Source organism: Mus caroli, unplaced genomic scaffold, assembly GCF_978045245.1.
Source record: "Mus caroli unplaced genomic scaffold, Mus_caroli_1 scaffold_14, whole genome shotgun sequence".
Taxonomy (NCBI): domain Eukaryota; kingdom Metazoa; phylum Chordata; class Mammalia; order Rodentia; family Muridae; genus Mus; species Mus caroli.
Window position 1 is genome coordinate 69405775 of NW_028227269.1, and position 64662 is coordinate 69470436.

At 41.2% G+C, this 64662-nt stretch overlaps 2 protein-coding genes and 1 non-coding gene across 3 annotated transcripts; 2 read left to right on the forward strand and 1 right to left on the reverse strand.

Moving 5' to 3' along the window:
* The first annotated feature begins 4259 nt into the window (after positions 1-4259).
* On the forward strand, positions 4260-28521 carry Actr10 (actin related protein 10). Its single transcript, XM_021178845.3, has 13 exons — positions 4260-4423; positions 7209-7281; positions 8660-8742; positions 9694-9802; positions 13709-13816; positions 15943-16010; positions 19314-19393; positions 21146-21181; positions 22608-22687; positions 22939-23012; positions 24378-24459; positions 26172-26373; positions 28185-28521. Exons 1-13 carry the CDS (start codon positions 4347-4349, stop codon positions 28364-28366), a joined length of 1254 nt encoding a protein of 417 aa, XP_021034504.1. The 5' UTR covers positions 4260-4346; the 3' UTR covers positions 28367-28521.
* A 7186-nt stretch (positions 28522-35707) lies between these two features.
* Positions 35708-35780, reverse strand: Trnak-cuu (transfer RNA lysine (anticodon CUU)). Its single transcript has one exon. It is a non-coding gene; the product is annotated as a tRNA-Lys (tRNA).
* Positions 35781-41576: 5796 nt separating this feature from the next.
* Positions 41577-60927, forward strand: Psma3 (proteasome 20S subunit alpha 3). Its single transcript, XM_021178877.3, has 11 exons — positions 41577-41692; positions 45437-45519; positions 50109-50232; positions 51406-51507; positions 51585-51658; positions 54213-54285; positions 55752-55817; positions 57136-57182; positions 59462-59529; positions 59927-59991; positions 60772-60927. Exons 1-11 carry the CDS (start codon positions 41672-41674, stop codon positions 60814-60816), a joined length of 768 nt encoding a protein of 255 aa, XP_021034536.1. The 5' UTR covers positions 41577-41671; the 3' UTR covers positions 60817-60927.
* Positions 60928-64662: the final 3735 nt, after the last annotated feature.

Sequence of the window (64662 nt, forward strand, 5' to 3'; positions counted from 1 at the left end):
ATAGCCTGAAGCATGGTGGTGTACAGGCAGACATGGTTGCTAGAGAAGGAACTGAGAGTTGTACTTCCAGATCCTCAGGCAGCAGAGAGTGATATTGGGCCTGGCTTGAGCATTTGAAACCTAAAATCCCAACCCCAGTGATACACTTCCTCCAACAAACCACACACCTATTCCAACAAGGACACACCTCCCTCAAGCCTATGGAAACCACTTTCGTTCAAACCACCATAGTTAGGATTGAGGTGGTGGGTAGGGGTAGGATTGTGTTTATGATTGTGGTTAGGTTACAATTGCATTCGGGGTCCGGTTCAGTGTTAGGGGTCAGGATCCGATTGGATGTAGGGTTGGCATGAAGTTGGGTTTGAGGCAGAATTGGGGTTGGCATTTAGGCTGCAGTTGGTTTGTTTAGGATTGGGGTTCCATTTTTGGTTAAGTGTGAGCTTGGTGTTAAAGTTGTGGTTTGGTTTAAGGTTAGTGGGAGGGATGTTGGGGTTATTGTTGAGTTGGGGTTGATTTGGTTTTATGGCTAGGGTTGGACTTGCATTTGAGGTTGGGGTTAGAGTCCAGGGCTTGGGGCAGGATTGACATAGGCACTGGAGTTATTGATAGTGTTGAGTTCTGGATTGGGGTTGAGGTTGGAGTTAGGGTTGTTCATGGGATTGGTGTTAGGTTTTGGTGTTACATTTGGGTTGTGGTTGAAGTTGGGATTGGTGTTGGATTTGGATTTGGGGTTTGGTTGTAACTGGGTTTAGTGTTGGAGTTAACGTAGGGGTTGTGGTTTAGGGTTTGGTTGGGTTGGGTTGGATTTGCCTATTGATATAAGATGTAATTTTTCAAGTTGAGGACTTAGGATAGATGAAAGACTCTATTTCAAAGAGTAACAGTACCCAGCCTTGAAATTGGCCTCCACAACATGATCTTCCTTTCCACAGTCTGACTGAACCACAGTCAAGTTCTGTCCCCTTCCAATACTGACCTAGTTGGTCTAGGTGTTTCCTATTTGCTGCGTCTATCTCCCCATCGGCACCTCCAAGGGCAAGAATTTGTGATTTTTTTTTTTTTTTTTTTACTGATTCCAAGCTCCTGGCATGGCTTCACTTCCTGTGGGGGTACGTCTGGTAGGTCTGCTAGCACTGAGGGTGTTTATTTCTGAAGGTTTTTTTATGGCAGAAAAGGCTTTTATGGTGTATTCACAGAACAAGTTTGCACATTTCTCTAAAATCCTTACTTTCTCTTTCACGTGTATTTGCTTATGTCTTTATGTATTTATTTACATCTTGGATATATGGGGCATTGAACCAAGACGCTTATGCATTCCAGGCAAGTGCTTTAACCCTGAGTTATATTTAGACCCTCTTCTCCCCACTTCTTAACGATTTATTTATAGGGTGGAAAGGTACATCTGCACCGTGTGTGTGTCTGTGTGTGTGTGTCTGTGTGTGTGTGTGTGTGTGTGTAGGTCACAGGACAATGTGCAGGAGTTGGTGCTCTTTCTATGTGAATTCTGGGATAGAATTCACACTTCCAGGCTTAGCAGTAAGTGCATTTTTTTACCCAGTGAGGCATCTTACTGGCTTCCAAGACCTTTTTAATTTGTATTTTGAGTTGGTGTCAAGGAAAGTCTGGAGGAGACATAATGGAATGGAGTCATGTGGATAGGAAGGTGATCTCATGCAACATTTATCAACTCATTGGTTGCCAGGATTCATTTGATTGACCTGGATGGTTGAGCAGTGTCCCCTTACTCCCTTACCACTCCCATGAGTACCCCTTAGTTAAAACAAACAAACACCTTCCCCTAGAGGGGAGGAATGATACTCAGTCAACCTTGCATCAGTAGCTATACTTCCAGTTAAAAGAATCTCTGAACAAGATCTCCAGGAAAATACATGAGCCTGGACAGTGGTGTCCACCTTTAATCCTAGCACTCAGGAAGCAGAGGCAGGCAGATCTCTCTAGGTTTGACGCCAGCCTGGTATACAGGGAGTTTCTGAACAGCCAGAGCTATGTAGAGACCCTGTCTCAATCTCCACCCCCAAAAGAAATGACCCAGACCCAAGACAGCTGAGCATGGTGGCTCATTCCTTTAATCCCACCACTCAGGGCTCCAAGGCAGAAGGTATACCTCAAGTTTGAAGCCAGCCTGAGCTAGAGAGTGAATTCCAGGCCAGCACTGGGCTACAGAGATCTTACCTCTAAAAACAAATGGCAAAGCAATACATAAATAAATAAATAAATAAATAAATAAATAAATAATCCAGGTAAAAACTTTAACCGTAGCTACAGATCCATGGTTCTATGACTTTTAAAGTTAGGTTCTCTTAAGGATATGATTTATAAATAAATTTGAAGATGATTGGTCTTAAAATTAATTGAAAATGAACTTGCTTATTTCTCCTCTCTGAAGAATTTCCTTTGTAATGAGATTATTAGGTGATTTCATAAGCAGTATCTCACAGGTTTGCAGTGAGAAAGGGGGGCTGAGAAGATGAAGATCAAAGGTCACACAGGTTAAGCATGTTTCAGGCTTGAACATAGTTTATTGGCTGTTTTAATATTCTTGTTTGAACAGTTTCTATTATCTTCAGTTTTCAAATTAAAATGCAAATACACTGTTCACCTCTTTTTGTTTCCCTTCTCGCTCTAATCCTTCCCGTGCCACACCTTTGCTCTCTCAAATCAATGGTCTCTGTTTCTTTAAACTCATTACACACACACACACACACACACACACACACACACACACTCCAGCTTGTGTGTGTCTGTTTATGAATATCATGGTTGGGTAAGACTACTGGTTTCCTTTCTTTGAAAGCTTGTATGGAGCCTTCTGGTACCATGAAAGCTAGTTCTCAGGGAGGAGGCTTTCTGGTTAGAACCTCTGGGTCCTCTGTCTAAAGTGCATGGTGTCTTAGCAACAAGGACTTATCCTCGACCTCTGCAATGCAACCAAGAGCAACAGCAAAGCTTGTTTGGGGAGTTTCTTGGACATCTCTGACCAACTGCTCAAACAGCATCTCCTTGCCCAGTGCTGGGATTTTTGTTAGATGGCTGTGAGAAAATGTCTCTTTTGCAGACTGTCTGGTCACAGTTTTTTCAGTTGGGTCAACATTCTTAGTTTCCAGCCAGCAAGAGAAATACATCAGGGGTTGTTTGGGGTTTTTTTATTTTTATTTTTTTTTTTATGTCCTCTTAATCTTTCTTTTTAAAAAGTCTGCCTCAAGAGGTTCCATTCAAACATCTGAGATTATTAAGGAATATATTTGTTTTGTGTTCATTCTTTTTCTCTTTCTGCTGAAATAACCACGATACTCTCCTTATTAATTTTTTATTTATTTGTTCTCGATTTCATGTATATGCTTTGATCATATCTTTGCATCTTGCCACCATGACACCTAGTCTCTCCTCTTCTAGAAATCCAATCAATCTCCCCAGTAACAGGCAAGAACTGCTGTCTTAGTAACTATTCTATTTCTGGGAAGAGACAACATGACTAAGACAACTCTTATAAAAGGAATCGTCAATCGGGGACCTGCTTACAGTTTTAGTTAATGGTGTGTGTGTGGTGGTGGGGCAGGCATGGCAATGAAGCAGTAGCTGAGAGCTTTACATCCTAATTGCCAGGCAACAATAAGGCCCGGGGTGGGGGGTGGGGGCAGGGGAGGCAGGGAGGAGAGAGCTGCGCCTAGTGTGGGCTTTTTAAACCTCAAAGTCCACTCCCAGTGACACACCTCCTCCAAGGTCAAATCTCTATATCCTTCCAAAACTGTTCCACTCCTTGGTGACTAAGCATTCAAACAGATGAGCCTAGGGGGGTAGGGGTGGGGGGGGCGTTCGCATGTAAACCACCACAAATACTCACTGCTGTAATTAAGGGGCATTTCCACCTTCCCAATCCAAGTTTTGAATTTAGATCTTAGGATCCTTTTCTAGAACTGCTTCGGGGAGAGTGAAAGCCAATCTCTTCTGAGCAGACTCTATCTTGTGTGTTCATTGCGGCGACTAAAAGTCACGATAAACGACCAACACAGAACTGGAGAATGAGAAAGTGATCTTTTAAGTTCCTGCCTCCCCTCCTACGCCGCTAAAAAAAAAAAAAAAAAAAAAAAAAAAAAAAAAATCCCTACTCCGCTGCGCAGGCGCCCCGGGCCGCTGGGCGAGAGGACCGGGGAGGCTCCGCCCCTCTAAGGTGCCCGGCGCGCCTGACCGCCTCGGCCTCCGCGACGTCAGGCCTCTCCTTGGCCAGCCCGGGTCCTCGGCCTTGTGAGGACCCCGCCCCGCCCCCGCGCTGAGGCAGCCCCCCGCCGGGCGGACCATTTCACCATCTCTACGTCGGTCTCTCAACTATGCCGCTCTACGAGGGCCTTGGGAGCGGCGGCGAGAAGACAGCGGTCGTGATCGACCTAGGAGAAGCCTTCACCAAGTGAGTGGCCATGGGCGGCTGTGGGCCCGAGGGAAGTGCCGGTGGTCCCGGACTGGCAACGGTCTTTAGGCCCACTGGGCACCCGAGACCTTCCCCCGGGCGATCCCGCGAATGCTCGCTCACATCGTTGCCTTAAGGCAAAGCTCAATCCACACTCAGTGACGAGTGTGTTGTCAGGGAGGACTCTCTTGGGCGATGCGAACCTGTAGGATCTGGTGGGCTGAGTGGGATCTGGACTCCCAGAGAAGCCCAGGAAGCTGATCAGGCCATCACTTTAACATTTGACAGCGATGACCCAGATTGTGCTTGTCTCTGGCTGGGTCAGATTGGAAAGAAACCATCGAATTGTAACGCTTGCTGACTCTTTCCACCATAAAACATTTATGGGATGGAGCCCCGTTGGTTCTGGAAATAGATTGTTCCCCAGGAGTGTAGGAAATCAGCTATGGAGCCCTGGCACATGAAGACAGGAAGCCGCATAGAGATGAGATGAGAAATTGTTGGTTACCTTATAATACTCTTAGACCCACATTTTGCACTTTAAAAAAGCAGTTTGTAAGCACTGGAGTAGTGGTCCTCGAAGAGGCAGTCAAAGGTAGAGATAGCAAAACACAAATTCACAAACCTTGGATCATCTGGACAGTATGAGAGGCTGCTGGACGGTTTTAAGTTCTTTGGACCATCCATTTAAGAGTCCTTGTATTGGACTCAAGAACAGCACAGAATTACATGACATATATGTATATATAAAGTGATGTTGTGTATGAAATACATATTAGGCTCCAGAAAGCTGACAGTTCCATCATATATACATATTATGTGTTTGAGGTGAAGTTATATATGAAACAGATGTGTGGATTATTTCTTGCATATTTTAAATACTTCCTAATCTGTAATAGATGTTAAGCAACTATTAAATAAATGGTCATAAGAATAGACTTAAAAATTGGTCCTTAGAAGCTACAGAATTGGATTAAACATAGTTCTTGATTATCCTCTCCTCTGACTCTCCCATATTCATATCTCACTTTTTAAAAAAAAAAACATTAATGTGATAAGTAGAGATTACTACCTGAAAATAATTATTGTGGCTGTACATTGAAAATATAAATTATTATATAGGGATATGATTGAAGACAGAAGGACATAAAAGTTTTCAAAGGCAGAACTTAAGCTACATCATTACAAAGTCCTTGAGGACTTTGAGGAGCACTGAATATAAGTAACATTGAAGTGAAAATGAAGAGAAATGTCTAGGCACAGGGGAACAGTGCCCAGGAGGGGAGGAAAAAAAAAAAAAGGTGTGATTTGCAATATGGTCATTTTAGCAACCTTTTTTCCAACACAAAAGAAATGTGGCACTGACTACTAATTTTTCTCTTTTCCTTTTTCTTTCTTTCTTTCTTTCTTTCTTTCTTTCTTTCTTTCTCTTCTCCTTTTTCTTTTCTTTCTTTCTTTCTTTCTTTCTTTCTTTCTTTCTTTTTTTTTTTGAAATAGTGTCCAGTGTGGCCCAAGCTGCCCCCAAACTTCTAGTCCTAGTGCCTCTGCCCTCCTGAGTGCTGGCATTGTACATGTGCCTACTGTACTTGGCTTAAACCAAGACCCACAAGTTGTCTTCTCCCCTCCCTGTGTGCACTGTGCCATTCACACACCCATGCACATAGACACAAGAAATAAATACTAATAAAAACAGTGTCCATGCACGTCCTAGTATGAATGTAAGCTTGTTTGAGTTTACCGTATATAAGTGATTATAATTGTCAGATTCTCATAGTTTAAGAAGATAGTCTTGGGGCTGGAGAGCCAGCTCAGTGGGTAAGAGCCCTTGCTACTCTTCAGAGAACCTGGGTTCAGTTCCCAGCACCCATGTCAGATAGCTCACAGTTACCTCACAATTCCAGTTCCAGGGAATCTAATGACCTCTGTGATCACCAGGCACGTATGTAGTGCACATACATACACACACGGGCATAACACTTATACACGTAAAATGATTAAACAACATGCTAACGGTTACTTTATTAGTAATAGTACTTTATTAATATTAAAACTAACAATAGAATGAAGAGATTATTCATGTGCCGTGTTGTGAGTGACATTTCTGTCATGAGAGATCACATATATGATGTCATGGCTCTTCAGTATCACATGTGAGCTGTCTATGACCAGAGTTTCTTTATTCTGAATAATTGTAGTTAATATTATTCCATGTTTAGATGCATTCAGGTACACAACCACTTCCTTTTGTATGTTTTTATATACTTAAGTATACAAGCACCTTTGAGTTATACTTGCCTGCAGTATTTAGTATGGCACCATGTTCTAAAAGTGTGTCGTCAAACAACAATCACAGACATAGCTTTATGTGTAGCCCACTGTGTTTCTAGGTTTATGTAAGTACACTCTTAGGATGCTGCAAAATAACTAAGCCACCCAACAATGCGCTTCTCATAGCCTGTCACTGAATGATACACGACTGTCAGAAGGAAGTCACATAGTGTAGATCCAGGGTTATAAAAATAAATGTCTTATAAAAGAGGAGGAAAATGAAATCTGCCTTAAAATGAGACACTGGCTTATTTCAATATAAAAATTTTTATATACTTTGCTTCTTCCTTTAATGTGTTATGTAAACTTAATTAATAGATGTTATTTTTATATTTTTTTCTTTGACCCTTTAAGTGCATCAGAGATATTTCCAGATGTTTTTGTGGCCATTGTTTCTTTGGCAGATATTTAGAAAAAAGGTTATAAGTTGAGTATATAATTTTCCATTTCTTTGCAGGTGTGGATTCGCAGGAGAAACTGGTCCACGATGTATAATTCCCAGTGTGATAAAAAGAGCTGGCATGTCTAAGGTATTTTTTTTTAAACAAATCAGAAAACTATGGACTGGCATGGGGGCTCAGTATGGAAAGGGGCTTGTTGACCAAGCCTGGCAGTTGAGGTTTACGCTCGGAACCCACATAAAGGTAGAAAGAGAGAACCACTCCCACAGAGTTGTCATCCGACCGCCACCCAAGGGCTGTGACACATCCATAGAGCATGCATGCACGCATGCACACACACTCACTAACACTAATAAGTACTAAGATGTGAAAATTAGAAAAATAAAGTAAGATACAATTTCAGGAGTTTTTTTAAGTCAACTTTGTTGAGGCCTAATCTTATGTGGCATGAATTTAATCATGATGTGCACCAACCATATAATCCAGGAGATGAACTAAGTCTAGAATATTTGAGGAAGCCTTTGCAACCTTTTGTTTTTAAAGATTGTTCTTTTTTTTTTTTTTTTTAAGATTTATTTTTACTTTGTGTTTTACCTGTACATACTTAAGTTCCCTCCAAACATGCAGTGCTCTTGGAAGCCAGAAGAGAGTGTCTGATACCCAGGAACTGCTGTTACAGTTGTGAGCTGTGTGCTTGCTGGGAACCAAGCTCGAATGCCTGTAAGAGCAGCCAGTGCTTGTACCTGTTCAGCCATCTCTCCAACCCTCTTTATGCTTCTTAGGCAATTCTGAGAGGTTTGGGTTCTTGGTTTTGGTTTTTTGGTTTTTTGGTTTTTTGAGACAGGGTTTCTCTGTATAGCCCTGGCTGTCCTGGAACTCACTCTGTAGACCAGGCTGGCCTCAAACTCAGAAATTCACCTGCCTCTGCCTCCCAAGGGCTGGGATTAAAGGTGTGAGCCACCACCGCCCGGCTATTCTGAGTTTTTATCATTAGTCATGCCCAAATGATAAGTCAGATGAAGTAAGACAAAAATCTTATAAGCACTGTTCTGTGTACTTACTTGTAGACACACACTTCTATTTATACAGTTCAAAATTACCTTCTCTTTTATCCATTGCCAGTTCATTGAAATCCCTAATTGAAGAGATTACCCTTTATGGGGGATATTTGTTTTGTTTGGGTTGTTTTTTTGTTTTGTTTTGTTTTGTCTTATGTTATTTTTGAGATAAAGTTTTGTATAACTCAGGTTGACTTGATGACCTTAAACTTGGGTCTTCTGCCTGTTTTTAGGCATGCACTAGCACATGGAGTTTTATGCATTTATGCATTGTTGGGTTGATCCCAGGGCTTTGCATATGCTATGCACATCCACCAGCTAAGCTACACTAAGTTAATCAGTTTTTAGTTTTTTATATTCTTAATATAAATTTCATTTATTATGAGGAAATAGTAAATAAAAAGCATACAATATTGTTAATATAAGAAATCATTTTAATTTTTTTCCAGCCAATCAAAGTTGTTCAGTATAATATCAATACAGAAGAATTATATTCCTACCTAAAGGAATTCATCCACATACTGTATTTCAGGTAAGATGAAACTTTATTTCAGGGTTGGTTTTTCCCTAATGCCAGTTATAAGAATGCTTGGAGCCGGGCGGTGGTGGCGCACGCCTTTAATCCCAGCCCTTGGGAGGCAGAGGCAGGCGGATTTCTGAGTTCGAGGCCAGCCTGGTCTACAAAGTGAGTTCCAGGACAGCCAGGGCTATACAGAGAAACCCTGTCTCGAAAAACCAAAAAAAAAAAAAAAAAAAAGAATGCTTGGTTATTGCATCTGATACAAAAAAGAAAATTGGAGTCCAGCGCCAGTTTTGTTTATCTTCAACCTTTGGGTGTTTTAAAACTATTTTTAAGAATTTTTATGTGGCTGTGCATGTCTCTGGGTCCTGAGGTGTATGGAGGTCAGAGGATGCTTTGTGGACATCAGTTCTCTCCTTCCACACAGGTCCACGGGTCAAGCTCAGGCTTGGCTATGGCTGCCTTCCACTCCCCCCACCCCACCCCCCCCAGCCATCTTGCCATCTCTGTCTTTAGCCTTTGGAAAAACATAGCTGATGATTAGATAAGTGCCTCTTAATAAAGGGACTGACAGCCTGCAAATAACCTCAGCCGAGTCCCGTCTGTCCGTAAAAGACAGACAGACAGACTGACTGATAAGTAAATTGTGTACTATCCATATGGTAAAACTCTTGTGGTTTCCAAGTTAATGTCTATTGTGAATGAAATTTGTGAGCTTATACTTATTACTTTTACAAATTCACAAAAGAAAACCTCTGTGTAGTGGCTGATGGTGGTAATGATAATGGCTTTAGTTCCTGCTACAGCACTTGGCACAGTCTAAGAACTCAGAAACATCGTGTTCCCGGAATGATAAAATAAAGGCATATTTTTGTCATAAAGCATCTTAACATATGAAAAACAGTTCATTCTTAACTTGCATTAGTTACCCAAAAAAGTACAGAGCTCTGTTTTCTTTTCCAGGCATCTGTTGGTGAATCCCAGAGACCGCCGGGTTGTGGTTATCGAGTCGGTATTATGTCCTTCCCACTTCAGAGAGACTCTGACTCGTGTTCTTTTTAAATATTTTGAGGTACCTGTTTTTATTTGTGTGTGTGTGTGTGTGTGTGTGTGTACACTTGGGTGCACATGTATATATGGCATTTGTAGAGGCCAGCGGCCCAGTCTCTTTCTTAATCATTTATTCACCCTATTTTTTCATTTATTTTTGACATTTTTAAAGCCCAAGTTATCCTCAAACTTGCTGTATAGCTGAGGCTGACCTTAAACTTGTGATCTTGCCTTGCCCAAGCCTCCATCAGCTGCACTGCTTTCAACAGTCTTCTAGAGTAGAACAGTCCAGTTGAGCTTGTAACACTCAGAGGCCTTCTAGCTCAAAGTTCCAAAGTCCTTCCAGTCCATCACAGCTGCTCCCCACAACCTGGTTCCATCTTCTGTCTTCATCAAGTCTCTTGCTGTGATGAAACACCATTACCAAAAGCAACTAGGAGGAAAGGGTTTATTATGCCTACACTTCCAGGTAACAGTCTATCACTGAGGGAAGTCAGGGCAAGAACTAATTCAGAGGCTGTGGAGATATGCTACTTACTAGCTTGTTCTCATGGCTTGCTCATCCTGCTTTCTTAGAGAACCCAGGACTACCAGCCCACAGTGGGCTGAGTCTCTTCCAACCCCATCAATCATTAATTAAGAAATGTTCTACCGGCTCACCAATTGAGCCTGATCTTATTGAGGCATTTTCTCAATTGAGGTTGCCTTTTCCCAGATAACTCTAATGCCGTTACACATGTACCGCACTTCTGTTTTTATGCAGTGCTGGCGACTGAGCTTGAGTTGCAGCCCTGGCCTCACTACTGTTCAAGACAGGTTCTCCCATGATCCAGTTGGCCTGGCTGGCTGTGACCTTGCTGTGACCCTCCTGCCTTTGTCTCCACAGCCCTGAGATTACAGGACTGTGCCGCTGCCCCAGCTTTATCTATATGGTACTGGAACTGGACTCAATTCCTCATGCTTGCCTGGCAAGCACTTCACTGAGGAGACATCTCAGCCCCTTGAGATACCTATTTTTAAATGGAATTAATACATTGGTTTTTGGTTTTTGGGGGATTTTGGTTTGGTTTTGTTTTTTGGTTTTTTGTGGGGTTTTTTTTTGTGGTTTTTTTGGTTTTTCAAGACAGGGTTTCTCTGTGTAGCCCTGGTTGTCCTGGAACTCACTCTGTAGACCAGGCTGGCCTCAAACTCAGAAATCTGCCTGCCTCTGCCTCCCAAGGGCTGGGATTAAAGGCGTGTACCACCATTGCCTGACTAATACATTGTTTTTAAGTAGAAAGAAGTCTGAGGGATGGCTCAGTGGTAGAACATTTACATTGCATGCAAACCATTCAGAAGATAAATAAAGCTTACATATTACATTTTAGGGAAATGCCCCATGTAACTTTTTTGGATAGGTGCTCAAAGCTTAAACCAATTCCACACTATATTTTTTCATTATATGTACTATACAGTATATTTGAAGAATCAGATAATAGAAGCCTCTTCAAATTGACTATTTTATTTAAATGCTTATTTCATACCTAATTAACACTAAAGCTGGTATTTCAGTTACTTATTTTAATGTAAAATAAGTATTAAAAGTCTCTTTGGAGACTTTCAGGAGAAAAAGACATATTCAATGCTATGAAGTCTATCATGTATTTTCATATGCTTTGCTAGTTCCTGTTCTTCAGGTACATTGGCTGTTGTCAAGTATCATTTTTTCCTTTACTCCTTCTCTTTATTTTAGGTGCAATATGTAATCGTTGCCACCTCTAGAGGATGTGGGAGGTCTCAGAAGTGGGGATTATCTCTTAATTTTAGTAACATTACTTGTAATATTCCTATTTTATTTCAAAATAGGAATAAATTGTATGATTATTTTATAGTAAGACAATTTTTTATATTTTTAAAAGTTTCTGCCTTGAAATTAGAGGGTATTTTTTTAAGAGAGGGAAATGGAAGATTATTTAAAAAGAGTACAGTACATTAGAAATTAGATGTAAGCTGGGCAGTGATGCTTGAAATCCCAGTATTTGGGAGGTAGACACAGAAGGGTCAAGGTCACCTTCTGATACATAGTGAATTTGAGACCAGCTTAGGCTACATTGAGACACTATCTCAAAATTAATTACATGTAAGCATTTTTATATGTTTTGCTAAAGTCAAAATATATTTAATACTAAAAAACACTCTGGTAAGTGCAGCTGGTTGTCAGTCATTTTGGTAAGACAGATCTGAAGGAATACATCCTATAGCACCTGCCCTAACTGACACCATTAACTCAGGACTCCCACTGAGTGGGAAGACAGCAGCAGAGGCAGGACAGCTCCTCTGAGCCAGAAAGTCCCTCTGTGTATACTGAAGAATTGCAACTGGATCTTATTGGTAACCTTATCTCGTATATGACTGAAGTGCCTTCTCTAAGTAAAAAGAAATTAAAAATAATAATTCAGCTATTATTTTATCTGCCATTTGATTATAATAGACTTTCATATTTTTATTGAATATCTGTATTTGTACTACCACCAAATCTAGCAAATTCTCACTTAAAAAAAAGTCACCAGCCGAGCGTAGTGCCTCACGCCTTTAATCCCAGCACTCGGGAGGCAGAGGCAGGAAGATTTCTGAGTTCGGGGCCAGCCTGGTCTACAAAGTGAGTTCCAGGACAGCCAGGGCTACACAGAGAAACCCCGTCTCAAAAAAAAGTCACCAAGAAGATTATAGTTTGTGGTTTTGCTCTTTAAGCTGCTATGTTATGATGGATGGGATTTGAGGGTTTTTTTTTTTTTTAAGTTTTTATTATTTGTGTGTGTGTGTGTGTGTGTGTGTGTGTGTGTGTGTGTGTGTGTGTGCATGATGATGGATGGTGTGCTACAGTGTCAGTGTGGAGGTCAGAGAACAACTTTGGGATCAGTTCTACTTTTACCAAGGTTCCAGGGATCAAACTCAGGTATCCAGGTTGTGTACCAAGTGCTTGGACCTGCTGAGCCATCTTGCTAGCCCCTGGTGATTTAAAAATAGGGTTTATTCTACAAACTCTGCAAATGTGATTATCAAGAGTTTTTGCCTAGCAATGTGTGGTGGCATAGTCCTATAATCTCAACAGTTTAGGGTTGTCCTCAACTGCATAGCAAGCTCAAGACCCTGGAAGGGCTGTTGGCACAGTTCAGTGGGTAAAGGTGCTTGCCGTTATGTCTGACAACCTGAGTTGACTCAATCCCCGGGACTTACATGGTAGAGAAAGAGAAGTAACGCCCACATGTTGTCCTCCTGACTTCCACACGTGTGCTACACACACACACACACACACACACACACACACACAACTTTAAAAGGGAGAAAAAAAGACAGCCTGAGCTCCATGAGATCTTGTCTTAGATGAATAAGTGAAAAGAATTGTTTCCTAAAGCTGGACGTAAGAGAACATGCCTGTCATCCCTGCTGCAGTCCGAGCAGGAGGGAGGGTCACTGCAGGTCATAGACACTCACCCTCGGAGTTCTCACAAATGGGGGGAGGGGAAGGGGGAGGGGGGAGGAGTTCTTTTCGGTGTTTCCTGTGTGGCAAAAGCATCTGGTTTTTTAGTATCATCCTCCTCTGAATTTGTATTTTTCTAGACTTTTATCTTTTATTGGAAAATTCTACTTCACAAGAGGTAGTACTGATAAAAATGCTTTAGAATTGTCATTTGGAAATGAAACTACCTAGTTAAATTACTTGTTTATATTCTCTGATGTTATGTTTTATTACTTGAAAGATACTTTGGTTATTGAGTAAATTCATCTAAGTCAGAAAGCTAGTTTTCCATTTAACACCAGCACTGATGGAAGAGATGTAAATCAGTGCAGTGCTGCTGTGAACTTTCCCAGTATATTTGCAGACACATCTGACTGCTTCAAACACTGCACTCAGCCCCGGCCTTGCCGATGCTCTGCTGTTTTCCAGGTTCCATCTGTCCTACTTGCTCCAAGTCATCTGATGGCACTGCTGACGCTCGGGATTAATTCGGCCATGGTCCTGGATTGTGGATATAGGGAAAGCCTGGTGTTGCCTGTATCTTTTTTTATCAGCTAGCCCATGTTGTGGGTTTTGTTTTTTTCTATACTTATTTTAACTGAAGTAATTTGGCTTATAAAAATAATTTGTATTATTGAAATATTTTGGCCTAATGTGTGCAGTATGAGCTATCATGTGGTAAGGGTAATGGCCTTGAGAGATTTAAGCTTTTTGTAGGAGTTATCATTATGATTCAGTTCTAGTTTATGCTCCAGGAGCAGATCTGCTAGATATTGTGGTCAGTTTTCAAGATGCATTATCAGCTGGTAAGGTTAGTTAACTTCTAAGAAAAGAATTCATACAAAGAATAATTGGACAAACTAAAATGAGAAAGTTAAACTAAGAAAAATATAAATGAGCCGGGTGTGGTGGCGCACGCCTTTAATCCCAGCACTCGGGAGGCAGAGGCAGGCGGATTTCTGAGTTCGAGGCCAGCCTGGTCTACAAAGTGAGTTCCAGGACAGCCAGGGCTATACAGAGAAACCCTGTCTCGAAAAACCAAAAAAAAAAAAAAAAAGAAAAATATAAATGGTAGAATAAAATTGGCCTTCACTATAGAAAAAGTACATTTTTTTTTTCTGTGTCCAGAGGCTGTCAGAATAATATGCCATTGCGTTTATGAGCCAGGGCAGATAAGGACAGATCTGGGCTGTGCTTCTTCCTTATAGGGTACCTACCACTCAAGTAACTTAGACTCTTGACTCAGTTTCCATAACTATAAAATAGTGATGCTATTCCATCTCGTGGGAACTGTGTGTGCTGAGTAAGGTAGCCTTACAGTGTAGGGCCCACCCAACAGGTAGTTTAATAAGGCACAGCTAGCAGTTTCGTCACAAAGGAGTACTGCTGGTTTGACAAATAGATATGATCCTTTCCATATAAACACTTACAATAGAGGTGACACTTTATTGAATCGTCACAGTGAGTGTTGCTTTGTTAAAATGTAGGTAAAGTACATGAAAATAAGACAAGCAGTTTCAAGATCTAGATTTCTATGAGAAAAAATGTTCAGGGGGGGAAATAACCATCTACTCCTAAAAAACTAAGTCACACATGACTTTGTTTAATTCTCAAAAGAAACCTGCCAGGCAAGTGATCTTCTTCTCATGGAAGTTAGGGTAAGGTTTCTAAGCACATAGCTAGGATATAAACCTAGAGTGGCCAAACTAGGGTCTCTCGACATAATCTTTTTCATCTTTTCAGTATTGTACTTATAAAACCCTAACCAGAACAGTCTTATAAGTAATGTAATATATGCATAGTATAATCTTGTCAGTCAGGCGGGCCATATCTAGATTTTAAAATATCTTAGAAATTCATATAAATTAAAGCAGTAAAGTTAAAAGTATACTTTACCTAATCCAGTATATTAAAAATATTTCTATGGGGCTGGAGAGATGGCTCAGTGGTTAAGAGCACTGACTGCTCTTCCAGAGGTCCTAAGTTTAAGTCCCAGCAACCACATGGTGGCTCACAACCATCTGTAATGGGATCTAGTACCTCTACTGGTGTGTTTGAAGACTGCAACAGTGTACTTACATATATAAAATAAATAAACCTTAAAAAAATGTTTCTTTATACTCAATGTAAAAATTGAAGTTGTTGAAGTCTTTTTTTTCTTCATTAACTTTTGTAAATTTGCCTTGTAACTTAGACTCTTAAAAATATCAATGTTCTTGAGCCAGTCCTGGTGGCATATGCCTTTAATCCCAGCAGGCGGATTTCTGAGTTCGAGGTCAGCCTGGTCTACAAAGTGAGTTCCAGGCCAGCCAGGGCTATACAGAGAAACCCTGTCTCGAAAAAAAAAAAAAACAAAAACAAAAACAAAACAAAAAGAATATCAAAGTTCTGAACAGCTGAATTTTAAGTACTCAAGTAGGCCTACATTGCTAGCTAATGACTACATTGTTGGATGCCTCGACCCTAATTAATGGATTATGGTGTCTGTGCATGCACACATTTAAGTCTGTTTTCTTTGGTGAACATTATTAAGAGACTTGCATCTGGCTTTACTGTAACTTCTAGAACAAGAAGTAAAAATGTATCACCAAGGTTAATTAGAACAATATTGTAGAGGAAACATTGTATCTCCTCAGACGATAATGACCTTGACTATAGCACAGATCTATGAAGGCATCCCAATACTGAATTGCTGGGGAGCGCTACCATTAGGAGGAAAAGCTCTCCACAAGTAAGTTTCTTGTGTTTTCTCACCAGCTACAAAAGCCGATGCTTATAATCTGGTTTTTAATTTATTCCATCTTCTTTTCGATTTGAATGCATTCATCATTTTTTTTGAGATTATAATTAATTTTACCCTTCCCTTTCCTCCCTCTAAGCCCTATCTACTCTCCCTTCTTCAAATTCATGGCCTCTTTTTTTACTTGTGTGTGTGTGTGTTTATAAATATAACCTTTAGCTGGGCAGTGGTGGCACACGCCTTTAATCCCAGCACTTGGGAGGCAGAGGCAGGCGGATTTCTGAGTTCGAGGACAGCTAGGGCTACACAGAGAAACCCTGTCTCAAAAAACCAAAAAAATTTTTATATATATATACACACACACATACATGCATACACACATACATACATACACACACATAACCTTTAAAGTCTATGTAATGTTGTCTGTTCTCAGGGCTGATCATTTGGCGTTAGACGATCAGTTGGTCCACTCTGCCCTAGGGAAGACACCTCTCCCTCTCCTAGCTTTCCTCTATTGCCTCCAGTCCTTTGTGTAGGGTTGAGACCTTGTGGGCTTTTCCCTGTCCGCTTTGGCATACCCAGTGACATTGTCTTTATTCAGCTCGCACTTGGACAGTCATTTTGGTCAGACTTTCTGGGTGTGGCTTCTGATATTACTAGGAGACAAAACCTTACAGCAGGCTCCTGATGCTTTTGATCTTTACAACCTTTCTCCTCCCTCTTCCACAGTGTTCCTCAGCCTTGGGTGCAGGACTGTTCTGTAGTTGTATCCATTGGGACTAGACTCCATAACTCTGCCTTCTGATTGATTGGCTGTAGTTTCCTGTAGTTTTCTTTGTTGCAAAGAGACATTTCTTAGATAAGGGTTAAGAGTATAGCTCTATCTTAAGATTGGAGTTGGGAGCCTCCAGTGGAAGAAAACCTGTGACATTGTTTCCAGTTCTGGGTTACTCACTCAATATGATCTTTCCTACTTCCATCTGTCTACCTGCAAAGCTCATAATTTTCTTTTTCTTTACAACTGAATGGTATTCCATAGTATCTATGCACATTTTCAGTATCCATTTGTTAATTAAAGTACATTTTAGTTTTTTCCATTTCTTAGCTGAAATTGTAATATCTCCTTTCTCCCTTCCAGCATTATTCTTTTCTCTCAGGATTGTTTTGATTATCCAGGGTCTGTTGTGGTGTCATGTGAATTTTAGTATAGTTTTCTTCTATTTCTGTAAATAATGGCTTGGGGATTTTGATTGGGATTGCATTTAATCTGTAAAAAGCTTTTGGAAAAATGGCCATTTTCGAAATGTTAATTCTACCAATCTGTGACCATGGATTTTTGTTTCATTTTCTAGTGTCTTTCTCGTTTCTTTCACTTTGGTTAGGTTTCTTCCTTGGTATTTTATTTTCCTTGAGGCTGCTGTGAATGAGAATGTGTTATGAGTTCCACTCTGTATGTTTGTTGTATCGAAAGGTGATTGATTTGTGCAAGTTAACTCTGTGTCCTTTCATTGCTGAGTTTGTTTCCTAGCAGTTTCTGGTAGGATTTCTGGGATCTCTAATGTATAGTATCGTATCATCTTTCCCTACTTGTATCCCTTTAGTTTCCTTCTCCTGCTGCATGGCTCCTGCTAGTACTGGGAACGCAGTGGTGAGGAGTGGGAATGGTGGACAGCCCTGCCTCAGTCCTGACTAGTTGGGTCGCTTCAAACTTGTCTCAATTAGGATGCTGCTGGCTGTGGGTTTCTCATATATAGCTTTATTATGTTGAGGTATCTTCCCTCTAGCTTTGTGTGTGTGTATGTGTGTGTGTGTCTGTATACATATATATGAGATTGGGCTCCACAGAGTTTGATGAGTGTATGTATGTTCAGGATAGCAATGTCTTCTTGGTTAACTATTCCCTTAATTAGAATAAAGTATTCTTCTTTATCTCTTCTGATTAGTTTTAGTTTGAAGTCTATTTTGTCATATGTTACAATAGTGATGCTTACTTGCTTCCTGGTCCCATTTGTTGAGAAATTTTACATTTTATGCCTTTGAGTTTTCTAGTTAAGCTATTGGGATTTTCAATTCCATCTTCATTTCATCTTGAGTCCTCTTCAGTGCTTCTACCTCCTGATTGAACTCAGTCCCTCCTCCTCCACCCACCCTTTTTTTTTTAACTCAGTTCTCAAGTCTTGTGTTCATCGTTTCTGTCAGCCTTATGTTTGAGTTTTGTGGGTGTCCCTTGGGTGGTTGTCCTTGAGCTCTTTCTCCTTGATTGTACTCTTTCTCTTTCATTGTGCTGTTTCTTTGTCTTCTTTAAACTCCTTGCATTCTTTGATGAATTCTATATCTGTGGCTAGAAAGATGGCTCCGCAGTTAAGAGCACTGGCTATTCTTCCAGAGGACCCAGGCTTAATTTCCATCACGCCCATAGTACCTTACAGCTCTCTGTAACTCTAGGATCTGATACTCTCACACAGACAAACATGCACATAAAATAATAAAATGAATAAATTATATTTCAGAGGAGTTTATATTCTGTATCCTGAGCTCATGTAGGTAATTGTCATTGGCATTTCTATAAGACTAATAGGTTTTGGCTTGGTCTTTCATATTGTTAGTATTCTTTCAGTGAAATTGGAGCATGTGGCCTTTCTTTGCTAGTTCAGTCTGTACTCTCAAGGAAGATGTGGGAAGTCTGATTGTGGAGCTGGGTGGTGGAGACAATGAAGTAGAGGCCAGGCTAGACCCTGGAGGAGGATATGGAAGCCTGGGTGTACAGTGGGATGATCAGATATATTCCTCCTTTAAAGATAAAGCCATTGTTTTCTATTGGTCTGGAGCTGTAGCTTCATTGGTAGAGAGCTTGACTTAGGTATGCACAAAGCTCTGGGGTTCTATCCCCAGTACCACGTAACACAGTGATGTACACCTATAATTCCAGCATCAGCACTTCAGGTAGAGGCAAGAAAATCAGAAGTTCAAGGTCACCCTCAGCTACATGGGAAGTTCAAGGCCAGCCTGAGCTACAAGAGACCCTGCCTCAAAACAAACATTTTTTTCCCCTTTGTGTATAACCTTGGCTATCCTGGAACCTGCTCTGTGGACCAGGCTGGCTGCAAACTCATAGAAATCCACTTGCCTCTTCCTCCTGAGTCCTGGGATTACAGACATGTGCCACTACTTCCCTGGGCCAAAACAAACTTTTTATACGACACATTATGATTTGTAATGTACTGTACCTTTTAAATAAGAAACAATTATCAATTGTAGTATTTTAATTTCAATAACTTTCTCAAATTTCAGGGAGTTGGAAACTCAGCTGTTGGAACAATGTACTGTTGACACTGGTGCAGCTAAAGGACAGAGCCTTCCCTCAGTGATGGGTAATAAGCCGCTTCAGAGTGGACTAAGCTCCCCGTACCTTAGCTTCTATTTAGTCTCTGCCATTGCTGCTTCTCCTCATTTCTCTACACCGCTCTTGACCTTGTCCCAAGTCTAAGTCATTGTTGCTGTGTGTTAGTCGTCTTCTCTAGAACTTTTGGTGGTTTAAATCATTCTGTCCTCCCTTTGCTTTTGGGATTCTTTCTTCCATGGGCTGTTGCTTCTCAGTACTCCTTGGTTTCTTCTCTCTCATTTTCTCTGCTAGTGGTTCCATGGAAGACTTGATTTATTTCTTCTCCTTCCTCCTCCTCTTCCTCCCCTCTTCCTCTTCTTCCTCTACTTCTTCCCCCTCTTCCTCCTCTTCTTCTTCCTCTTCCTCCTCCTCCTCCTCCTATTCTTTTCTTCTTTCTTCCTACTGGCTTTTAAGCAGATTTCATCTATTTCTCTGGTTGAAATCGCATCTGCATGCTGTTGATTCTCAGTTGGAGCCCGGCCATGGTCTTTCTGAACTTGACACTCCTGTTTCCACCAGGTTGTTAGATAGGAGTTCGAGGCCAGCCTGGTCTACAAAGTGAGTTCCAGGGCAGCCAGGGCTACAGAGAAACCCTGTCTTGAAAAAAAAAAAAAAAAAAAGTTCATTATAAATAGTTTACTTTAAGACAGGTGTACAGATCTGGGTGGAATTACAGTGCTATGCTTACCCACTTATTATGATCCACTTCTTCAAAAAGCTTTGTTTTTAGTTTTTATACACAAATAAAATATTTTTGAGACTTGGTTTAGAAGACATTATTTTATTATATATTGTTTTGAGATAGGGTCTTACTAGTAGCCATGACTAGTCTAGAACCTCAGTGTATATAGACCAGGCTGCCTTCTAACTTAAAGAGATCCTACTGAGCCGGGCGTGGTGGCGCACGCCTTTAATCCCAGCACTTGGGAGGCAGAGGCAGGCGGATTTCTGAGTTCGAGGCCAGCCTGGTCTACAGAGTGAGTTCCAGGACAGCCAGGACTACACAGAGAAACCCTGTCTCGAAAAACCAAAAAAAAAAAAAAAAAAAAAAAAAAAAAGAGATCCTACTGCCTCTGCCTCCTAAATTCTAGGATTTAAGTTAGAGAATTGTGTTCCTGGTTCTACCTTAGAAAACCAGCAGGCTGGCAAACCATCATGTCACATTGGTAACGTGTCTAAAAGGTTACTTTTTTACTTGTGTGTGTGTGTGTGTGTGTGTGTGTTGCTTGCTTATTGGTTTTTAGAAATATCTTCTCACATGGTCTTAGTATGTAGCCTAGACTGTCCCTGAGCTTGGGGCAGTCCTCCTGCCTCAGCTTCCAGAGCCACCATGCCACTCTTTTTATTCTTCTTTTCAAATATCCTTAGAAAGGATTGGGAAAGAGCAAAGGGGACAAGAGAGAGTGCTAGGGGGGGTGCTGTGACTACACAAGGTCACATCCGTGTCATTGTGACCCCTTGTGTGTTCTGGCTTCTGCTGTAAGGTGCGTGAGCTCTCAGTCTCCCGCAGGACTTCTACACTCCTGGGCCCAGTGTCTCTGCCATCTCCTCACTTGGAGTGTTTCAGTTCAGAAAGATTTCTTCCCTAAAAGCAAAGTTGATTTTTCTGTTAAACCTTTAAAAAGACCAATATCTTACTTAATTTTAGTTAAATGAAAAATGGGGAATGGAGAGAATTAAATAGGATTTTTAAATAATTATTACTTAAGGTTCTTTAATTCTTAATAAAATTGTTTTTCAGGTTCAGTTCCAGAAGGTGTGCTAGAAGATATTAAAGGTAAGAGGGTTTTCTCTGTCAGCGTGCGGGTCTTTGGGATCAGTCAGGTGCTCAGGATTGACAGCAATGCCCTAACACCACCCACATCTGGCCCTCGGTTTTGTCCCTTACATTCTTTAGTGCTAGTTTGAAGGGCACATGTATCTAAAAGTACAGATAAAAAATATATGTGGTGGCATGTCCTATAATCTCAGCACGTGGTGCAGATACACACACGCAGCAAGTTTCAGAGCAGCCGGAGCTAACCAGAAGACCCTTTTTTCTTTTTTCAGTTTAGTTTATATAATAAGTATTATACCTTAATGTATGCATGTGCACCACATGTGTGCTTGGTTCCTGTGGTGGTCAGAGTTAAGATGCTTGTGAGCCACCAGGTAAGTGCTGGGAACGGACCCAGGTCCTCTAGAAGCACAGTGTTGTAAACCATTGAGACATCTCTCCAGCTCCTAGCAGAATTTATCATTTGTGAGTGTGTGTTTGAGACAGGGTTTCTCTATGTAATCCTCCCTGTCCTGGAACTCACTCTTTAGACCAGGCTGACCATAGACTCAGAGGCCTGCCTGCCTTTGCCTCCCCCGTGCTAGGGGGTGCTAGTCTGTGCCACCACTGTCCAGCCTAGAATTTATTTTAAAATGAAAGTAAACACAAACATGGTTCTAAGTGTGTAAGTAATGTCTTAAAAGTAATTTGGCTGAAGTTATTGGATATCTTGAATTCAGCCCCAGCTTTTTCAGATTTAAAATTTTTACTTACTCCTCTGTTTAAAGGCCTTATTAAGGATATTTGCAGGAAAAAAAAAAACCCACAGTTTTAAGTGTTCAGAATGCAAATATTAAAAGGATAGAGTAGCAGGCAGGTGATATTGTAGGGTGTGCCATGCAGGAAGTAATCACGCAAAGAGCAAGTGGAGTTTGTGTCTTCACTCAGATTTTTGAAAAGGATCAAAAGGAGAAAAAGGAAAATAGAAACCCTGGAAGCACATGCTGTTTAGTGGGAAGAGCTGTCTCTTATGTGTGTCGTTACACTTCTACAGTGCCTGTCATTGGCAGAACGGTTCTGTAGAGGGAGTTTTAGAATATGGTTTTGTGGGCAACAATCCATAGAGAAGCCTGCATTTTTGCTCTTAAATGTGTGTGTCTTTATTCCTGGGCACCTCTCTTTCTCTCTTTGCCTTCCCAATTCTCTCTCTTAATCTCCCTGGCCCCTCCTTTTTTCTTGTAAGCTTCATGCTTAAGCCTGTATTAAAATATCTTTAGTAAAACCTCAACTCTGCTTCATATAAAAGCAATAAAATAATACTTGCGTTTACAGAAGATGAATATTTAAGTTGTATGTTCACTTGAATGGGATTGTTCCAGCTAAGGTATCAGCTCACCATTCCTTGAGCAACAAGCAGTAATAAAGGCTCCTTTCTTTCCTCCTTAAGTGCGTACGTGCTTTGTAAGTGATCTGAAGCGTGGACTGCAAATCCAAGCAGCAAAATTTAATATTGATGGGAATAATGAGGTAAGCTTAAAAATTATTTCTTGCTAGGTGTGGTGGCGCACGCCTTTAATCCCAGCCCTTGGGAGACAGAGGCAGGCAGATTTCTGAGTTCCAGGCCAGCCTGGTCTACAAAGTGAGTTCCAGGATAGCCAGGGCTATACAGAGAAACCCTGTCTCTCGGGGGAAAAAAAAATCTTTTTGCAAAAGTTATTTATGTGTTTGTTTATAAATATGCCTTATTATTATAAATTATTATTATTTTTACATTTCAGCGTCCCACTCCACCTCCAAATGTTGACTATCCATTGGATGGAGAGAAAATTTTACATGTGCTTGGATCAATCAGGTTAGACATTATTTTTAAGAGGGAAATAATGTGTTAACATATTTGTATAAGCCTAGGTGGGTGGTTCCAGGTTAACAGTAAAATATTTTTTATGATGCTTTTTTTTTTTTCAACTTTTTAAGTTTTAAAAATATTCTTTCCTTCTTGTTCGTCAGAGTAATTCAGAATTATTTTAATGAAATTAATAGTGTTTCAAAAAAGCAGTGGGGAATAAGTTTTCAAATAAAGGGTAGTAAACTCGTTTTTTGTTTTTAATAGGATTTATTTATTTTATGTATATGAGTGCACTTAAGCTGTCAGCCACACCAGAAGAGGGCATCAGACCCCATTACAGATGATTGTGAGCCACTATGCCGTTGCTGGAATTGAACTCAGGACCTCTGGAAAAGTAGTCAATGCTCTTAACCGCTGAGCCATCTCTCCAGCCTAGTAGTAACCTCTTTAAGAAGCAGGTTATAAATGCCTGACTCTCTGAGGTCTGTGCAGTCTTTGTGTCTACTCAACTCTAGCTGGAGTACAAAACTTGCAGTATAATGTACAGTGTATAAGGGAAGATGATGCCTGTGTTCCAGTAACATTTCATTTGTAAAGTGGCTGGGTTTTATTTGTCATCAGTCATTTGTTTGTTGTGCTTTGAGACTTTGCATTTGGATTTGGAGAGATGGCGCAGGAAGTTAATATAACCCAGAGGAGCTGGTTCAATTCCCAGCGCCACTTGGTAACTCAGAGCATCTCTAACTCTAGTTGCTGAGTGTCCAGTGCACGGCTCTGGCCTTTGTGGGCATCACATCCACATGGTGCACAGACATGTGCTGGAGTATGAGTCACCATATTCAGCTTTGTGTCATTTTAAAATTAAAAAAAAAAATGTGAGATGCCAGGTGTGGTGGCTCACACCTGAGGTTTCCGCACGTGGGCGGTAGAGACAAGAAAGAGGAGAAGGAGTTTGAAGCTACATGGGATCTTGCTTCAGAAAAACTTAAAAAACAAAGGGTTTTGTTACCTGTTTTAAAATCCCATGTATCCCTGATTTACAGGCATGTGAAATCATGTTAGCTTTTACAGAGTATAACTTCTTTTCGGTTATGTTTGAGGAGGTGTCATGTACATCTTTCTAGAGCAGTAGCTAACACTTGAGGAATGCTCTCTGTATGCCAGACCTTGTTTTACACGCTCACTGAATCCTCTCAGCCCCTGGAGTTAGATACACCATTTCCCCATTTACAAGAGAAAAGCTTTCTAGTTTATTCAATAATTCATGAAGATGGTACTGCCACTTAAAAACATTATGTCAGTGTAACTAATGATTTCTTCTATGCTATATGGTGACTATAAAGTGTTCTCTTTTCTTTTTAATTTCATTAGAGATTCAGTTGTGGAAATCCTTTTTGAACAAGATAATGAGGAAAAGTCAGTTGCCACTTTAATTTTGGATTCCCTTTTACAGGTATTTATACAATTTCCCATTGTTCTAAAAGTAACTTCAAAGAATATTTTTAAGTGTTATCTTCTGCATTTTTTCTTATCATATATTATTTGTAAGAATAAAGTAATTTTTCAAACCCTTTTATTACTTATTTCCTATTAGAATTTTATAGAATACTGTTGTTGTTGTTGTTATCACTTGTGTTTCCTTGTTTTTTGGTTTGTTTTTGGCCTGTATTCACTGTATAGACCAGGCTACCCTTGAACTTGTGACAATTCTTCAAATTTCTTCTGCCTTTTCCTCTCAAGTCGTGGAATTACAGGCATGGGCCACCACACCTGGCTTACATTTTTTTACTTTAACTTTTCTGTGAAATTTTATAGTTAATGTTGCTGAGTATGGTAGTGATTGAGACACCAAAGCAGTTGGATGAAGAATTCCAGGCCAGCCTGGTTTATAACAATTCATGCTAGCCTGGATCATTTAGTAAAACCCTGTCTCAAAACAAAACAAAACAAAAACAAACAAACAAACCCTTTTCTTAGTATTTTAAAATATATATAGTGCCAGCAAGATGGCTCCACAGGTAAGGATACTTGCTGCCAAACCTGATGGCTTTACTATGGAATTCCACTGCTCTAATTCTTAGAGTGAGAAGTGCGGCTCCCATAGGGTTGGAGTGAGGACAATCTGGCTGTGACATCCGGCAACCCCTGTGGGTTGCCAGGCCGGTATGATTGGCTGGCGAGGCAGAGTCCAGTTGTGTCCTTTGAAGCACAGCCTCTGACCTTTCAGTAGAGGAAAGTATACTCCATCAGGACACATGGACAGCTGTGTTCCTGTTAGAGCCTCCACACAAGCTCTGGGTGTTATCTTCCCCAGCAACTGAGCCTGGTAGACTAGAATAAAGACAAAAACTTGAAAACAGTTAGGTTGTAAGCCATGAACAGTGGTGCACCTATTATCTGAACACTCTAAAAGCAGAGACAGGAGGATTGCAAGTTTGAGGCTAACTGGGGCTGTGTGGTGAGTTCCTATCTATGTCTGTCTGTCTGTCTGTCTCAAAGCAAAACAAAGTAAATGAGGAGGGTGGTGGTAGTGGTTGAACGTTACATGCTCCCTTTACTTAAGGGAGAAAAGGTAAAAGGTCATACTATTGCCTATACTGCTTGGAATTTACTCTACACTTTTTTCAAGTCTAACACGGGGCCAGGCATGTGGGTAATAAAGGCACTTGCCAGCAGGCATGATGTTCAGTAGCTAAGACTTACATAGTAGAAGAACAGAGCCTCCTCCTGCAAGTAGCCCTCTGGTCTCTGCACAAGCACTGGCATCTGTATACACACACACACACACACACACATACACAACTTAAAGATTGGTGTAGAAGGTAATAGAGTCTAGAGTGATGGTACATGCCTTTGATTCCAGCACTTGGAGGCAGAGGCAGATGGATCTCAGAGCCAACCTAACCTCCATAGTGAATTCCAGGCTATCTTGAAAGACCCTTTCTAAACAAAAATCACTAACTAAATAAATCTAAACACTACTGAGAATATTCAAAAATACACATGTAGTAGTATGTTCATGGTGGCTGTTTGCTGTATGGAACATTACATGTCTTCTGTAGTACAGGTGCTGCTGCTGTCTGCAGTGTCTGCTTCTATGTAGGAAGTCTAGCTAAGCAGTAGTCACCCAGTGCTAACAACCTTTCTTCTTCTTTTCAACAACAGTGCCCTATAGACACCAGGAAGCAACTGGCAGAGAATTTGGTAATCATCGGCGGCACATCTATGTTGCCAGGCTTTCTCCACAGATTGCTTGCAGAAATACGGTATTTGGTAGAAAAGCCAAAGTACAAAAAGACACTTGGCACCAAGAACTTCCGAATTCATACTCCACCTGCAAAAGCTAATTGTGTGGCCTGGTTGGGAGGTAAGAACTTAGTCCTAGTAAATGTATCAAAGTAAACAATACATTTACTTTGTTCAAAACTACCCACCTCGTAAGTCAAACTGTTAGCTGGGTCATATACCTGACTATATCTCTCAACAGCCCACCTTTGGGAATGATGTTTGATGTTGGGAGAGCTTAGGCACTGATGATGATGAAGAGGAAGGGGAAGGAGAAGAAGAAGAAAATATTATTTTCCACTGAACAGTAAAACCCCATAATCCAGTCATTTAGGAGGCTAAGGCAGACAGATAAAGTTTGAGCAAACCTAGGCTACATAATGAATTCCAAGCCAGTCTAAGCTACAAAGTTAGAACTGCCTCAAATGAACAAATAATTTTTATTAAAGTAAGACTTTTCTGTAAATTATAGTAATTTTTGTAATTATACACATTTCTGCTGGCGAGATATAGAAGATAGATAGATAGATAGATAGATAGATAGATAGATAGATAGATAGATAGATAGATAGAAAGTAAACTTCATCCTTAGGGATGGTGTAGTGGCAGATGGTTTTAATCCCAAAACTTTGGAGGCAGGGCAGAGGCTGGCAGATCTCCTTGAAGTTTGAAGACAGCCTGGTCTAGATGGTTGAGCTCCAGGCCAGTCAAGACTATATAGTGAAACCCTGTGTCAAATAATAATTTCATTTACACAAAGTCGTCTCTCAGAGTAGTGAAAGTCATGAGCTACTTGTCTTAGTCACTAGTATCAATTAGTGGTGGGAATCAGTACTTCAGTTTACACTAACTTGGATGCAGCTCATTGAGTACTCTTAAGATAGTACCACTGCCGGGCGTGGTGGCGCACGCCTTTAATCCCAGCACTCGGGAGGCAGAGGCAGGAGGATTTCTGAGTTTGAGGCCAGCCTGGTCTACAGAGTGAGTTCCAGGACAGCCAGGGCTATACAGAGAAACCCTGTCTCGAAAAACAACAACAACAAAAACAAAAACAAAAACAAAAAAAATAGATAGTACCACTGGATAAGCACACAGTCTGATACATAACTAGAGAAAAGCAGTCACAGATGTGTCTATTTACATATAGTTTATTTTCTGACAGAGCCGGTGGCAGGACTATGCATGTAGACAGAAAACACGCGATAGGAATTTGAAGTGATAGTAGTACTGTTTCTTGTGAAGTAGACTTTGATTAATCTTGGTTTTTCACCTACATTAGGTTTAGAAGCTAAATTGTTTTTCATAAAGATTGCCTTGTGCATTTTTAAAAAGATTTATTTAATTTATTTATATGAGTACACTGTCGCTGTCTTCAGACACACCAGAAGAGGGCATCAGATCCCACTACAGATGGTTGTGAGCCACCATGTGGTTGCTGGAGATTGAACTCAGGACCTCTGCAAGAGTAGTCAGTGCTCTTAACCACTGAGCCATCTCTCCAGCCCTTGCCTTATGCATCTTTGTAAGATTTTTCTGGTATAAAAAAAATCTTAAAATGTTTAAATGATATCTGTTGGGTTTTGCAATGTTATTTAATGACATGTAACAGAGTTGTGACAAAGAAAACTTGAGTCTTTCCTAAAGTTGGAAGTCCTTCTACCTCAAGTTATTTCACCTTTTTTAGATTTTGGAATACCATATTCCCTGAAATCTGCAAAGGGTCCTTGGGTTATTTTCAACAGAGGAGTCATGGCTCACACTGTGTCTCAGAGTGAATCCCATTGAGTTGGAGTTGAGAGCTTGGTCTGCTTGCTGAATTTACCAGTCTCCTCTTTGCATAGCTTACACTTTCTGATGCATCATCTTAGCTATGAAATTATTGTCACTACACAGGGGCTGTTTTTGGAGCATTGCAAGACATCCTTGGGAGCCGCTCCATTTCAAAGGAGTACTATAACCAGACGGGCCGCATACCTGACTGGTGCTCTCTCAACAACCCTCCTCTGGAAATGATGTTTGATGTGGGGAAAGCACAACCACCGCTGATGAAAAGGGCATTTTCCACTGAGAAATAAACGCTTGAATACATCCAGCCTTGCTTATTTCAAATATTTAATCAATTAGAGGTAAATTGTACAAAGTATGTGGGATGATTTAATATATATAGGTGACCTTTATGTAACAAAGCATTTCTGTATTTTCTCTTTGCATTAATATTTAATTCATCTGACTTTGTCTCTTGTGTCGTATGTCGTAGTGGATGCTTGTGAGATATGTTGTATTTATATCAATAAATATAGTTAAGCTATTCAATTTTATTAGTTTATTATGTAGTCCAGTTTCCTCCAGTTTACATAATCTGTCCTGAGTATTAGAAACTCCCTAATTTTACTATTTTTAGTGATAGATCCAGGCCATGAATGTTATCCTTTGCAGTCATTTCAGGTTTTTTTTCAATTTTTTTAAAACTATATATGTATAGGAGCATGTGTGCATATGGATGCAGGTGCCTGTGTAGGCGGGAAGCATCAGGTCCCTGGAGCTGTGGTCATTCTCTTGAGTCATGTGCTGTGGGTTCCAGGAACCAAAATCAAGTCCTCTGGAAGGCATACGCTGAGCCACCTCACCAATCCGTTATTTCACATTCTAACATAATCTGTTTCTTAATCCTTTGTTTCACTGTATGCCCATGAAAACTTCAGGTCTTTCAGACTGTTTGATAGCAGAGCCAGGCATTCACTATGCAAGGTGTAGAAATATATACTTTTTTTTTTTTTTTTTTTAAAGATTTATTTATTATATGTAAGTACACTGTAGCTGTCTTCAGACACTCCAGAAGAGGGCGCCAGATCTCGTTACGGATGGTTGTGAGCCACCATGTGGTTGCTGGGATTTGAACTCTGGACCTTCGGAAGAGCAGTCGGGTGCTCTTACCCACTGAGCCATCTCACCAGCCCGAAATATATACTTTTGAACTCTATGTTCAAGAGCATGAAACCTCTACATTCCTACGAAAAGTAATTCATTCTTTATAATTTTTAATAAACATTCATAATGAAACTAACCATTGCTCTTGTGCTTTCTATTTTAGCACAAGGGTTTTTCAACTAATGAACTCATTTGTTGTTAAACTTTTATTTGTCCTCATTTGTTTAATGAACTTCCTCAAGACTGTGTGTGTGTGTGTGTGTGTGTGTGTGTGTGTGTGTGTGTGTGTGTGTGCCCGCGTGGCTGCACATTCATGGATAGGAACTAACACAGGTTCTGGTGTGTGTGTGTGTGTGTGTGTGCACACGTGGCTGCGCATTCATAGGTAGGAACTAACACAGGTTCCGGTGTGTATACTTTAACTCCACACATAGTCTCATCACTTTGCTTTTTGAATTTTTCCAAGTTTTGCCATATTCTTTACATATGAAGATACTAACTCTTGAAGAAAATGGCTTCCTGCAATAAAAGTAGGAAAAGAAGACCCTGGTAGCCAGGCAGTGGTGGTGCACACCTTTCATCTCAGCACTTAAAAGGCAGGGGCAGGCACATCTAGGCCAGCCTAGTCTATAGAACAAGTTCCAGGACAGCCAGTGCTATACAGAGAAACCCAGTCTTTAAAAACCAAAAACTGAAGAACCCCTGGTATGGTGATGTACTCCTGTAACCCCAGCAAGTAGGAGGCAGAGGCAGGTGGGTCTCTGTTATGAGTTCAAGATCAGTCTGGTCTATATAGTGAATTCCAGGCCAGCCAAGGGATACACAGTAAATCAGATATAATGGCTACATTTCTGTAAAGTAGCTCTTGGGAGTTAGAGGAGGGGTGATCTGGAGTTCAAGGCAACCCCCTATTACATAGCAGGTTGGGGCCCAGTCTGGTTTCTATGAAATTCTGTCTCCACAAAATAATTTTTAGAAGCAAATGAATTCTTTGCATTTGTCTGTTTAACTTTAAAATACTTGTATATCTACTATTCTACTTACCCTTTCCTACCCAAAGACTAAGATTTACTGATACCTACTGACCATCTGTGTGCCCTGTGTACTTGTGGGTGCTGTGAGCAGTAAGATGTGGACCATTTCCCTTTAGAGGTCAAAGGCAAATAGAAACAGATTTGCACACCAATGGTCACACAAAAGCTATCAGTGTTGCTACTGATACTACTTTTGGCCCTGGAGAAAAGCCATATGGGAGAACTTTGACCTGCTTCCTAAAGAGCAGGCCGTGGGAACAGGTTACTTCGGGTTATGTGAGCAGCACTCTACACTCAAGGCAAATGAGCTGGGGTGCTGGAGGTAAGGGTAACAGTAAGATGAGACCTTGCTAATCCCGACTTAAGGAGAAGTTAATCTGAATTCCATGTTAGTAATGAAACATCAGCGTGGCCGCAAAGTTTCCTAATGTGTTTTGTCCTAAAGGTGATGGTGATGTCTGTCGTCCTGAGCACATCTGTCACAGGCACTGATCGTCATTGCTTTGACACTGTTGTCATCTTCTGTCTGGAGCAGAAACTCCTTAAGGACAGGGCTCGGTGTCTATAACTTTGAGCATGCTAAGGCTCAGAAGAAGGTATACTGTAAATACTCAATTTACATGAACCCACTATTTCGATAACATCTTTTTTTGCAGGAAATATTTTAATAAGTCCCGAGTTGTGCACGCTGGCACACATCTGGAGTCTGTCAGATGTAGTATTATCCAAACCCAGGAGTTCAAGACCAACTTGGGTTCTATACTGAGATCCTGATAACACACGCACACAACCCTCTACTCTGCATTTGTACTGATTTTGTCTTGTATTTGGATTGTTTAAGAAAATAAAAATGTTCATTTAAAACAAAATCTGATTGCTCTGCAGCCTTATATAACTACCTATAAAGTGACAATTCCAAGGAACAGGGTAAGAATTTACTACTCACAGATTGTATTATGTCACCCAAAAAAGACAAGTTGAAGTCTTAACATTTAGTACCTGTGAATGTGGCTTTATTTGGAAGCAGGATTGTAGATGTAGTCAATAAGATAACAATGTTGTGGGCCCACATAGCATTACCACAAAGAACAGGAAAACTTCCAGAGAAACAAGTTTTTAGACAGATCATAAGTAAGTTTGAGTGGGCATAGTGTGGTACATGTATAATTCCAGCAATTAGGGGTGCTAAGGCAAGAAGATCATGAGTTTGATGCCAGCCTGAGCTGCATAGTGAATTTGAGGTTGTCTAACTAGATATCTGATTGGCCATTCATGTTTGACATTAAGAGCTGTAATTCAGACACTTGGGAGACTGAGGCATAAAAGGACTGTCAAAAGTCAAGCCTGAGCTATACAGAGAAACCATATCTCAAAAAACATGGAGCTCAGAGGTAGAGAGGAATGTCTGAGTTCAGGGCCTGATCTATATATGGAATTCCAGGCCAGCCAGGGTAACCCTGTCTCAATTTTTTTTTTTTTTTTAAATTTAAGAAAAAGAACTGGGGGCTGGGCAGGTAGCTCAGCAGTTAGAGCACTAAGATGCTCTTCTAGAAGTCCTGAGTTCAATTCCCAGCAGCCACATGGTGGCTCACAACCATCTGTAATGGGATCCAATACACTATTCTGGTGTGTCTGAAGACAGCTACAGTGTACTCATATGTATATAATAAATCTTTTTTAAAAAAGAAAAAGGAAGAGAAGAAAAAGAATGAAAGAAAAGAGAAAGAGAAAGAGAAGGAAGGAAGGAAGGAAGGAAGGAAGGAAGGAAGGAAGGAAGGAAGGAAGAGGTCTGAACTATCATTAAAAAGTGAGGAGTCCTAAGCAGAAAGCTAGCATTTGAAACTTGACCCCACCAAGGATACGTGTCTATCAGAAGGTCAGGGATCTGGGCCTTTTGCTGTTTCTTTTAAAACTGGTCAGAAATAGTGCCTCCGTTTAAGTTGAGTACCGTACATAGCAGCCCCAACAAGACTATATAAGAAGAGTTTCTAGCCGGGCGTGGTGGCGCACGTCTTTAATCCCAGCACTCGGGAGGCAGAGGCAGGCGGATTTCTGAGTCCGAGGCCAGCCTGGTCTACAAAGTGAGTGCCAGGACAGCCAGGGCTACACAGAGAAACCCTGTCTCGAAAAAAACCAAAAAAAAAAAAAAAAAGAGTTTCTTACACGTGCTCTGAGCAACTGCATCCTAGGTGAGGACAGTTCACTTGAGTAGGGCCTAGCATCACTGGAACACAGTTCACAGGGGTAGGGTGTGCAAATTTAGCAAGAGGGAAAGTGAACTCATCCATGGAGCACTCCCAAGGTGGGAAGTAGGAGAAAAGGACTCAAGTGGGTGGCCAATCACCGGAGAGGCTTCATCCAGCAACTGATGGAGCAGATGCAGCAACAGCCAAACACTAAGTGGAGCTCCAGGAACCTCACAGAGAAGGGTAGGAAGCACTGTAGGAGCCAGAGGGTTCGAGGAAACCAAGAGAAAGAACACGGCCCGCAGAATCAACTAAGCAGGGCTCATAGAGACTGAAGCAAGCACACAGCCTGCATGATCTGCCTTAGGTTCTCTGCATGTATGTCCTGGACCTGTAGCTTGGATTTCTTGAGGATCTCCTAACAGTGGGAATGGGGTGTGTGTGTCTCTCTGACTCTTCCACCTGCTCTTGGGACCCATTTCTTCTTACTAGGTTGCCTTGCCAGCCTTAAAGTGAGGGTTTGTGCATACTCTTATTGTACCTTGTTGGGATACCCCTGGGAAACCACTTTTCTGAAGGGAGATGGGTGGGGGGATCTTTGGTATGGGGCAGTGAGAGGGTGATTGAAGAAGTGGAGAGAGGTGATGCTCGGGGTGTGTGGGAAGAGTGGACAGAGAGGAAACTAAGGTCGAGATGGAATATATGAGAGACGTTTTAAAGGGGGATGGTATCAGGATAGTATCCGTGTGGTAGAATGCCATGGACCACCCCAGTCGAGTATGGGGGTCCCTAGAATGAGGGTCCTTGAAGCTAGGTGAGTAAGGATTCGGCAGTGACAAACAGAAACGAACACAGAGGCAGTTTGAATATGAGTGTATTCTGCAGCTCTCAAGAAGGGGATTTTATACATTAAAAAACCAAACATTACATTTCTTAGAAACTGTATCCGGCGAAACAATCACAGATACCAACAAAAATCATTTGGCACAGTAAAGCACAAAAATCGCTGGGAGTGCACACGCCTTTAATCTCAGCACTCGGGAGGCAGAGGCAGGCAGATTTCTGAGTTCGAGGCCACCCTGGTCTACAAAGTGAGTTCCAGGACAGCCAGGGTTATACAGAGAAACCCTGTCTCAGAAAAAAAAAAAAAAGGCACAAAAACCATACAAGCATTACAACTCTGAAACTATGTATTCAGTGAATCACAAACATCATTATAAACCATCAAAATATAACAATTCTAAAAGGATGTTATCAGTGGGGGCTGTCATCCAAGGCTAGTGGCATATTTCCAGGAGCAGGTTAATAAATCTTTAACTGTCAGTGCTCTTAACCACTGAACTAACTTTCCAGCCCCATGGTCAGTTATTATTTAACATCTAGTGCCTGATTTTTTATAATCTTCAATGTATAAATTTAAACTATTTTAATTCTTTCTAATTACGGCTTTCTTTACCATATACCAAAATCCACCTCCAATGACACACGTGTAGTCATATGAAATTTAAGTGTTGGGAAAGTTTTTATCATAATAGTTTTGTAAATGATTTAGAAAGTAAACGTTGGTTTCCCTGGGGATAAGGTCATGTTAGTGGCCCCATCTCTAGGGATGGTTTCTTACCCATTATTCTCGCTTAAGATCTTGGTCTAGGCTACCAGGAACATGAAAATAAGAAAAGGAATAAGAGAAAACAAAACAGATAGATTGCCATGAGAACTACGGCTCAATATTTCGTCTCCGGCAAAGAGTTCCACAACCGGTTCCAGGAGGCCTCCCCCTTTTGAGGTTGTTCGTCTCAGTCTGTGGAACTTGTCACACAGATCCTACTGGAGGTGGTGTGGCAGTGGAAGTCAGAGGAGAGGTGGATCCCCAAGAAAGTGATCAAGCCAATGGTTCCAGCATGGCAATTAACTATTAGGTTTGGTAAAATGAAGATGATGGGCTTTTTGCTGACAAGTAAGGGAACATGAGAAGGACATAAAAGTCTAACAGGAATGGTCCAGAAAACGCAAAATGTAGACCCAGCCCCGGGAAAGTGGTGAGAGATCCAAGCCCCACAGCATTAACGGACTGACGAATGCTTTTGGCTAAATTGTTTTTGCCCCTTTCTCAAAGAGCAAGCTGTCCAACCCCAAACACCCCTCTCTTGCCAAAAGTCCAATTATTAGTTATAGCTTTGTTCTTCTTTTCATCTGCTCATCACAGAAATAAGATTGTTCAACCCACACCTTTTTTTCTTTTTGAGTCTAAACCCAGGCTGGCTTCCACCTCACAGCAGGTTACACTTCTGCCACCCAAGCCTCTCTTGTGCTAGGATTACAGGGTGTGCCACCACACCCCGCTTAAGAGACCAGAGAAGCAGGCGTGCACCAGGCTGGTCTGGGCTATGTAGAGTTCCAGGACTACGTAGGCACGCCTCGGAGAGAGGAAGGGCGGGGTGGGGTGGGGATGCTTTCGGTTCGCTTTGGGATAAACAGCAGAATCTTGGCACGCTGAAGGGAAGGACCATCAGTCTGGAAATTCGATCGGTTTAGTGAAGGAGAGGAGGCCGGCCTGGAGGAAGGAGCGGGGCCCTGAGGGACCTGGCCACCCAGAGCCTCTGGCGACAGTCGGTGAACAGGGTCGCCCCGGTATCAGACGCTAAAGCAGAAGGGAGGGAGGTACTTCTGCTCTTTCCCTCACACATCCGTCAGTTCCAGGCGAGTGAGTCTCAGAGGGCAGCGCTGAAGGCTCCACGTCCCAAGAACTCGGGAAAGACAATGCTTGGGTGCTCCCCTCCCGCACCCCTAAAGAAGCCCTGCAGCCACCGGAGGGAGGCGGAAGTGAGCAGAGGAACCTCTGCAAATAAGGAAGTTAGTCCTTTCCATGGCTGCCCTCACCTATGTCTGTTTTGACATCCGATCTCTTGGGGTTTGGAAAAACAGCCAAAATCAGCGATCACAGTTTTATTAGGAAAACAAAACAAAACAAAACAAAACAAACAAAACTATTGCCCGCTACCAGCAACTATGAGCGCTAGCACTCCGAAAGCATTCTTAAGAGAGTAGTAAATTCCTGTTCCTGCTGTAAACCCTAGCCGTGGGCGTAGGCCTGAGTTTTGGAGTGCGCAAGCGCAGTTTGAGAACTGTGTTTCCTGCAAAAATGATTAACATTGAAAGCGTTTAAATTATCTAAGTTTAGGTTAATTCATCTTAGTTGTGATAGAACTTGCAAATGTTTGAGAGTAAATTTGAGTTTTTGAATGCGTTAAAGTACAAAAATATACACCGCCCAACGTGGGGCTCGAACCCACGACCCTGGGATTAAGAGTCCCATGCTCTACCGACTGAGCTAGCCGGGCAGATGTGTTTTGGCTCTGATTTTATACCTTTTGAGAGTGTTCATCTGCAGTTGCTTCTCAAGGTTTTTTTGTTTTTTGTTCTGTTCTGGGGTTTTTTGTTGGTTTTTTTTTTTTGGTTTTTTCTTTTACTATTTTCTGTTTCTGAAAAGAAAGTATAACCGGTAAACTGATAAAAAATTGAAAGTATATTCTCTTAATTTGAAGGTAAGAATGCAAATTCTCACAGAAAAAAATTAATAAAATAAAGTGGGGGGGGAAGGTCCCCAAACAACAAACAAAACAAAAAAAGGAAGACAGAGTTGTTAAATACTAAGAATAAGTGAGAATACGTTCTTAATTCTCATTATGACAAGCCAAGACGATGGAATATTAACCTATGAATCCATATATACTTTGAGCTACAGGTGAATTTATCAAGATAAGGGATTTTGCACATTTCTGAGATGCATGTGTCTGTTTGGGGATGGCTATTAATCATATTTTTCGAAATTGCAAGTTAAAGCCTAATTGAAAAACAAAAACAAAAACGGGTAAACCTAAATTAAGGAATAGCCAAATAGGTTTTTTTTAAGATATCATAAACCTGAGATTGACAAACAATTTCCATAACTATATCCATAAAACATTCAAACATATAGGACGAGTCTCCTGAGATGATTTTAAAGTATAAGAGGTGTCTTGAAGGGTTTAGATTCTTTCCAAAGACGTAGTTTATGTATGTGGGTATTTTGTCTGCATTTACGTCTGCGTACCAGGAGAGGGCATCGGAACGGAACGCACGAATCTACAGTTACTGATGGCTTTGAGACGCCATGTCGGTATGAGAAATTGAGTTTAATTGCTGAGCTATATCTCTCCAAACCAATAGTTTAGGCTCTGTAAAGTAGTCCTAGGATCGGGTGTAGTGGCGCACGCCATTGAAAAACCAGCATTTGGGAGGATCTCTGAGTTCGAGGCCAGCCTAGTTTACAGTTCCACCTCAGCTAAGTCTACACAGAAAAACCCCTAGTGAACCGACGACCTAAGGATTTAAAAACGTTAAGCTTCGAGTGCCATAAACACTAACCCTTCCTGCCTCCACAATTCAAACTGGTTTATTAATGGTTATTTAGAACTTGGTAGATAGAACCTGAGGTTCTTTATCTTTTGCAAATAATTTATTTATAGGTGGCGTGAGGTAGCTCAGGCCTGTAATTCTAACATTCAAGAGGCAGAGGCAGAGGCAGGAGAACGGCTAGATCTTTTCTTAAAACAAACAATGAGCCAAATGTTTAAAGCAGCAGGACGTGGTGGCACTGACGTGGTGGCACTGACATGGACTTTGTTCCCTGTTCTGCTGAGGAAGAAACAGACAGATCTCTGAGAGTTCAAAGCCAGCTGGGTCTACATAGGAAATTTCAGGCCAGCCAGGGTTGCACATTGAGATCCTGTTTCAAAAGAAGAATTACAAAGCCAGGCAGTGGTGGCCCAGCCTTTAATCCTAGCACTCGGGAGGCAGAGGCAGGCCTGGTCTACAGAGTGAGTTCCAGGACAGCCAAGGCTACCCAGAGAAAACCTGTCTCGAAAACCAAAAAAAAAAAAAAAAAAAAAAAGTAAAATTATGGTAATAACTACCTTAAAGATAATTAATTGGATGTATATAAAATATAACAGTACCTATTTTGATAAAGTTATTGAGTATTATAGGACCACCGTTTAAGTGATCTGTTAAAATCATATTGTCTACTTTTTGCAAAACTCGGTTAGTTGCTAAGCCTTGAAAGTTCATCACCCTACAATAAAGAAGTGTAAAGCCTTACCCATTTCACAAGTACCACTTCTAGAAGTCATTTGAAATAACTTTGAAAACAAACAAACAAACCCATTTAAGTCTTGTAAGGAATCAAGAAAACGTGCAAAGGACCTCAGCTCTCAGCTCAGAGCCTTCCTCTAAGATACCAGGTAAAGCAATAATCCAACTGCCACGGAGGCTGGTCAGCAGGGCGAGGCCCCACACTGTCCGGGATTGATGCAGCCGATACAGAGGCACTCAAGTGCTGTGCACTGCACACAAGCAGTAAATTATGTAGATGTTTAGCTGGATACTTAAAATTTGTAGAAGTTATAGTTCATCTTCAAGGTGAGCCCTCCTGTAAAGATGGCCTTTAGCCAAACGTGTTCTAAATCAGAATCCCTCAGGAAAGAATTACAACTACAGTGCTTTATTGCTATTGATTTGGGAGTTTTTCATTATTATTATTATTATTATTGGGTTTTGAGACAGGGTTTTCCTGTGTAACAGCCCTGGCTGTCCTAGATCTTGATTTGTAGTCAAGGATGGGCTTGAACTCACAGAGATTCGCCTTCCTCTGCCTCCAGTGTACTGGGATTAAAAGGTGTGTGTCACTACTGGCTGGTCTCATGGTCTCATTTGTTTTTGTTTTTGTTTGTGTGTTTTTTAAGACAAAATTGTGTTATCTAGGCTAGCCTGAAATCCAAGAGATCTTCCTGCCTCGGCCTCCCACATATGAGATTGCAGGCCCATGCCACAACACTAAAATAGTACTAGAAAACTTTAATCAGAATTAGGGAAGTGTTTTCTCCACAAGTAAATTCACATCTTTTACTTAGCCATTCGTTCAAGAATAAAGTATAGGGCTGGTGAGATGGCTCACTGGGTAAGAGCACCCGACTGCTCTTCCGAAGGTCCAGAGTTCAAATCCCAGCAACCACATGTAGGCTCACAACCATCTGTAACGAGATCTGGCGCCACTCTTCTGGAGTGTCTGAAGACAGCTACAGTGTACTTATATATAATAAATAAATAAATCTTAAAAAAAAATAAAATAAAACTGGCCTCCAGCTTACACCTGTGCGATTCGTTTGCTTTAAAGTCTAGTCTTAATAAATGGATTGGTATTTCATTTTAAAAAAAAGAATAAAGTATAACCACTATTCACAGTGTTTTCTCAACAGGAGGAACAACAGAATTTCTGCTCTCCCCTTCCCTTCTGCATCCAGTTACCCAGGAAACCTACAGATCTGAAATCCATTCACACATGTCCTTGTTACTGCTCTAGTCCAAATCATTCTTTATTCCTAATTATCTACAAAGATGCAATAGCGTTCCAGTTATGCCTGCTTTTCCCCATCCATCTCTCTATCAGGGAGAAACAAGAGATGGTCTAAAAAGTTAAACCAAACCATGTCAATTAGCTGCTTAAGAAAGGTCTGATAGCTCCACAGTAGAAAACTAATAAGGTGAATGAAATGATGGACTGTCTACATTTAGCAACTATGGGCATAAGGACATATTCAAATAGCAATTATCAGACACTAAAATTAATGAGTAAAAAGGTAAAGAATAGCAAGATGTTTACCTACTCCCAACTTATCATCACATATTTTCCAATTATAAACGAAAATGCAGAAACAATAGAGAAACTTTAGAGAAATTAAAATGATCATCACCAGTAATAGAATAGATTGTCCACACCATTTCCCTCCTGCTACAACACTCTCTCATGAATGCAAACTAATGGTGTAGTAGTATTCCCACGGGAAGTGAAGCACTTGACATGAAAAGAAGTCAGAAAAACTAAATTAATGAATATCCAGTTTGTTTGATTTTGTTGTTGTTGTTGTTGTTGTTGTTGTTGTTTTTTGAGACAGGATTTCTCTGTGTAGGTAGCTCTGGCTGTCCTGGAACTTGTTCTGTCGACCAGACTGTCCCAGAACTCAAGAGATGTACCTGCCTCTGGCTCAGGGTGCTGAAATAAAAGGTGTGTGCCAATACAGCAAGCTGTATTTTTTTTAAGATTTATTTTTATTACTTTTTTGTTTGTTTGTTTTTTGTTTTTTTGAGACAGGGTTTCTCTGTATAGCCCTGGCTGTCCTGGAACTCACTTTGTAGACCAGGCTGGCCTCGAACTCAGAGATCTGCCTGTCTCTGCCTCCCAAGTGCTGGGATTAAAGGCATGAGCCACCACGCCCGGCTTATTTTTTATTACTTTTAATGTGTGTGTGTGCGTGTGTGTGTGTGTGTGTGTGTGTGTGTGTGTGTGTGCGCGCGCGCGCGCTGCCTAACCTGGGTGCTGTGTGACTCAAACTCAGGTCCTCCAGAGGAGCAGCCCATGCTTTTAATGGCTGGGGCATCTATTCAATCTCAGCATTAACATCTCCTAAGAATACAAAGATTGTAAACACTGAGGTTGATGGCATGGCTCAAGGGTTAAGAGCAAAGAAACTCACAGCCACGTGTAACTCCAGTTCCAGGAGATTCAAAGTCACCCTCTGTTCTCTGTGGTCACCTGTTCTCACGTGCACACTCCCTCCCCTCAAACACGTAAAAATAATAAAAATACTACTAAGCAACCCTTTTTCCACACTCGGAGGAAGGCTGAAACACAACTGAATGAAATGTGTGCTGTTGGTTTTTCTTTTCTTTTTCCTTTTTTTTCTTATGAAAGACATTACCTAGGCTTGGGGTGATGGACTAGGGCTGTAATTCTGTCTGTAGGTAGAGGCTGAAAGATTAGGAGTTCAATGCCATCTTTGGCCAGCCTAAGATACTTGAGACTGCTTCAACAAAACAACGAACCAAAATAAAGTTGATTGATAGTTGGTTTTTTAAAGTGTGTTTTTTATTGATGTTTGTTTTGTTTTCTTTTTAGACAGGGCTCTTATATTGCAAGCTGGCCTCCCGTCCCTGCCTTCTGCATCACCCTGCTGGAAAATATTTTCTAGCTATATAAAATAAAAGTCTCCAGATATTTATTTATTTATTTATTTTTATTTAGAGACAGGATTTCTCTGTATAGCCCTGGCTATCCTGGAACTCACTTTGTAGACCAGATTGGCCTCGAACTCAGAAATCCACCTGCCTCTGCCTCCCGAGTACTGGGATTAAAGGCATGTGCCACCACGCCCGGCTCAGATTTTTTTTTTTTTTAAAATAAAAATATTTCTGCCATTTTATTTACAATTGGGATTTAAAATCCACCCACCACTAGGTCAGATTCCATGCCCACTCCTTTGATTTATCTGTTGCCCTCCCCCCACTTAATTCTTAAGATCATAACCTGATAGTCGCTAGAATGAGCCGAGCAACTGGAGTCCCCCAAGACACCTTAGCCTTTCCTAACGCTAAGGCTCGTAATCTTCCTAGTAGGAATGAAGATATTCTAAAGAAGCTCTTGTGCTCCTCTCTTTGATAAGACTCCAAGAAACTGGAACTTCTCCAGGAATTACATGCTGGGTGAAGGAAAGCTGAAGCCTGCCTGGTTCCAGCCAGAGGGACAGCTTTCTCTCACACATAGATTTCACAGTTCATACATCTTGTCACACCACCTTGCAGGAGAGGCTAAAGTTGAAACCATGATGGAAAAGGTATCACACCTTGACAGAGATGCTTAGTTATGCACAGCAGTTGAACCAAACGTCATGTTAGGACTCTGATGATGAACTTGGTTGGAGGATGGGGGTGTGTGTGTGTGTGGGGGTCAACTGCCTCTTTTTGTTCCTTTTCCTAAGGTGGGTTTTTCCTTCCCCGACTTTTAAGAATTCTTGTCTGTGTGGGCTACAGAGGACAGGTGCCCAAGCCTGTCCTCCTTAGGACTATTAGCTACTTAGGACCTTTAGGAACTAGGCTCTGACCTTAGCATTTCCAATACCAGTTTCAGTAGACACAGTAGCAACTTCTCCAGGGAATGGCCTCTATGGTTTCTGCGCACGCGCGCTCTCTGCTTCCCCCCCCCCCATTTTCTTCCCAGCCCACGGAACAAGCCTCAAGAGGAAAGGCTATTGGTGGAGAGCGCAGCCAATGGGCGAGCCTGTTACTAGCCTGCGCCGTGTGCGGCGTAGGAGCGGCGCTTGAGGCCTGGAAGCGTTCCGCGGCCTGCCGGGTCAGCACCATGAGCTCCATCGGCACTGGGGTGAGTCTCTCCGCGCCGTCTCTTCCAGCTCGGGGTTGAAGGCAGAGAGGAAGCCCGGCTGCGGCTCGGAGGGCCGCTGGACCCCCGGCGCTGCCCAAGTCCTGGGGACCCGCGGCCTCTGTCTCGGTGACCCCGGCTCCCGCGGCGGTCGGGCTGGTCCTGTCCGCCCCCGTGCAGCGACAGCCCGGGGTGCTGAGTCACTTTAGTCTCATGCTTAAGGAAACTGAAAGTGGAGACTCGCGGGCCTGCCGCAGTGCGAGCGCCCCGGCTCGACCCTCGAGCGGCCCCTTGCGAGCCCCTGCTAGTCGCAGTGCCTCGGCCGATCGCCGAGTGCGTCGTGCGGCCGCCGCCAGCCCGTGCAGGTGCTGCGGTGCAGATGCTGCGGTGCTGCTGACTCACAGGCCTGCTCGGGCTTCCCGGACGGAACCTAGTTAGTGGACGGTCCCTGGAAACACGTCGGGACACAACCTAGAAGAAAGGCTGGATCTCATGAGTCCTTGCCTTTCCTCTGCGTTCTGCTTTTCGCGAGCAAGCTATTTTAAGCGAGACTGTAAGCATTTAAAGGGTTATCTGTGGACCTAAGTGCCTCTGATTTGTAAGGAGTATTGAGGATTTGCGAGTTGGACTTTAATTTGTTGGGGCTAAATAACACCCTGTGTGTGCAGCGATTTATCCCACCTTTCCTTTGTCTCCATAACAGTCTCGATTATTTGCAGTAGAGGTAATGAATGAATAATGCGTTTCTTGCTTATCCTTGTTTCCCCCATTATTTTGATGCTCACCAAGTGTGGTGCACCCCTTTAATCCTAGCACTTGGGAGGCAGAGGTAGGAGGATCTCTGAATTCGAGGCTAACCTGGTCTACTTAATGAGTTCCAGGACAACCAGGACTATGTAAAGAGACCCTGTCTTTAAAACAAAACATGCGCGTGCACACACAAACAAAATAAGATTTGCTGCTCAGAATTAAACTCACATACTGTGTTTCTTATGCTTAGAATAATTTAAGTGATTACAAGATATTAATACTATGTAATACTTTTGGGATAAGTGCTAAGAATTGTAAATACCAGTATTTGTCAGTCATCTTGGGCCATTTGATTTTCTTTTTTTAACCCCTACTGCTGGGCAGTTGGGAAGGCTGGCCGAGGGCCTCAAGAGCTAGTAGGCAAACACTGAGCCCCAAATCCTATATTCAATTAAAGAAAATAGTGTGTGTGTGTATGTGTGTGTATGTAGGGGGCGGGGTTGAGATAGAGCCATACTCTGAAGTCTCTGCTGGCCTAGAACTCTGCATCCTTCTGTGTCAGCCTCATGAGTGCTGGGACCCATCCGTATTGCTTAGATATGCAGCAAGAAAGGATTATTATTTATTTGTGAGTTCTGTATGGACAATCTCCCATTGTTTTCAGCTTAATGAATGTTACAATTCTGGTTGTTCAAATGAAAGTCCATTAGTTGTCTTTTTTTTTTATTTTACACCAAGAGCTGTCCATTAACAAATCTGTGTGTGTTTTTTACACACCATCATTTATGCCTAGGGATTAAACTACAGTGTTTGTGCTGCCAGACAAGCCCCACTCCTAGATCCATGGTTCTGTTTTACATTTAATGGTGCTTCTAAAAGGTTGTCTCCTTCCCTTCTGTGTGGTCAGAGCCACCATTGTTTGGAATATCTGAGCTCCACATCCACACTTGTCTCTCTACATTTGTTTTAGCCCAAAGCCAGAGTGAATTTTTTTTTTTAAATTTCTATGTGTATGTATGTTGCACCACATATGTGTCTGTTGTCTATCCAAAGCCAGAAGAGGGTGTCAGATCCCCTAGTGGTTGTGAGCCACTATGTGGGTGCTGAGAATTGATCCCAAGTGCTTTGGAAGAGCAGCAAATGTTCTTAACTGCTGAGTGTCTTTCCAGCCAGAGGGATTTTTTTAAAAAAAAAAGATGTATTTATTTATTTCATGTTGCTGTCTTCAGACACACCAGAAGAGGGCGTAAGATACCATTACACATGGTTGTGAGCCACCATGTGGTTGCTGGGAATTGAACTCAAGACCTCTGGAAGAACAGTCAGTGTTTTTAACTGCTGAGCCATCTCTCCAGCCCCAGAGTGATATTTTTAAATACTTGAATTTGGGCCTGTGCAATGCCACCAAGACTTAATTTTAATACCTAGGTTCAGTCTCTGAGATGCTGAGTTCCATTCTTAGGTCCCACAAAGTAGGAAAAGAAAATGACTGGGAAGTTGTCCCATGACCTCTTGTTATGCACCATGGTACACACACACGCAATAAATAAATGTTAAACAGACAAAACACATGAATTAGATCATACAACTGCTCCGGTTCAACACCTCATTGCTTCAAGAGTAAAATGTAGGGGGCTGGAGAGATGGCTCAGAGGTTAAGAGCACTGATTGTTCCCAGCAACCACATGGTGGCTCATAACCATCCATGAGATCAGGTATACACGCAGGCAGAACACTGTACACATAGTAAATAAATAAATACAAAAGAATAAAATGTAAACAACTCCCCCAACCTAGTTTGACTCTTTAGCACGTTTGTTGTTTTTTCACCCTTGTCTTTTCTCCTCCACTTAAGAGTGTTGAAGACAGAGAGGCCCAGTGGACTTGCAAACTTTATATGCCCCAATATAGGGGAATGCCAGGGCCAAAAGAATGGGAATGGGTGGGTAGGGAAGTGGGGGGTGCTATGGGGGACTTTTGGGATAACATTGGAAATGTAATTGAGGAAAATATGTAATAAAAATATTAAAAATTTAAAAAAAAAAGAGTGTTGAAGACACCTTTGGTCCTTGGCTTGGGCTGGGCTAGGCTAACAATGCTTTTTTTTTTCTCTTAAGTTTTATGTGAGCCAGGCAGTGGTGGTGCACTCCTTTAATCCCAGCACTCGGGAGGCAGAGGCAGGGAGATTTCTGAGTTCAAGGCCAGCCAGGGCTACACAGAGAAACCCTGTCTCGAAAAACAAAAAAAAAGTTTTATGTGAAAAAAGTTCTAATCTTTCTTAAGATTTACATCCATTACTTAAATTTTTTTAGATTTATTTATTTTATGTGTATAAGTTTTTGCATGATACATGCACTTTTTAAAAAAATATTTATTTATTTTATATACTCATGTATAGTGTAGCTATACAGGTGGTTGTGAGCCATCAAGTGGTTGCTGGGTATTGAACTCAGGACCTCTGCTTGCTCCAGCCCCACTCGTTCTGGCCCAAAGATTTATTGTTTTATGTAAGTATACTGTAGCTGTCTTCAGCCACACCAGAAGAGGATGTCAGATCTCATTACAGATGGTTGTGTGCCACCATGTGGTTGTTGGGATTTGAATTCAGGACTTTTTGAAGAGCAGTGAGTCTTCTTAACCGCCGAGCCATCTCACCAGCCTAATATATGCACCTTATACATGCCCATGGAGGTCAGAAGAGGGTGTTGGATCCCCTGGAATTGGAGTTACAGATGGTTGTAAAGCACCCTGTGAGTTCTGGGAAACCAGTAATCCAGGTTTTCTGCAATGGCAGCAGGTGCTCTTAACCGCTGAGCCACCTCAGGCCGTGGTTCTCTCTGAGCAGCTGTGTCAGGTGCTTGTTTTCTTTTCAGAGCAGTTTCTGTTAGGATAGAACTCACGCCTAGTGTGGGAGCTCTTTAGAAAGGAAAGTTGTCTAAGTGTTGTTGTCAGGGGCTTTGGTGTAAACTTATTGTTTGTTGTTCTCTTTATTATTAGTATGACTTGTCAGCCTCTACGTTCTCTCCTGATGGAAGAGTTTTCCAAGTTGAATATGCCATGAAGGCTGTGGAAAACAGTAGGTAAGAAGCCCTGTTTGATGTGACGTGAGTGTATGTTTGGTAATTAGGCCTTGTTGTGTTGCTTTAGCATAAACGAGTGTCATGCCCTGAGTAATCTCAAGCTCCTCCCTCGCTGCCCGCCTCCTCAGAGCTTGCTCTTGGGTAGATCTCCCATCTGCATTGTGTTCCAGGGTTCAGACAGGTAATCAGGCTTGCAGTATATGCTTTCTCCCAGGGAGCCAGCCTGTTAGATTATTTTATTCAAAAAAAAAAAAAAGAAACAAAACAGTTTTGGTGGTGACAGCTCACACCTTTAATCCCAGCAATTGGTAGGCAGAGGCAGGCGGATTTCTGACTTTCCAGTCAGCTTGGTCTACTGATAGTGCTACACAAAGAAACCCTGTCTCAAAACAACAAAAAACAGCCAGAGGAGATTCCTCTGCCTCTAGGGCTGGGATTAAAGATGCATTTTGCCCCTATGTAAATCAATACTGGAACTGGAGAGATGGCTCAGGTTAAGAGGGTTTGCTGCACAGTCATGAGGACTGATGTGCAGAGATCCTAGTACCGCTATCAAACTGAGCTTCCAGCGGTTGCCTATAATTTTAGATGTGAGAGTTCCAGCCCCCTCTTCTGCTCTCTGTGCATTACCCACCCACACATATGCACATACACTAACACAGGTCCTCACACTTAAATACGAAGCTTTTGCCAGGTGGTGGTGCACACCTTTGGCCAGCACTTGGGAGGCAGAGTAGGTGGATTTCTGAGTTCATGGCCAGCCTGGTCTACAGGGTGGGTTCCAGGTTAGCCAGGGTTACACAAAGAAATCCTGTCTCAAAAAAAACAAAAACAAAAATCTTTTAAATAAGTGGGGAAAAATGTTGAGACTGTAAGCTCAGTTGGTGTAGTACACACAGAGTTCTGGGTTTGACCTCCAGCGCCCCATGAGCTGGATGTGTTGGTTAAACAGCTAGGAAATACTTCAGCTATAATTTTAAGATTGTGTTCATATCGAAAGGTGATTCATTTTTTTCTTGTGGTGGGGTGCACGTCAGGAAAGCGCTTTGCTGCGACAAGTACCTGTTAAGTTTAAGAAATACCAAAATAAGTAATTAGCAATATTCAGGTAGGTGCCTAAAAGCACTATCCTTGAACTACATATTGCTGTGATTCTGTTTTCTGAAAGGATTCTCTTAGGGGTGGAGAGTTGGCTCAGCAGTTAAGAAGACTGTATTATTTTTGCAGAGAGCCTGAGATTGGTTCCCAGACCGAGGTGGCAGCTCAGGGGAGTCTGACATCCCTGGCCTCCATAGGCACATGAGTCTTACACATCCCCACACAAGTGCATTTACGTCATTAAAAAAAGAAAAAGAAAATATGCTCTAAGATGTTTATATGAAAAGACAAAGGGGCTACTTTAGTTTTTCTTTTTAGTCTCACTGACGAGCCCAGCTATGAAAGGCCTAGGACTAGGTTGTTAGGCCTGAGGTTGATTTACTTTCTGTGTGTGTGCATGTGTGAGCGGAGATCAGAGGACAATTTGTAAATTGTTTTTTTCTGTTAAGGGATCAAAGATCGGTTTTCATGGCTATCCACTCAATCATCTTACCAGCCCCACAGACTTTCATACCTTTATTTTATTTTGCATACTTAGTATATTTCTCAGACTTCCTGTGTAGCCTAGGCCTTAAAATTTGTAGTCTGCCCGGCCTCAACCTTCTGAATTCTGGGATTACAGATGTGTCATTCTGCCCAGAATTGTATATCTTATATTTTTAAAAATTATTGGGGAATCTCAAAAAAACATTTATTAGTGCAGGATATAGGTTTTACCATTACTTAACATATTAGAAATAAAAGCTGAAAATTAAATATTAGTTTATAATAGAGAGGTTTACATTGCTTCTGTTAAGATAATAGTCCTGCCTTTCCTCAGCCCTGGTTCCCTGAGATATTTTTTTCTTAAAAATTTTTTTAAAGGTTTATTTTTATGTATATGAGTACACTGTCACTGTCTTCAGACACACCAGAAGAGGGCACTGGATCCCATTACAGATGGTTGTGAGCCACCATGTGGGTACTGTGAATTGAACTCTGGACCTCTGGAAGAGCAGTAAGTGCTCTTACCCGCTGAGCCATCTCCCCAGCCCCGCTGTGTGTTTTTGAGGGGTGTCCTAACCAGACACTGAGGCAGACGCCCAGCTTGACTATGGCTGGATTAGCTGCTAATGATGGGCATGTAATTGTTCTGCTTCAGGTTCTTCATTTGTAAAATAGATGTGAGAATATTGTTTTCCAAAGTTGTTATATAAATTAGCCAGTGTGATGTAGCTCACTTGTACAGTACTGGGTAGCAGCACTGCCTGGCCTGTGTGGGTCTTATGTTCCGTCCTCAGCACCACACAAAGAAAAAGGAAAGTTTTCCTCAAAACAAGAACAAGTTGATAGGAGAGTTTATTAGTCTTAGCAACAAATACCTAATGATAAACTGCTCACCTACTTACTAGTTAATATTATTCCTAATAAACATTACTAATGATATTTATTAAAATGGCTTATAGTTGTAAATAGTTACATCCCTTTATATATAAGTTTTACATATTCAGGTTCAGCCAGCTAGAGTTAAAAAATACTCAGAAAAGCCAGCCATGGTGGCATGTGCGGAGGCAGAGGCAGCAGGATCTCTATGAGTTCAAGCCCAGCCCAGTTTACAAGGTCAGTTTTAGTAGCACAGTCGGGGCTACACAGAGAAACCATGCCTCGAAAAAACCAACAAAACAAAACCAAGAAGTTAGAAGGGGATCAGAGTGTAGCTTATTGGTAATGTGCTTGCCCAGCATGCACAAGGCCCTGGGTTTGATCCCAGCACCACACATAGAGACACAACAAAGACAAGCAGGACAAGTCCCTGTAGGGCTGGAGATGTACCTTAGTGCTACGTGCTGACTATGCAGGAGGCAGAGTGCAGTTCCAGCATGCAAAGAAAACTGGTACGTTTTGTAAAATTGAAAATGGTTGTATATTAACATTAATAAACAAGTTAATGAAATGAAAATCAGAAAGGAGACCAGGGATGTAGCTGAGTTTAGAGCAGCTGCCTAGCGGATGCAAAGCCTGGTTTGATTTCTAGTGCCCTCTACACCAGCAAAAAAATTGGAAAATAAAGTAAGAAACATATTTTAATCTGAAAATAACATCATATGGCTTATCCATATTTTACTTGAGATTAGGAGCAGAGTTGTAACAGAACCTAGATTTTATTGATTTGTATATTTACTAGTAGTATATTTATTGCAAAAGAAATAGATGAACAAAATAAAGAAAAATACTTAGATTAGTTTTATTGTATGTAGCTGTATCTTATGTATATTATGTACCCTTTTGTTGGTTTGTTTTTGGTTTCTGAGACAAGGTTTCTCTATGTAACAGCCCTGGCTGTCCTGGAACTCATAGTTACAGGTTGGCCTTAAATCCATCCTCCTGCTTCTGCCTTCAGAGTGCTGGCGAGCACCACAGCTGGGACGGGGTCTGTTGGGCCTGGAGTGGCAGGCACCTTTGATCCCAGCACTTGAGAGAGGCAGAGGCAGGTTGTTGTGAGTTCTAGGCCAGCCAAGGGCTACAGAGCAAGACTGTCTCTTTGTTGCTGTTGTTTGAGACAGGGTGTCACTATACCTGGCCTCTAGTTTTTCTCTATTTTTTTTGTTTTTGTTTGTTTCTTTCAAGACATGGTTTCTCTGTGTAGCTCTGGCTGTCCTGGAACTCACTCTGTAGACCAGGCTGGCCTCAAACTCAGAAATCCACCTGCCTCTGCCTCCCGAGTGCTGGGGCTAAAGGTGTGCACCACCACTGCCTGGCTTGGTCTCTATTTTTAAGTATTTTAAAGTGGGCCAATAAGCTGACTCCCTCTTTGGGGCACCTGCCACATCCTGGTGACCTGAATTTGATCCGAGACCCACATGGTGAAAGGAGAGGTGTAAGTCCTTCCGTCTGTCCTCTGTTCTCTGCACACATGACTCTGAGAGCACACATATGCAGGTACACACAGAATATAGATAAGTCCAATAAAGTGCTGCTGAGTTTAACAATAAAAACACATGTTTAAATATATTTTACATGGTTTAAATACTGTATTTTATTTATTGTTAAGATAAGGTCCCCTGTATCTTAGGTTCTCCTTCAACTCACTGTGTTGCAGAGGATCACCTTGAACTTCTAATCCCTTTGCCTCTAGTGCTGGGATTATAGGTGTGTACCACTATGCCTAGTCTTTGTGTAGTGCTGGGCAAACGCTACCAATTAAGCTGTCATCTCCAGTTATACATTAGCCTTGAGATAAAGTCTCGTTGATATCGCCCAGGCTGCCTTCAGCTTCCCAGGCTTCCTCAGGACTTTGGACGGTTGATGCTCTTACCTCCCTCTCCCAGGTGCTAGGATTAAAAGTGTGCTCACAGCTTTTTGTATTTGTTAAGTGCTGGGGACTGAATCTACCACTTTTTTAACCTGGGCCATCACTCTCATCTGAACTGTAGTCAACCCTTTGAATTTTTTTTTTTTAATCTTACTAAGTTTCTTCTATTTCAGCTAAAAAAAAATTCTTCTTGTTTCAGTACAGCTATTGGGATCAGATGTAAAGACGGTGTTGTGTTTGGGGTAGAAAAACTAGTCCTTTCTAAACTTTATGAAGAAGGCTCCAATAAACGTCTTTTTAATGTTGACCGACATGTTGGAATGGTGAGATCACACTTTAAAATGCTCATCTTTGTTTTCTTGAATTTCTTTTGATATAACAAAAATACAGTAAAGTCTCTTTTAAGAGTTCATTCATTTCTTAAGTTTTAGGGTAGTAATATATGATTGAGCAGCTACAATAATAAGTTTATTATTGCATTTTGATCAACTCAATGTCTTAAAACAATTTCATAATCTTACTGATAGCAAGAAAACACAAGTTGTTTTAAAGATGAGAGGGTGAGGGGTGTGGAAGATGCAGACATGAGGTCTTAACAGTACAGATCCCCAGGCGATGATAAGTATTTGGGAGGCAGAGGATGTGGGGATACCTTCTCCCAGCAGAACACTTTATAGTAAGGAATGGGGAGAAGAGATGATGTAGAGTGAAAGAAAGGCCGAGTGAACGGGAGTAGCTTCTAGGCATCTCTGCTAAGTCCTGAAGCTGCTGTGTAAGCTCAGGTGCAAGCCAGGCCACAGACAGACCCTGGCATGCACTGACGGCACCGTGTGGAGAGGACGCTGTGTTCTGCAGGAACTGCCGTAATAAGAACATACTGAGCTGTCTTCACCCTGCTGTCTGCATGGGAGGAACACAGCTTGTGTGCTAGGTGTTATGGTGTGGGCTCTTCACGGGATTTAGATGATTTAGTCCTGACCATCCCGCATTTACAGATGAGCGGACAGATTGATTGCTTGTGCTTGTGATGCTCTGATGAGAAGTTTCAAAAGACAACTGGAAGAAGGCAGTTGTGTCGCCCTTTAAAAGGGGCACTTGAGGGCGGAAGAAGTTTTAATCCGATTCTAGGCGCTCAAGTGTGTCCTTTTCTTATAGAAAGCCTTCAAGCTGTTGGCATTCTTCATACTTAGAAATTGGTTGGGCCAGGTAGCTTAGGCCTGTCATGACAGTTACTCAGGAGGTTGAGGCAGGAGGATTCCAGGTTCAAGGCTCACTTAAGTTACATAGAATTTGGCAAAATCTGAGACCCTAAAAGGGATAGAGAAAGTTTTAAGGCCTAATTTCTTCTTTCTATACTTGTCATCAAAATGACTTTTAAAGCTGTTAGTCAAAGATAGTATTTGATACTGATTTTTAAAAACTATTCAATATGCTAATAATAAACTTTGTCTGTGGATTGTTGTAGGAGTGTCTGTTAAATTGGTCCTTTTTTCCAGGCAGTTGCAGGTTTGCTGGCAGATGCTCGTTCACTAGCAGACATAGCAAGAGAAGAAGCATCCAACTTCAGGTCCAACTTTGGCTATAACATTCCTCTAAAAGTAAGTTGACAGATATGCTGATAAAGTTTTGAGCAGTAATGGGGATGTGCTAATAAAGTCTCTTCTCTTCCCCCCAGCATCTTGCAGACAGAGTGGCCATGTATGTGCACGCCTATACACTCTACAGCGCTGTTAGACCTTTTGGCTGCAGGTATGAAATTTTGTGAAACCTTGGAGCCATATTTATACAGCAGTTATTTTTCTCCATGAATTAGCCTTTTATTAAAAATGTCTGTCCCGCTATTGTACTGGGATACACTCAGCTTTTATGTGGATGCTGGCGGTCCAAACTCAGGTCATCATGCTTGGACAACAAGCACTCTCCTGAGACATCCCTCCAGTTCCCAGATTAGCTTCTCACCAGGAAGTGGTAGGCAGCCATTAAAGTACACATAAAAGCAGGGTGTGAGGCTAGTGCTATGATCCCAGTCCTCAGGAGGCGGAGGCAAGAGGATTGGCACAAGTTCACGGTCAGCGTGGGCTACATAGTGAGTTAAACGCTGGGCAGTCTAGAGACCCTGCCTTGAAATAAATAAATAAAGTGAAAGGAATTATAGTAGTCTTGAAGTCAGGAGGAAACTTGTAATTATGATTTAATCTGATTATAATAAATTCTCTGTAGTTACGTCCCTGATTCTTGACTGGAGGTACAGCTATTTAAACACCTAAGTAAATTTCTATTGTTAAAATGAAGTGCTAGCTAGAGAAAGGGGGGGGGATTCAGATAAAGCAAGAAGTGTAATGGATTTTATAACATTGTTATAACGGTTCTTGGGAAAACTGTTATGACTATATTTGAAATGAGGTATTATTGGTTGGAGCTGTAACTCAGTAGAGCGCTTCCTAACAGCTCATGAGCTAGGCATGCTGTGTCTCAGTCTGGGTATTCAGGAGCTATCAGTGGGAAGATCAGAAGTTATTCTTAGCTACATAGTTTAAGGCCAACCTGGGATACAAGAGACTGACACCAAGTAAAGTCAAGAAAACAGAACTTAGCTGCCTGTGCTTTATCATAGCCAAGTATCTTTATATAGCTGTAGTTCTGCCTTTTAAGTTGCTTATCAACCATATTTAAATACAGAAGTGACAGATCTATTGAAAACCTGAGTTGTCAATCATTAGTAGTGTTGGAACTAGCGGGGCATATGTTAAATTAGTTACAGGTTTTACTTTAATTACTCTTGGAACCTATCTCTTTTGACTTCATATATTGCCTTTCATTGTAACTGAATTCCACATTCATCAGCTAGGAATAATGGGTTTTTTGACCATATTTTGTGATTATTGGTTCTTAATGGTGGGACACAGATGTTGCACTGATAAAACCAACTTTAGAAATGAAATGATAGGATCCCGGCATTGGTCCTGAATATGGTGGGACAGCAATTAAGGAGTGGTCTGTTTCCAAAAAGGTGACAAGGAAAGATGCATGAAATATTGGGGGAATGGGTGAAGACTGTGTTCTGTTCTGGTGTGAAACATGGGCACCTAGGGAGTGCAGAGGCAGTAGTAAGGTATGTGGAGATGACGCTACAGATGTGCAAAGAGCAGAGTATGACAACTACTAAAGGACATGTGGTGGGAGGGTTTTTAATTTATATATATATATATATATATGTATATACATACATACACATATACACACACATATATGTATGTATGCGTGTATGTATGTATGTATATGTGTGTGTGTATGTATGTAAACGTATATTTTCTTTTTTTTTTTTTTTTTTTTTTTTTTAAAGATTTATTTATTTATTATATGTAAGTACACTGTAGCTGTCTTCAGACACTCCAGAAGAGGGCGCCAAATCTCGTTACGGATGGTTGTGAGCCACCATGTGGTTGCTGGGATTTGAACTCTGGACCTTCGGAAGAGCAGTCGGGTGCTCTTACCCACTGAGCCATCTAACCAGCCCCCCCTTTTTTTTTTGTTTGTTTGTTTTTCTTTTTTTTTTTTTTTGGTTTTTCGAGACAGGGTTTCTCTGTGTAGCCCTGGCTGTCCTGGCACTCACTTTGTAGACCAGGCTGGCCTCGAACTCAGAAATCCGCCTGCCTCTGCCTCCCGAGTGCTGGGATTAAAGGCGTGCGCCACCACGCCCGGCTCGTATATTTTCTGAACGAGGAATTACATCAGTTTGGAAGGGGAAAAGCTAGGTACTGATTGGGATTGTTGGCTCCTAAGATGATCCACATGATGTGATAAGCTAAAATAAGCCTCAGTTTTCTAAAGTAAAAGAAATAGTTTGAGAAAACTGGTCATGATCATTTAACAACCTAATTTTAATTTATTGAGCATATAAAGATATTGAGCCATTTCTAACCATTGCAGAAAAATGACAAGAGGAATACCAGGGAATCCGATGTAGGCTGCTTCTCGGCAGACATTGTTCCCTAGGCCATTTACTGTGCAGCGACGCTGCTCATCGGACCCTGTCTGTAATGGTTTTTCTATATTTCTGACATTGCAGAATAAAGTTTCATAAGAAAGGCCGACTAAGCAAACAAGTCAAATGGAATTTGAATCCTGTAGTTTAGTAGTTTCGCAGTTTTTATTGTAGCTGTCTTATCAAAAAGAACTTACTGTAAGTTATGTTAGCAATTTATCTGAGAATATCTAATTGCAGTTTCATCACAGTGAGCTTCTATGCAAATGCTGTGGAGAACTGTGTTCTAAACTATTTGTTTTATTTGTTTTTATGCAGTTTCATGTTGGGGTCTTACAGTGCGAATGATGGTGCACAGCTCTATATGATCGACCCATCAGGTGTTTCATATGTGAGTACATTTTTTAAGTTATTTAATTTATAAAAAGTTAAATGGTATTGTCAGTTATCTCACTTGGATTATATACACTTTTATTTAAACTTTGTTAAAGCTAGGCATAGTGATAGACCAGTAGTCCCAGCTTCTGGGTTGAGGAGAGAAGGAGGCAAGAGGATTACAAATTCAAGGCCAGCCTTGGCTGTCACAAAAAGATCTTGACAACTTACCGAAGACCTGGTCTCAGAGTAAAAGAAACACCTAGGGAGAGTCTAATGGTTAGATTTTTGTCTACCATATGTGAGGGCTTGGCTTCAATCCACAGCATTTTAAGGATAAATAAAACCCTAACTTATTTAAGGAAAGTAATTTTTTTTAAAGATTTTATTTATTTATTATAGGTAAGTACACTGTAGCTGACTTCAGACACTCCAGAAAAGGGCGTGAGATCTCGTGGTTGTGAGCCACCATATGGTTGCTAGGATTTGAACTCATGACCTTCAGAAGAGCAGTCAGTGCTCTTACCTGCTGAGCCATCTCACCAGCCCGGAAAGTAATTTTTTTATATTAATAAACATATGAAGCAGAGAAAACTTATGACTGACTTTTAGTATGCTCTTTATAAGAACAACCTAGGAGGCCGGGCAGTGGTGGCACATGCCTTTAATCCCAGCACTTGGGAGGCAGAGGCAGGTGGATTTCTGAGTTCGAGGCCAGCCTGGTCTACAGAGTGAGTTCCAGGACAGCCAGGGATACACAGAGAAACCCTGTCCCAAAAAAAAATACAAAAAAAGAAAAGAAAGAATAGAACTACCTAGTAAACACAGTATTTTGATTTGTGTGATTGTCTCATGGTTGTATTGTATCTTACTGTGAATGTATGGTAAGAAAAGATGATCAGTGGTAGAGTCGTTGCCTGGGATTTGCAAGGCCTTCAGGTGAAAAATCTAGCATGGGAATGGGGGCAAAACCTAAATTTTTTTTAAGTTAGATTTATTCATTTTTTTGTGTGTTTATATGTATATGTTCTGTCTGCATGTATGTGTGCCTTATGTGTTGCCTGGTGCCCTCAAAGGTTAGAAGATGGCATTGGGTCTCCTGGAACTAGAATTACAGGTGTTGATAAACAATCATGTAGGATTTAACTACGGGTCCTCTGCAAGAGCAGCAAGTGCTCCTAACCATTGAGCCACCTCTCCAGCCGCAGCCTGGAGTCTCATAGAAGGAGGTTTGCTGTTTCAAGGTCCTTAAGTTCATGTGCATGTATCTGGCTATTTTTTAACTTGCTGGGGGTTTGTTTGTTTGTTTTTTGAGACAAGGTTCTCACTGTGTAGTCTTGGCTGGCCTCCAAATCACAGAGATCTACCTTCCTCTGTGTCTCAAGAACACCACAACCAGAAAATCAAAAACTTAAGTAGTAAGTCTTGTCAGAAAATAGATACTAATTAACTTCTTTCTTTCTTCCTTTGCTTTTTCAATAGGGTTACTGGGGCTGTGCGATTGGCAAAGCCAGGCAGGCTGCAAAGACAGAGATAGAAAAGCTTCAGGTAAGGTCTCTGCAGCGCTGGGGTTTACTCTGAGCTGGGTTACCGATCCTAGGCCAGTGGGATGCTGCAGCCTGGTGTTGAGAGAGTGTGTGCCGCTAGCTGATTGGATAGGAAGCACAGTGATAGAGTGCCTGGGGCTTGTATCATGCATCCATCCCTGGATGACTCTGATGCTTCTGTAAACCTCAAGGAAGAAACTTACAAAGGTTCTTTTGTGTGTATGAGGGGTTTGCCTGTGAACGTGTCTGTATACTACATATGTGTCTAATAGCCAAAGACAGTTAGTGATGTGAATGCTGCAAACTGACCCTGGTCCCTCTGCAAGAACATCAAGCACAATTAACCTGTGGGCCATCTTTCCAGCTCCCAAACAACTTTTTATGTATACTGCTACAAAAAATTTTGAAGTTCATTCTAAATCATAATAAAGGTTATATCTTGTCTTTGGACACAGCTTTTAGTCTTAAAAGTACAAGTGTCTGCTCAGTGGTTCTCTTCCTTTGTATCTAGAGAAAGTGTGAAGCTGAAAACCACCTATTGCCGGGCGTGGTGGCGCACGCCTTTGATCCCAGCACTTGGGAGGCAGAAGTAGGCAGCTTTCTATTATGTTTGAGGTCAGCTAGGGGATGCATAATGAGACTCCCAAATTTTGTTACTTATTTTGCACGAGCGCATGTGTGAGATCTAATCTTGTGGGTACATGCATACAGTGGCTTATGAGTCGAGGTCAGAAGATAGCTCCCCATAAGGGTCCTGCACTCAGGCTCAGGTCATCAGACTTTGTGGCAGTTGCCATTTACCTTCTCAGACATCTCAGCAGCCTTTAATGGTTGTTAATTTAAAGGTGTCCCTAGATCGCTCAGTGGTAAAGGATGCTCGCTATTCTTACAGAGGGTCTGGTTTCAGTTTATTACCACCTATATAATTAAGTGAAGTAAGCTATTGTCAATTGCAAAAGAAAAAGAACCCTGGTGATTAATGCTAACTTATGAAAATAGTTAAGCAAATAGGGACTTAACACATTTCTTCCTTTCTTTTTCTTTTTCTTTCCCTTCCCTTTTCCCTTTCCTTTCCTTTTTTCCTTTTTTTCTTTTTTTTCCTTCCTTTTCTTTTCTTTTTTCTTTTTCTTTCTTTTTTTTTTTTTTTTTGAGACAGTGTCTATGTGCACCTTTGGCCATCCTGGAGCTTGCTGTGTTGACCAGGCTGGTCTCAAATTCTTGAGACAAGTCTGTCTCCCAGGTGCTGCAATTAAATCTGCGCATCACCACTCCCAGTCTTTATATATGACGTAGAATTAATTACTTTGCTTTTCTTATAGATGAAGGAAATGACTTGCCGTGATGTAGTTAAAGAAGTTGCAAAAATGTAAGTTGTTTGAGATTTTATCTGCCATCCACAAGAAAAACCTTACATGATCTGTGTAAACTCTTAAGAGGCTATTATATGTAAAATTTTTCTTTTTATGTGTCCTGGGAACTAACTCAGGACTTTGAAAATGTCAGCGTGTGCGTGCACTTCCACTGAGATCTGAGATGCACCTTTAGCCTGAATATATTCAAGTTACATCTTTATTTTTATTTAGAAACAGAAGTTTTACAATATAGCCCTAGAAACCAAAAGAAGATCCATCTTCTACCTCTACTGGGGTTAAATTATATGCTCCCATGATGGGGAATGTAGTGTCTTTTCAAAGCTAGGAAGAGAACATACTAGATATTTAGAAACTACTTTTTACAGGGCTGGAGAAATGGCTCCGTGGTTAAGAGCACTTGCTCTGCAGGAGACCTGGGATTACTCCTCTTCTGACCTCCAAGGGCAACAAGCACAAACACACACAGAAGTAAATAAATCCCAAAAGTTTCTTACACGGCTGCTTAAAGACTGTGTATGTGTGTTGCTAGAATTGAACATGGGCCTCACACTCTCTTCTGATATCAAGCCACACACTTACCTTCATTAGCTTTATCTTTAGGGTTATAGCTGTTTCTATATGTGATTATGAAGCTGGCTGTTTTCTTCATCTTTTCTGGTTTATCATCACATTTATCATTAAGTTCTTTTAACAAAACCTCTTACACAGCCTGAGACTTTCTGTTACAGGTAGATGGTGAGTCCTGTGTACCACGTTGTGTAGTAGTAAGCAGTGAAGTCAGAGTTATAATTCAGAGAGAATTATAATTTGTCAAGAGCAGTAATGTAGGCCAGTCACAGCATCCAGGAGGCAGAGGCAGGAAGATCTCTCTGAGTTGGAGACCAGTCTGGTCTACAGAGCAATCCCAGGGCAGCCAGGACTAAACAGAGAAACCCTTCCTTGTCTCAAAAACCCAACAAAAACCAAAACATTCATTTTAAAGAATGCAGACACTTGCTGTTAAAATATTGTGTAGAGTACTCGCTTTCTAGCTGCCTTTTCAGGTAAACTACACAAACTACAGTATTGCTGAATATGGTCCTTTATGCAATAGTATCTTGCAGGTTTTGCATTTGATAATACAAACAAGGAAAAAAAATCTGGGTTCTATCATAATAAAAGATGGTGCCTATAATCTCTCACAAAGGGATTTTGTAGATTTTCATTCTTAGCAAGACTCATCTCTCTTCATTTACCTTCTGTTATGAAGCAGTCTCCTTTTGTAAGTCAGTTAAGAACTATATTACATTGGAAAGTGAAAGTAATTCCTTAAAATAGTTTGAGTGTGGCACAATCCAGGGTCTGTTGCTGAAATAGTCTTTGAAGTTCCTGTTGGAAGCCAACCCTTTGGCACCTGTCATCCTTTGTGATTGGTGGTACTCGTTCCTCTTCAGAAAGCCATCCTTTCATCCTTGTGACTAAGGTACTCTCTTGTACTATACAGCAAGGCTTTAGCAGAGCCTCTAAAAGTAAGAAAAGAAACAGAAAGCTTTGTTTTTCTATCACAGGGAGGTTTTTGTCATTTTGAGGACAGCCTCAGATTCAGGATTGTCCTGCCTTACCCTCCTGGGCTTACAGGCATGAGCCCTTGCTGCCAGCTGAAGCTCGGTTGTTTACTGTTACTGTAACTGCTTGTGTGCCTTCTTGTTTGTAATGGATTACACCATAAGAACCAGTTGAGTGGCATTGACACTATCTGGACAGATGGTTTAAATTATTGGTTTGTTTCTGAAATATGTTTACAAATAGAAAAAATGGGTATCATGAAAAGGCATATGGTCTTTCTAATTTGAATCTGTTTTCTTTCTGAGATGTCTTTTATTTGAAACATTATCAAAATAAACAACTTGAGAAATAGAAGTATATCAGTATTTGTAAAGAGTGTCTCAATTCCAGTGTAATTTGCCATTTTAAGGAAAATAAAACTTTTCTGTGTATAAGTAGTTTGCTTGCATGTACCATATCTGACTGTAAGAGACTGGAGAGGGTTTTGGATTGGGGGTAGAGGGGTGGTGAGGTTAGACATGGGTTCTAAGTCAGCGTTGTGTATGCTGAGAACCATCGCCAAGTGATCTTACAGCTGAGCATCTCTCCAGCCCTAATCTGTCTTCTCTAATGTTGACCTGGACTGGAAAGTATGTCATTTTATAAATACCAGGCACATAATGTCTACTTTGTACTCACTGTTTATAGAACTTGTGTTTATTTTGTGTTAATTTCTTTTCTGTTGTAGAATTTACATAGTACATGATGAAGTTAAGGATAAAGCTTTTGAACTAGAGCTCAGCTGGGTTGGTGAATGTAAGTTACATTTGTACATTTATTGTTCCAGAATTTATTTGCACTTTATGACAAGTTAATGAAAGAATTCCTGCCGGGTGTGGTGGCACACGCCTTTAATCCCAGCACTCGGAGGCAGAGGCAGGCGGATTTCTGAGTTCAAGAACAGCCTGGTCTACAAAGTGAGTTCCAGGATAGCCAGGGCTATACAGAGAAACCCTGTCTCGAAAAACCAAAAAAAAAAAAAAGATTTATAAGTCAAGCTTACTGTTATTTTTAAGTAAGTTTACCTTGTGAATAATGATTATCTGGGGGGAGGAAGCAACAGGAAATGATCCCTATGTACTTGTAAATTAGGGAGAGTTCACAGTATTACAAATTATAATCCTCATATTTAATATATGGTTTGATTTTATAGTAACTAAAGGAAGACATGAAATTGTTCCCAAAGACATAAGAGAGGAAGCAGAGAAATATGCCAAGGTAAGCAACAACAAACACATTGATCTGAACTGGATCATGGTCATGAAATAATTTGGTTGATGTTTGCTTGAAATTAGGGTAAACTGTTTTTTCGGTTACTGGGTTTTTTTGTTTGTTTGTTTAAAGATTTATTATATTTTAAGTACACTGTAGCTGACTTCAGACACACCAGATGAGGGCATCAGATTTCATTACGGGCGGTTGTGATCCACCATGTGGTTGCTGGGATTTGAACTTGGGACCTCTGGAAGAGCAGTCAGTGCTCTTAAACGCTGAGCCATCTCTCTAGCCCCTAGGTGACTGTTTTTAAGGTTATCTCTGGTGGGGATAGATTTGCCCTAGCTCTGAACTTTTATTTTTTTATTGTTGGTGTTTTGCCTCTTTAAAAAAAAAGGAGTTGTCTCTCTCCTTGAACATTTCAGGGTTGCTGGGCATGGTGGTGCACACCTGTATCCACAGCAATAGGGAACAGAAGCAGGAACATCTCTCAGTTCAAGGCCAGCCTGGTCTACAAAGCAAGTTCTAGGTCAGAGGGGGAAAACACAGAAACCCTGTCTCTAAAAACCAAAAAGAGGGGGAACAAAAAAAGCAAAGAAAATCCCAGGTTTTTCCTTCGAGGATATTTAATGCTTTTATCCATAGGACAAGATAGACTTACTGGGTTATCATTAAATGTGGTATTTTTCAGGAATAAATAATTTTTAATTACAGATGTTTAAAATGCAGGTTCTATAGGATGTACCAGAATGAAAAACTTAAAACACTTTTTTCTTTTAACAGGAATCTTTGAAGGAAGAAGATGAATCGGATGATGACAATATGTAATATTTTCTTCACCATCCGCAGGTTTACATTTCTGTAACAGTTGCACATGGCTAGCACCATGGATTATATATACCCACTGACCGATTTTCATTAAATTTTGTCTTATAAACATTGTTGGGTAATTGAAGCTGTGTAATATTAAAATATAGATTGATGTTTGATTAAAAATTCTTAGAACTGGGCCTGGAGAGATGGCTCAGCAGTTAAGAGCTGCTCTTCCAGGGGACATAGGTTCAATTCCCAGCACCTACACGGCAGCTCACACCTGTCTGTAACTCCAGTTCCAGGCTTCTGACACCTACAAACTGAGGTACATGCAGGCAAAACACCAATGAATATAAAAGTAATTATATATATTTACACATATAATAAAGGCAAAAATACAAATATGTATATATACAGACACATGTTTATATACATATAAATTCTTGGTGCTATTCTGGTGTGGTAGTACATGCCTTTAATCCTAGTATTCAGAGACAGAGGCAGGTGGACCTCTTCAGTTCAAGGCTAGTATTCAAAAAAAAAAAAGCAGTGCCTAGAGTTAAGGCGGAAAGACTGAGCCCACAAGTATGTCCATGCCTGGTGTCCATGAAGGTCAGAAGGGTGCTGTAATCTAGAACTAAAGTTATGCATGACTGTGAAGCATGGGTGCTCGGAACTGAACCCAGGTCTTGTGCAAGAGCAACATGTCCTCTTGACCACTGAGCCGTCTCTCCAGCCTTCTTTAACTAGAATGATCATATTCTTCTGTAGTTCTTGTAATAATGTTGTGTTTAATGTAGGGACAATCTGTAATCACTACTGAGAACATTGAGCTTTTTGTGGAAAATGTGTCAGCATTTATTTTTCAGATTGCATAAATATCTTATGACTGGAAATTATCATGATATTGATATGATTGACTCGAAATTATCATGATATGGACACCTGTCTTAGTCAGGGTTCTATTCCTGCACAAACATCATGACCAAGAAGCAAGCTGGGGAGGAAAGGGTTTATTCAGCTTACACTTTCCATACTTCTGTTCATCACCAAGGAAGTCAGGACTGGAACTCAAGCAGGTCAGAAAGCAGGAGCTGATGCAGAGGCCATGGAGGGATGTTCCTTACTGGCTTGCTTCCCCTGGCTTGCTCAGTCTGCTGTCTTATAGAACCCAGGACTACCAGTCCAGGGGTGGCACCGCCCACAAGGGGACCTCCCCACTTGATCACTAATTGAGAAAATGCCTTACAGTTGGGTCTCAATGGAGGCACTTCCCTAATTGAAGCTCCTTTCTCTGTGATGACTCCAGCACTTGAAACAAAACTTTAAGGTATCAAATTGAGCTTAAATATTCATGTAATAAAATGTTTATAGTACTTATCTGATAAGAAAGAGTTCCTTTCCTTTGTTTCAGGTACTTTTGGTTTATTTGAGGCAGGGTAGGTCTTCCTACATAAGCCCTGCCTGTCCTGGAACTTATTATGTAGAACAGGCTGGCTTTGAATTCTCAGAGATCCCCTTGCCTCTGCCTCCACCATACCTGGCCCCCGTTTCTGTTGTTGTTAAAATGACCTTGGAAAAAAGAGAGTTGGATTTAGACTATTAGTATCTCTGAAACAATTTCCTTTGTAGACAGGTGGCAAATTTGTGTGTGTGTGTGTGTGTGTGCGCGCGCGCACCAAATGAAAATGTCTTGAATGTGTAGTTTTCTAATGTTTGTATTCGTCTGTTGAAATGTAATCTAGAGCTGACCTACATTTTACATTCTGGTATATCTCCACCGTATCCATATAATCAAAGGGTGAATCTGGGATGTATGCATTAAAAACATTCCTGTATTTTGCCATACTACAATAAGCTAAACTTAGAACCTTTGACACACAGAAACTAAGGAAATGAAAGTCAGTGTTCTCTTAGATCAACTACGTACCTGAGGACTGCTAGACTGTGTTCTAATTGGGGTCGATTTTAATTGTACTCTTAATCTTTTCTTAAAATTAGTTAACCTTGGTTGATAGTTTATGTAAAGTAGACCGGATGGTTCTTTGTTTTGTTTTTGTTGTTTTGAGGTCTCTTCCCCGTTGGCATTGAATTCCTTTGCCTTTGAGTGAAGTGTTGGGATTAAAAGTGTGCTGTGTACCACCACACATGGCCAGATTTAAAAATGACTGCCTCTAAACTAGGCAGTGGTGGTATGTGCCTTCTATCCCAGCACTCAGGAGGCAGAGATAGGTAGTATCTGTAAGTTCTAGGACACCTTGGTCAATAGAGTTACTTCCAGGGCAGGCTTAAAAATCAAAAATAGCCGGGCGTGGTGGCGCACGCCTTTAATCCCAGCACTCGGGAGGCAGAGGCAGGCGGATTTCTGAGTTCGAGGCCAGCCTGGTCTACAAAGTGAGTTCCAGGACAGCCAGGGCTATACAGAGAAACCCTGTCTCGAAAAACCAAAAAAAAAAAAAAAAAAAAAAAAAAAATCAAAAATACACATCCAATTCAACTTCAGGCGACTTAAGAACTGTCAAAGCATGAAAGATTAAAGACAAAGTATAAACCTTCTGAGGCAGAGGCAAGCAGACCTCTGTGTGTGTGTGTGTGTGAGAGAGAGAGAGAGAGAGAGACAGACAGACAGACAGACAGACACAGATATGCCACAAGAGTACATAAGAGGAAATAAGGGAGGGAGAAATATCTAGTAAAAAATTGTAAAAATTGTTCAAATTCTTTTTATTATTATTATATGTATGTACACTGTATCTGTGTCTTCAGACGCCCCAGAAGAAGGTGTCAGATCTCATTACAGGTGGTTGTGAGCCACCATGTGGTTGCTGGGAATTGAACTCAGGACCCCTGGAAGAGCAGTCAGTGCTCTTAACTGCTGAGCTATCCCCCAGCCCATTCAAATTCTTTATGATTCCACCTAGGTGCACAATGAGGGCACCATAAGGGTGTTAGGGGAACATTCCAAACACAAAGGTGGACAAGAGGCCAGGGAACAACACAGGAAATTACATATTGTTCAATAATGGTCAGGGACTAGAAAGGGATTTTTCTTATCTTATTGATAGGCCAAGGAGAAAAGTTTTGACGTAAAAGCCCAGGTTAATTTAATTTGGTCAAAGAAAGTTCTATAGAGGAGCTTGGTGTTGCAAGTCTCTGAAGAGCAAGGAAGTAGGATTTGGTTTGCAACAAAAGTAGGTTCAGCTGACTGTTAGTAGCTTGCTAGGTGATCACAGGGTTAAAAAGTGACAAATAATTGGTTTGCAACTCACTTTTTCAGTGGCAAATGAACTTTGCAACGACTTACTGTGATTCACATTCCAAAGATACCACAGATTGGCAATGAAGCCCACTTGTACCTACTGGAAGTGGAATAAATGTGGCTGCATGCAGTTCTTACAAGTTGATGGAAGTGTGCACAAGGAATATCACTCATTCACAAACTCCCAACATGTTTGACATGGAAAGCCTAAACGGCTGGCAGGTTGCACACTGGGCACTCTCAACAAAAATGCCTCTTCCTTACTTTAGTCTCATGACAGCAAGCCAATGAAGCTTCCTGAAAACGACTCTGCTTTAGAGAAATAAAGTGCTCCCCTCCGCCCTCCCCAGCTCTCTGGATGGCTTCCAAGTGAACTTCAGGAGAAGTTTTAAATGTGAAGCTCAAACTCGCTTACTCTAAAACCCAGTCTTTTCCCTAAATGGAAATTTGACAAAACAGGAAGTACACAGGGAGAAAGAGAAGCAAAATTTGTGGTCAAAGAATTTACTGTGCACAGCCTAGTGCTTTCTGACTATATGATAAAATACAGAACTTCAAACCTGGGAGGAAGCCAGCAAATTGGTTTCAATATCGTGACACAT

Bases quoted from the DNA above. Each gene is read 5' to 3' on its own strand.
- Actr10 (XM_021178845.3), top strand. From the start codon at position 4,347: ATGCCGCTCTACGAGGGCCTTGGGAGCGGCGGCGAGAAGACAGCGGTC. The intron at 19,394-21,145 runs GTAATAAGCCGC...ATTGTTTTTCAG, and splicing joins GAGCCTTCCCTCAGTGATGG to GTTCAGTTCCAGAAGGTGTG. The intron at 21,182-22,607 runs GTAAGAGGGTTT...TTCCTCCTTAAG, and splicing joins TGTGCTAGAAGATATTAAAG to TGCGTACGTGCTTTGTAAGT.
- Psma3 (XM_021178877.3), top strand. From the start codon at position 41,672: ATGAGCTCCATCGGCACTGGG. The intron at 51,508-51,584 runs GTAAGTTGACAG...TCTTCCCCCCAG, and splicing joins GCTATAACATTCCTCTAAAA to CATCTTGCAGACAGAGTGGC. The intron at 59,530-59,926 runs GTAAGTTACATT...TTGATTTTATAG, and splicing joins GCTCAGCTGGGTTGGTGAAT to TAACTAAAGGAAGACATGAA.